The 72,089-nt window shown below is 42.5% G+C and overlaps 2 protein-coding genes and 1 long non-coding RNA gene across 3 annotated transcripts; 1 reads left to right on the top strand and 2 right to left on the bottom strand.

Moving 5' to 3' along the window:
* The first annotated feature begins 27,472 nt into the window (after positions 1–27,472).
* LOC123107021 (uncharacterized) lies at positions 27,473–28,938 on the top strand. Its single transcript, XM_044529031.1, has 3 exons — positions 27,473–27,774; positions 27,855–28,092; positions 28,680–28,938. Exons 1-3 carry the CDS (start codon positions 27,514–27,516, stop codon positions 28,739–28,741), a joined length of 561 nt encoding a protein of 186 aa, XP_044384966.1. The 5' UTR covers positions 27,473–27,513; the 3' UTR covers positions 28,742–28,938.
* A 1,553-nt stretch (positions 28,939–30,491) lies between these two features.
* Positions 30,492–35,853, bottom strand: LOC123103674 (annexin D5). Its single transcript, XM_044525339.1, has 7 exons — positions 35,566–35,853; positions 32,921–33,066; positions 32,455–32,673; positions 31,918–32,133; positions 31,735–31,824; positions 30,948–31,148; positions 30,492–30,844 (listed from the first exon to the last, which is right to left on the bottom strand). Exons 1-6 carry the CDS (start codon positions 35,846–35,848, stop codon positions 30,948–30,950), a joined length of 1,155 nt encoding a protein of 384 aa, XP_044381274.1. The 5' UTR covers positions 35,849–35,853; the 3' UTR covers positions 30,492–30,844.
* Positions 35,854–39,702: 3,849 nt separating this feature from the next.
* Positions 39,703–41,717, bottom strand: LOC123103673 (uncharacterized). The gene is made up of 2 exons (XR_006449908.1): positions 40,471–41,717; positions 39,703–40,397 (listed from the first exon to the last, which is right to left on the bottom strand). It is a non-coding gene; the product is annotated as an uncharacterized lncRNA (long non-coding RNA).
* Between the last annotated feature and the right edge of the window lie 30,372 nt (positions 41,718–72,089).

The raw sequence follows: 72,089 nt of genomic DNA, 5'->3' as shown, positions 1-72,089 counted from the left end.
CATGCTGATGGGTTTTTGGAATCACTTGATTATGAATCAGTTGATGCTTGTGAACCATGCCTCATGGGCAAGATGACTAAAACGCCGTTCTCCGGAACTATGGAGCGAGCAACTGACTTATTGGAAATAATACATACTGATGTATGAGATCCGATGAGTGTTAAGGCTCGCGGCGGGTATCATTATTTTCTGACCTTCACAGATGATTTGAGCAGATATGGGTATATCTACTTAATGAAACACAAGTCTGAAATATTTGAAAAGTTCAAAGAATTTCAGAGTGAAGTGGAGAATCATCGTAACAAGAAAATAAAAGTTTCTACGATATGATCGCAGAGGTAAAATATTTGAGTTACGAGTTTGGCCTTCAGTTAAAACAATGTGAAATAGTTTTACTACTCACGCCACCTGGAACACCACAGCATAATGGTGTGTCCGAACATTATAACCGTACTTTATTAGATATGGTGCGATCTATGATGTCTCTTATCGATCTACCACTATCGTTTTGGGGTTATGCATTAAAGACAGCTGCATTCACGTTTAAAAGGGCACCATCTAAGTCCGTTGAGACGACACAATCTGAACTGTGGTTTGGCAAGAAACCAAAGTTGTCGTTTCTTAAAGTTTGGGATTGTGATGCTTATATGAAAAAGTTTCATCCTGATAAGCTCAAACCCAAATCGGAGAAATATGTCTTCATAGGATACCCAAAGGAGACTGTTGGGTACACCTTCTATCACAAATCCGAAGGCAAGACTTTTGTTGCTAAATTCGGAGTTTTTCTAGAGAAGGAGTTTCTCTCGAAAGAAGTGAGTGGGAGGAAAGTAGAACTTGATGAGGTAACTGTACCTGCTCCCTTATTGGAAAGTAGTTCATCACAGAAATCTGTTCCTGTGACTACTACACCAATTAGTGAGGAAGCTAATGATGATGATCATGTAACTTCAGATCAAGTTACTACCGAATCTCGTAGGTAAACCAGAGTGAGATCCGCACCAGAGTGGTACAGTAATCCTGTTCTGGAAGTCATGTTACTAGACCATGACGAACTTGCGAACTATGAGGAAGCGATGATGAGCCCAGATTCCGCGAAATGGTTTGAGGCCATAAAATCTGAGATATGATCCATGTATGAGAACAAAGTATGGACTTTGATGGATTTGCCCGATGATCGGCAAGCCATAGAAAATAAATGGATCTTCAAGAGGAAGACGGACGCTGATAGTAGTGTTACTATCTACAAAGCTAGAATTGTCGCAAAAGGTTTTCGACAAGTTCAAGGTGTTGACTACGATGAGATTTTCTCACTCGTATATATGCTTAAGTCTGTCCGAATCATGTTAGCAATTGCCGCATTTTATGAAATCTGGCAAATGGATAAACAAAACTGCATTCCTTAATGGATTTCTTAAAGAAGAGTTGTATATGATGCAACCAGAAGGTTTTGTCAATCCTAAAGGTGTTAACAAAATATGCAAGCTCCAACGATCCATCTATGGACTGGTGCAAGCATCTCGGAGTTGGAATATACGCTTTGATAAGTTGATCAAAGCATATAGTTTTATACAGACTTACGGTGAAGCCTGTATTTACAAGAAAGTGAGTGGGAGCACTACAACATTTCTGATAAGTATATGTGAACAACATATTGTTGATCGGAAATAATGTATAATTTTCTGGAAAGCATAAAGGAATATTTGAAAGGAGTTTTTCAAAGAAAGACCTCGGTAAAGCTGCTTACATATTGAGCATCAAGATCTATAGAGATAGATCAAGACGCTTGATAAGTTTTTTCAATGAGTACATACCTTGACAAGATTTTGAAGTAGTTCAAAATGGAACAGTCAAAGAAAGAGTTCTTGCCTGTGTTGCAAGGTGTGAAATTGAGTAAGACTCAAAGCCCGACCACGGCAGAAGATAGAAATAGAATGAAAGTCATTCCCTATGCCTCAGCCATAGGTTCTATAAAGTATGCCATGCTGTGTACCAGATCTATTGTATACCCTACACTGTGTTAAGCAAGGGAGTACAATAGTGATCTAAGAGTAGATCACTGGACAGCGGTCAAAATTATCCTTAGTGGAATAAGGAAATATTTCTCAATTATGGAGGTGACAAAAAGGTTCGTCGTAAAAAGTTACGTCGATGCAAGTTTTGACACAGATCTGGATGACTCTAAGTCTCGATCTAGATACATATTGAAAGTGGGAGCAATAAGCTAGAGTAGCTCCGTGCAGAGCATTGTTGACATAGAAATTCGCAAAATACTTACGGATCTGAATGTGACAGACCCGTTGACTAAAATTATCTCACAAGCAAACATGATCACACCTTAGTACTCTTTGGGTGTTAATCACATAGCGATGTGAACTAGATTACTGACTCTAGTAAACCCTTTGGGTGTTGATCACATATCGATGTGAACTATGGGTGTTAATCACATGGTGATGTGAACTATTGATGTTAAATCACATGGCGATGTGAACTAGATTATTGACTCTAGTGCAAGTGGGAGACTGAAGGAAATATGCCCTAGAGGCAATAATAAAGTTATTATTTATTTCCTTATATCATGATAAATGTTTATTATTCATGCTAGAATTGTATTAACCGGAAACATAATACTTGTGTGAATACATAGACAAACAAAGTGTCACTAGTATGCCTCTACTTGACTAGCTCGTTAATCGAAGATGGTTATGTTTCCTAACCATAAACAAAAGAGTTGTTATTTGATTAACGGGATCACATCATTAGGAGAATGATGTGATTGACATGACCCATTCCATTAGCTTAGCACCCGATCGTTTAGTATGTTGCTATTGCTTTCTTCATGACTTATACATGTTCCTATGACTATGAGATTATGCAACTCCCGTTTGCCGGAGGAACACTTTGTGTGCTACCAAACGTCACAACGTAACTGGGTGATTATAAAGGAGCTCTACAGGTGTCTCCAAAGGTACATGTTGGGTTGGCGTATTTCGAGATTAGGATTTATCACTCCGATTGTCGGAGAGGTATCTCTGGGCCCTCTCGGTAATGCACATCACATAAGCCTTGCAAGCATTGCAACTAATGAGTTAGTTGTGAGATGATGTATTACGGAACGAGTAAAGAGACTTGCCGGTAACGAGATTGAACTAGGTATTAAGATACCGACGATCGAATCTCGGGCAAGTAACATACCGATGACAAAGGGAACAACGTATGTTGTTATGCAGTCTGACCGATAAAGATCTTCGTAGAATATGTGGGAGCCAATATGAGCATCCAGGTTCCGCTATTGGTTATTGACTGGAGACGTGTCTCGGTCATGTCTACATTGTTCTTGAACCCGTAGGGTCCGCACGCTTAAGGTTTCAATGACAATTATATTAAGAGTTTATGAGTTTTGATGTACCGAAGGAGTTAGGAGTCCCGGATGAGATCGGGTACATGACGAGGAGTCTCGAAATGGTCGAGACGTAAAGATCGATATATTGGACGACTATATTCGGACATCAGAAAGGTTCCGAGTGATTCGGGTATTTTTTGGAGTACCGAAGAGTTACGGGAATACATATTGGGCCTTATTGGGCCATACGGGAAAGAAGGAAAAGGGCCTCAAGGGTGGCCGCACCCCTCCCCTTGGTCTGGTCCGAATTGGACTAGGGAAGGGGGGCGCCCCTTTCCTCCCTTCTCCTTTTCCCTTCCTCTTTTCCTATTCCATATGGGAGGTGGAATCCTACTAGGACTAGGGAGTCCTAGTAGGACTCCACACTTGGCGCGCCCCCTCCTAGGGCCGGCCTCCTCCTCCCTTGCTCCTTTATATACGGGGGCAAGGGGGCACCTCTAGACACAAGTTGATCCACGTGATCATATTCTTAGACGTGTGCGGTGCCCCCTTCCACCATAATCCTCGATAATATTGTAGCGGTGCTTAGGCGAAGCCCTGCGACGGTAGAACATGAAGAACGTCACCACGCCGTCATGCTGACGGAACTCTTCCCCGACACTTTGCTGGATCGGAGTCCGGGGATCGTCATCGAGCTGAACGTGTGCTAAAACTCAGAGGTGCCGTAGTTTCGGTGCTTGATCGGTCGGGCCGTGAAGACGTACGACTACATCAACCACGTTGTGCTAACGCTTCCGCTGTCGGTCTACAAGGGCACATAGATCACACTCTCCCCTCTCGTTGCTATGCATCACCATGATCTTGCGTGTGCATGGAAATTTTTTGAAATTACTACGTTCACCAACACTGGCATCCGAGCCTAGGTTTTATATATTGATGTTATATGCACGAGTAGAACACAAGTGAGTTATGGGTGATATAAGTCATACTGCTTACCAGCATGTCATACTTTGGTTCGGCAGTATTGTTGGACGAAGCGGCCCGGACCGACATTACGCGTACGCTTACGCGAGACCGGTTCTCCCGACGTGCTTTGCACAAAGGTGGCTAGCGGGTGACAGTTTCTCCAACTTTAGTTGAACCGAGTGTGGCTACGCCCGGTCCTTGCGAAGGTTAAAACAGCACCAACTTGACAAACTATCGTTGTGGTTTTGATGCGTAGGTAAGATTGATTCTTGCTTAAGCCCGTAGAAGCCACGTAAAACTTGCAACAACAAAGTAGAGGACGTCTAACTTGTTTTTGCAGGGCATGTTGTGATGTGATATGGTCAAGACATGATGCTAAATTTTATTGTATGAGATGATCATGTTTTGTAACCGAGTTATCGGCAACTGGCAGGAGCCATATGGTTGTCGCTTTATTGTATGCAATGCAATCGCGCTGTAATGCTTTACTTTATCACTAAGCGGTAGCGATGGTCGTGGAAGCATAAGATTGGCGAGACGACAATGATGCTACGATGGAGATCAAGGTGTCGCGCTGGTGACGATGGTGATCATGACGGTGCTTCGAAGATGGAGAGCACAAGCACAAGATGATGGTAGCCATATCATATCACTTATATTGATTGCATGTGATGTTTATCTTTTATGCATCTTATCTTGCTTTGATTGACGGTAGCATTATAAGATGATCTCTCACTAATTATCAAGAAGTGTTCACCCTGAGTATGCACCGTTGCGAAAGTTCTCGAACCCGTAGGGTCCGCACGCTTAAGGTTTCAATGACAGTTATATTATGAGTTTATGAGTTTTGATGTACCGAAGGAGTTCGGAGTCCCGCATGAGATCGGGTAGATGACGAGGAGTCTCGAAATGGTCGAGACGTAAAGATCGATATATTGGACGACTATATTCGGACATCGGAAAGGTTCCGAGTGATTCGGGTATTTTTTGGAGTACCGGAGAGTTACGGGAATACGTATTGGGCCTTATTGGGCCATACGGGAAAGAAGAAAAAGGGCCTCAAGGGTGGCCGCACCCCTCCCCTTGGTCTGGTCCGAATTGGACTAGGGAAGGGGGGCACCCCCTTCCTTCCTTCTCCTTTTCCCTTCCTCTTTTCCTATTCCATATGGGAGGTGGAATCCTACTAGGACTAGGGAGTCCTAGTAGGACTCCACACTTGGCGCGCCCCCTCCTAGGGCCGGCCTCCTCCTCCCTTGCTCCTTTATATACGGGGGCAAGGGGGCACCTCTAGACACAAGTTGATCCATGTGATCATATTCTTAGCCGTGTGCGGTGCCCCCTTCCACCATAATCCTCGATAATATTGTAGCGGTGCTTAGGCGAAGCCCTGCGACGGTAGAACATCAAGATCGTCACCACGCCGTCATGCTGACGGAACTCTTCCCCGACACTTTGCTGGATCGGAGTCCGGGGATCGTCATCGAGCTGAACGTGTGCTAAAACTCGGAGGTGCCGTAGTTTCGGTGCTTGATCGGTCGGGCCGTGAAGACGTACGACTACATCAACCGCGTTGTGCTAACGCTTCCGCTCTCGGTCTACAAGGGTACATAGATCACACTCTCCCCTCTCGTTGCTATGCATCACTATGATCTTGCGTGTGCGTAGGATTTTTTTTGAAATTACTACGTTCACCAACACTATGGACCCAAAGGTCTGTGGTAAACTACTCACACATCATCGGAGAGGCTATGGTGTTGATGTAGAAGCCCTTCGTGATCGAATCCCCCTCCAGCAGATCGTCGAAAAAGGTCCCCAGATGGGATCTCATGGGTACAAAAGGTTGTGGCGGTGGAAAAGTGGTTTCGTGGCTCCCTCGATGTTTTCAGGGTATGAGAGTATATATGGGCGAAAGTAGTAGGTCGGTGGAGCTATAAGGGGCCCACGAGGGTGGGGGGCGCGCCGCCCTACCTCGTTGCTTCCTTGACCTCCACTCCAAGTCTCCTGGATTGCGTTTGTTCCAAAAAAAGATCCTCGCAAAGGTTTCATTCCGTTTGGATTCCTTTCGATATTCCTTTTCTGTGAAACACTGAAATATGCAAAAAATAACAATTTGCATTGGGCCTTTGGTTAATTGTTAGTCCCAAAAATAATATAAAAGTGCATAAAAAAGCCCATTAAACATCCAAAATAGATAATATAATAGCATGGAACAATCAAAAATTATAGATACGTTGGAGACGTATCAAGCATCCCCAAGCTTAATTCCTGCTCGTCCTCGAGTAGGTAAATGATAAAAACATAATTTTTGATGTGGAATGCTACCTAACATAATTTTCAATGTAATTTTCTTTATTGAGGCATGAATATTCAGATCTGAAAGATTCAAGACAAAAGTTTAATATTGACATAAAAATAATAATACTTCAAGCATGCTAACCAAGCAATTATGTCTGATCAAAATAACATAGCCAAAGAAAGCTTATCCCTATAAATCATATAGTTTGGCCATGCTTCATTTTCATCACACAAAATGCTCCCATCATGCACAACCCTGATGACAAGCCAAGCAATTGTTTCGTACTTAGCCTTTTCAAACTTTTTCAATTTTCACGCAATATATGAGTGTGAGCCATGAACATAGCACTATGGGTGGAATAGAATATGATTATGGAGATTGTGTGAGAAGACAAAAAGGGAGAAAGTCTCACATTGACGCGGCTAATCAATGGGCTATGGAGATGCCCATCAATTGATGTCAATGCAAGGAGTAGGTATTGCCATGCAACGGATGCACTAGAGCTGTAAATATATGAAAGCTGAACAAAAGAAACTAAGTTGGTGTGCGTCCAACTTGCTTGCTCACGAAGGCCTAGGGCATTTTGAGGAAGCCCGTCATTGGAATATACAAGCCAAGTTCTATAATGAAAAAATCCCACTAGTATATGAAAGTCACAAAATAGAAGACTCTCAATCATGAAGATCATGGTGCTACTTTGAAGCACAAGTGTGGAAAAAGGATAGTAACATTGCCCCTTATCTCTTTTTCTCTCATTTTTAATGGCCTCTTCTCTTTTTTTATGGCCTCACTTTTTTCCGTCCGGAGCCTCATCCCGACTTGTGGGGGAATCATAGTCTCCATCATCCTTTCCTCACATGGGACAATGCTCTACTAATGAAAGTCATCACACTTTTATTTACTTACAACTCGAGAATTACAACTCGAGAATTACAACTCGATACTTAGAACAAATTATGACTCTATATGAATGCCTTCGGCGGTGTACCGGGATATGCGATGAATCAAGAGTGACATGTATGAAGGAATTATGAAGGTGGCTTTGCCACAAATATGATATCAACTACATGATCATGCAAAGCACTATGACAATGATGGAGCGTGTCATAATAAACAGAACGGTGGAAAGTTGCATGGCAATATATCTCGGAATGACTATGAAAATGCCATAATAGATAGGTATGGTGGCTGTTTTGAGGAAGATATAAGGAGGTTTATGTGTGATAGAGCGTATCTTATCACGGGGTTTGGATGCACCGGCGAATTTTGCACCAACTCTCGAGGTGAGAAAGGGCAATGCACGGTACCAAAGAGGCTAGCAATGATGGAAGGGTGAGAGTGTGTATAATCCATGTACTCAACATTAGTCATAAAGAACTCACATACTTATTGCAAAAATCTACAAGTCATAAAAACCAAGCACTACGCGCATGCTCCTAGGGGGATAGATTGGTAGGAAAAGACCATCGCTCGTCCCCGACCGCCACTCATGAGGAAAGCAATCAAAGAACACCTCATGCTCCAAATTTGTCACACAATGTTTACCATACGTGCATGCTACGGGACTTGCCAACTTCAACACAAGTATTTCTCAATTCCATAATTACTCAACTAGCACAACTCTAATATTACCACCTTGATATCTCAAAACAATCATCAAGTATCAAACTTCTCATAGTATTCAATGCACTCTATATGAAAGTTTTTATTATACCCATCTTGGATGCCTATCATATTAGGACCAATTTCTTAGCCAAAGCAAATTACCATGATGTTCTAAAAGTCTCTCAAAATAATATAAGTGAAGCATGAGAGATCAATAATTTCTATAAAATAAAATTACCGCCATGCTCTAAAAAGATATAAGTGAAGTACTAGAGCAAAATTATCTAGCTCAAAAGATATAAGTGTAGCACATCGAGTATTCTAATAAATTCCGATTCATGTGTGTCTCTCCAAAAGGTGTGTACAGCAAGGATGATTATGGTAAACTAAAAAGCAAAGACTCAAATCATACAAGATGCTCCAAGCAAAACACATATCATGTGGTGAATAAAAATATAGCCTCAAGTAAAGTTACCGATAGATGAAGACGAAAGAGGGGATGCCTTCCGGGGCATCCCCAATCTTAGGCTTTTGGTTGTACTTGAATTTTACCTTGGGGTGCCTTCGGAATCCCCAAGCTTAGGCTCTTGCCACTCCTTGTTCCAAAATCCATCAAATCTTTACCCAAAAACTTGAAAACTTCACAACACAAAACTCAACAGAAAATCTCATGAGCTCCGTTAGTATAAGAAAACAAACCACCACTTTAATGTACTGTAATGAACTCATTCTTTATTTATATTGGTGTTAAACCTACTATATTCCAACTTCTCCATGGTTCATACCCCCCGATACTAGCCATAGTTTCATCAAAATAAGCAAACAACACACGAAAAACAGAATCTATCAAAAATAGAACAGTCTATAGTAATCTGTAGGTTTTGAATACTTATGTAACTCCAAAAATCCTGAGAAATTAGGACATCCTAAATAATTTGTATATTGATCTAATGCAGTTGTAATTGGTATTTTATCGCTCTCTGGTAAAAAATGAAAATTATTCTCGTGAGCGCATACTTTCTGTTTTTTCAGCAATATCAAACAACAATCATCCAAGAAGATCCTAAAGGCTTTACTTGGCACAAACACTAACTAAAACATAAAAGACACAATCATAACACACGATAGATGATTTATTTGTTACTAAACGGGAACAAAAAAGCAAGGAACAAAAAAAAATTGGGTTGCCTCCCAACAAGCGCTATCGTTTAACGCCCCTAGCTAGGCATAAAAACAAGAATAGATCTAGGTATTGTCATCTTTTGTATGCAATCCATATGTGGCTCTCATAATAGATTCATGAGGTAATTTAATTTTCTTTCTAGGAAAGTGTTCCATGCCTTTCCTTAATGGAAATTGGAATCTAATATTTCCTTCTTTCATGTCAATAATTGCACCAATCGTTCTAAGGAAATGTCTACCAAGAATAATAGGACATGTTGGATTGCAATATATATCAAGAACAATGAAATCTACGGGCACATAATTCTTATTTGCAACAATAAGAACATCATTAATTCTTCCCATAGGTTTCTTAATGGTGGAATCCGTAAGATTCAAATTTAAAGAGCAATCATCAAATTCACGGAAACCTAACACATCACACAAAGTTTTTGGAATCGTGGAAACACTAGCACACAAATCACATAAAGCATAGAATTCATGATCTTTAATATTAATTTTAATAGTAGGTTCCCACTCATCATAAAGTTTCCTAGGGATAGAAACTTCCAATTCAATTTTTTCTTCATAAGATTGCATTAAAGCATCAACGCTATGTTTAGTAAAAGCTTTGTTTTGATCATAAGCATGAGGAGAATTTAACACGGATTGCGACAAGGACATACAATCTATAAAAGAGCAATTATCATAATTAAATTCCTTGAAATCCAAAATAGTGGTTCATTGCTATGTAAAGTTTTGACCTCTTCAATTCCACCTTTACCAATATTTGCATCAAGATCTAAAAACTCTGAATCATTGGGACGCCTTCTAACTAAAGTTGACTCATCTCCAGTCCCATCTTTATAAAGATTCATATTGGCAAACAAAAAATTAATAGGATACACACCAATCATTTTTAGATCTTCATCATTATTATCATGAAAACTAGAAGAACATGCTTTCACAAAACAATCTTTTTTAGCACGCATCCTCGCGGTTCTTTCTTTGCACTCATCAATGGAAATTCTCATGGCTTTGAGAGACTCATTGATATCATGCTTAGGTGGAATAAATCTAAGTTTCAAAGAATCAACATCAAGAGAAATTCTATCCACGTTCCTAGCCAACTCATCAATCTTAAGCAATTTTTCTTCAAGCAAAGCATTGAAATTCTTTTGCAAATTCATAAATTCTTTAACACTAGTCTCAAAATCAGAGGGCATCTTATTAAAATTTCCATAAGAGTTTTTGTAGGAATTACCATAATTATTAGAGGAATTACTAGGGAATGGCCTAGAATTAAAATTTCCTCTATACGCATTGTTACCAAAATTGTTCCTACCAACAAAATTCACATCCATAGATTCATTATTATTCTCAATCAAAGTGGACAAAGGCATATCATTAGGATCAGAAGAAGCACTCTTATTAGCAAACAATTTCATAAGTTCATCCATCCTTCCACTCAAAACATTAATCTCTTCAATAGCATGAACCTTTTTACTAGTGGATCTTTCGGTGTGCCATTGAGAATAATTAACCATAATATTATCTAGGAGTTTAGTAGCTTCTCCTAAAGTGATTTCTCTAAAAGTACCTCCCGAGGCCGAATCTAAAAGATTTCTAGAAGCAAAATTCAATCCAGCATAAAAATTATGCATAATCATCCATAAATTCAAACCATGTGTAGGGCAATTACGTATCATTAATTTCAGCCTCTCCCAAGCTTGTGCAACATGCTCATGCTCAAGTTGCTTAAAATTCATAATATCGTTTCTAAGAGAGATGATCTTAGCTGGAGGAAAATACTTAGAGATAAAAGCATCTTTGCACTTATTCCATGAATCAATACTATTTTTAGGCAAAGAAGAGAACCAAGTTTTAGCACGATCTCTAAGCGAAAACGGAAATAGCTTCAATTTAACAATATAATTGTCCACATCTTTCTTCTTTTGCATATCATACAAATCAACAAAGTTGTTTTGATGGGTAGTGGCATGTTCACTAGGAAGGCCAGAAAATTGATCTTTCATAACAAGATTCAACAAAGCGGTATTGATTTCACAAGATTCAACATCGGTAGTAGGAGCAATCGGAGTGCTAATAAAATCATTATTGTTGGTATTGGAAAAGTCATAGAATTTGGTGTTATCTTGAGCCATCATGACAAACAATCAATCCAACACACAAGAAAACAAGAGGAGCGAAAAGAAGCGAACAAAAAAAGGGCGAATAAAACGGCAAAGGTGAAGTGGGGGAGAGGAAAACGAGAGGCAAATGGCAAATAATGTAATGCGAGGGATAAGAGTTTGTGATGGGTACTTGGTATGTCTTGACTTGGCGTAGATCTCCCCGGAAACGGTGCCAGAATTCCTTCTTGCTACCTCTTGAGCATGCGTTGGTTTTCCCTTGAAGAGGAAAGGGTGATGCAGCAAAGTAGAGTAAGTATTTCCCTCGGTTTTGAGAACCAAGGTATCAATCCAGTAGGAGACTACATGCAAATCGCCTAGTACCTGCACAAACAAATAAGAACCTTGCAACCAATGCGATAAAGGGTTGTCAATCCCTTCACGGCCACTTGCAAAAGTGAGATCTGATAAAGTTAATAAGATAAATATTTTTGGTATTTTTATTGTATAGATTGGAAAATAAAGATTGCAAAATAAACGACAATAGAAATAGCTAGTTGACGGGAAAATAATATGATGTAAAATAGACACGGGGGCCATAGGTTTCACTAGTAGCTTCTCTCAAGATAACATATCTTACGGTGGGTGAACAAATGACTGCCGAGCAATTGATAGAAAAGCGCATAATTATGAGAATATATAGGCATGATCATAAACATAGGCATCACGTCCGTAACAAGTAGACCGAAACGATTATGCATCTACTACTATTACTCCACACATCAACCACTATCCAGCATGCATCTAGAGTATTAAGTTCATAAGAACAGAGTAACGCATTGGGCAAGATGACATGATGTAGAGGGATAAACTCAAGCAATATGATATAACCCCATCTTTTTATCCTCGATGGCAACAATACAATACGTGCCGGTTCCCTTTCTATCACTGGGATCGAGCACCGCGAGATTGAACCCAAAGCTAAGCACTTCTCCCATTGCAAGAAAGATTAATCTAGTGGGCTAAACCAAACTGATAATTCGAAGAGACTTGCAAATATATCAAATCATGCATATAAGAATTCAGAGAAGAATCAAATATTATTCGTAGATAAACTTGATCATAAACCCACAATTCATCAGATCTCGGCAAACACACCGCAAAAAGGATTACATCGAATAGATCTCCAAGAACATCGAGGAGAACTTTGTATTGAAGATCAAAGAGAGAGAAGAAGCCATCTAGCTAATAACTATGGACCCGAAGGTCTGTGGTAAACTACTCACACATCATCGGAGAGGCTATGGTGTTGATGTAGAAGCCCTCCATGATCGAATCCCCCTCCGATAGATCGCCGGAAAAGGTCCCTAGATGGGATCTCACGGGTACAGAAGGTTGCGGCAGTGGAAAAGTGGTTTCGTGGCTCCCCTCGATGTTTTCAGGGTATAAGAGTATATATAGGCGAAAGAAGTAGGTCGGTGGAGCTATGAGGGGCCCATGAGGGTGGGGACGCGCCTGCCCCCCTGGGCGCGCTGCCCTACCTCGTGGCCGCCTCGTTGCTTCCTTGACCTCCACTCCAAGTCTCCTGGATTGCGTTTGTTCCAAAAAAGATCCTCGCGAAGGTTTCATTCCGTTTGGATTTCGTTTGATATCCCTTTTCTGCGAAACACTGAAATAGGCAAAAAAACTGCAATTTGCACCGGGCCTTTGGTTAATAGGTTAGTCCCAAAAATAATATAAAAGTGCATAATAAAGCCTGTTAAACATCCAAAACAGATAATATAATAGCATGGAACAATCAAAAAATATAGATATGTTGGATACGTATCACCTGGACTAGTGACATATTGGCTGTATAATTCTTTCTGGTGACGACCGCATCTCAGTAACATGCAAGAGTTTTTTTCCCTTTGATATCACTTTCAGTTGGGGCTTCAGAGTTCAACGTTTTCCAGTAATTCTTCCGGAAAAGGACCGAGTCTGAGATCTTTGCTTCCCCTTTATTATGTACAATATCCTCCCTAAGATGCCATGATCGCCAGAGAACCAGTAGTAGTTTTTCTTGCATGTGTCCAGAGCACTGACTTAAAGCATTTAACAGCCAATCCGGATTAGGTTCGGCAAGTACTGGTTCTCTTGGTAATGCCTAATGTTCTCTTATCTTTTCTCTAAGAGCTCTAGCCTTGGTGCAGTTTACAACAACACGGTGAGCATCCTCTTTCTCTATACCACATATATTACATATTCCATCAATTTCTAGGGTCCTCCTCCTTTTGTTTTCCTTTGTGGGAAGTGAATTTGTGGCAATTCTCCAGGCAACAATATGAACTTTATGAGGGACCTGCGCTTTCCAGATCAAATTCCATAGATTTTCCCTTCCAGTGCTGACGCTACGAGATGAACCGGCTATTTCCTCCGGTTGCTTCAAGTTCATACCCAATCTATAAGCACTTCTTACCATGAAGATGCCATTTTTCTCATGGTTCCAAGTTAGATGGTCTTCAGTCTCATTGAGAGGAATCTTTATTTTGCATATTTCCTCGGTGTCAAAATTATGGAATAGCTTGTCGATAAGGGGGATTGTTGGATTATGGATGGTCTTAGGCCCATATAAGACACTAATCCCTAGTTAATCTTGAGGCCCATGTATGAGATGGCAGGTGGTGGGAAGTTTAGGCCCACCTTGCTAGTTGAGGAGAGCTAAGACCCCTTTGTAAGGGCTGCACTGCCACTTGCCATTGGAAGCTTGGGAAGAGGAGTGGTACACACGCACTCCTCCTCCTTCACTGCCCGCCTCGCCATGCCTCACCTCGTCACGACGCGTGTGCGCCGCGGGTTGCGAGAATGAGCCGAGCCGGAGCTGGGATTAATTAACGAGTCGCTAACAGGAGGGCCACTGTCTGAGACGTTGGAATTCGTCGACCCCGTTCGCGGGTGTGCGACCCTTCCCGGGAGTGCTTCGACTCGGTCGTGGGCCTCCGCTAGGCATATGACTTTCTACCTCTGCTTCCACTACTTCCCCTGCATCGACACCATGGCCGCCGCCGCCAAGAAGAAAGCCACGGGCGACGCCGAGGCGGCTGCTGCCGCCGCCGCATTGGCCTGGCCAACCGGAGGGTATGATCTGTTCATCCCTCATTTACTCGTACTTGTACTAGCCGTATATGTGCTGCACATAGATGGTTCACTTCTATGTTCTGTACGTGCTAGTATGCTTAGGTATAGCTATGAGATGCATACCTTTTATGCCATGCTTACTGTTTACTCGTGGATTAGTCTAGTCGGAAAAGTGCTAATATTTCCAACAATCCAAAAACCTTATTTTGGGCACTTTTTGATTCATGGCTTTGCTGCTACTCTGAAACCAGAAAAGTTTACCGAGACGCATTTTAAGCGTTGGCAGACTAGGACCACCTTGTGGCTCACAGCGATGAACATGTTCTGGGTTGGTGGTGTGTCCCTCACAGAAATGATTGCTCCTGAACAGGAGAAGGCATTTAGGGAGGAAACCACAATCTTTTTGGGAGCAGTTCTGAGTGTGATTGGAGACAAGTTGGTTGACGCATATATTCATATGGGGGTTGCCAAAAACTTGTGGGATGCACTCGAAGTCAAATTCGGTGCAACTGATGTTGGCAGTGAGTTGTATGCCATGGAGCAGTTCCATGATTACAGGATGGTTGATAACCGTTCTGTATTGGACCAGGCTCATGGGATACAGTGCATTGCTAAGGAGCTAGAGCTCCTGAAGTGTGAGTTATCAGACAAGTTCATCGTGGGTTGCATTATTGCAAAACTCCCTCCTAGTTGGAGGAACTTTGCTACTTCTCTCAAGAACTTGAGACATGAATTCTCTGTCGAGGATGTCATCGGTCATCTCAGTGTTGAGCAGAACTCGAGAGCAAAGGACTCACACGTGAAAGGGGCAGAGGGTTCTTCTAGCACCAATGTGGTGCAGAAGAACTTCCACAAGTTCAAGGGAAAGAACTCTGTCCAGCAGAATACTACCTTTAAGAAGAAGGGTAAGAAGAAAGACAAAAAGAGATATGGCTGCTTTACTTGTGGTTCAGATGAACATTGGGCAAACAAGTGCCCAAACAAGTACAAGAAGCCATCACAGTACTCCAAGTCTGTGAATATCACTCTGAGCAACAATGATGCGGCATCTGGGTATGGTAATCTGTTTACCATTCTTTCAGTTTGCCAGTCGACTGATTGGTGGGTTGACACTGGGGCCAATATTCATGTATGTGCTGATGTGTCTTTGTTTTCTTTTTACCAGGTCGCACAAGATTGTTCCGTCCTAATGGGGAATGGCTCGCATGCTTCTGTTCATGGTGTTGGCACGGTAGATCTGAAGTTTACTTCGGGAAAGATCATGCAACTAAAGAATGTGCAGCATGTCCCCTCCATCAAGAAGAATCTCGTTAGTGGATCCCTTCTATGCAAAGAAGGGTGTAAGTTAGTATTTGAGTCTAACAAAGTAGTCGTATCTCGGTATGGACTGTTTGTTGGAAAAGGATATGACTGTGGTGGTTTGTTCCGCCTTTCCCTGGAGGCTTTCTGTAATAAAGTCATGAACCAAATTCATTCTAATGTGAACGAATCTGAGGTTTGGCATTCACGTATTTGTCACATAAATTTCGGTTGTATGACGCGGCTAGCTAAGATGGACTTAATCCCGAGTTTCACTTTAGCCAAAGGCTCTAAGTGCCATGCGTGTGTGCAAGCTAAGCAACCTCGTAAGCCTCACAAGCTTGCGAAGGAGAGACACCTAGCACCATTAGAGCTCACACATTCATATCTATGTGAGATGAATGATGTGTTGACTAAAGGTGGAAAGATATACTTCATGACTCTAATTGATGATTCCACTAGGTTGCCCAATCCTTTTTGTAGCAAAGGACAAGCCTGGACAAACTCTTATATAGAGAAAAGCGCTCCCGATGACACATGGGAATATCGTCAAGCTAGTTTTCATCACGCTCATATGATTCGCATTCGGTACTTTGATAATTTGGTATGTGGGTGGACCGGTGCTTGGGTAATGTCCTTACTTGGACAAGCATCCCACTTATGATTAACCTCTATTGCAAGCATCCACAACTACAACAAAAGTATTAAGGTAAACCTAACCATAGCATGAAACATATGGATCCAAATCAGCCCCTTACGAAGCAACGCATAAACTAGGGTTTAAGCTTCTGTCACTCTAGCAACCCATCATCTACTTATTACTTCCCAATGCCTTCCTCTAGGCCCAAATAATGGTGAAGTGTCATGTAGTCGACGTTCACATGACACCACTAGAGGAGAGACAACATACATCTCATCAAAATATCGAACGAATACCAAATTCACATGACTACTAATAGCAAGACTTCTCCCATGTCCTTAGGAACAAACATGACTACTCACAAAGCATAAACATGTTCATAATCAGAGGGGTATTAATATGCATATAGGATCTAAACATATGATCTTCCACCAAATAAACCAACTAGCATCAACTACAAGGAGTAATTAACACTACTAGCAACCTACTAGCACCAATCCCGGACTTGGGGACAAGAATTGGATACAAGAGATGAACTAGGGTTTTGAGAGGAGATGGTGCTGATGAAGATGTTGATGGAGATTGCCCTCTCCCGATGAGAGGAGCATTGGTGATGACGATGGCGATGATTTCCCCCTCCCAGAGGGAAGTTTCCCCGGCAGAACAGCTCCGCGAGAGCCCTAGATTGGTTCCGCCAAGGTTCCGCCTCGTGGCGGCGGAGTTCCGTCCGAGAAGATGGCTTATGATTTATTTTTTCCATTGAAAGACTTCATATAGCAGAAGACGGCCATCGGAGGGCCACCAGGGGGCCCACGAGGTAGGGGCGCGCCCCCCACCCTCTTGGGCAGGGTGTGGCCCCCCTGGTGAACTTCTTCCGCTGAGTATTTTTTATATATTCTGAAAACGTCTTCCATGAAGTTTCAGGACTTTTGGAGCTGTGCAGAATAGGTCTCTAATATTTGCTCCTTTTCTAGCCCAGAATCCCAGCTGCCGGCATTCTCCCTCTTTATGTAAAACTTGTAAAATAAGAGAGAATAGGCATAAGTATTGTGACATAATGTGTAATAACAGCCCATAATGCAATAAATATCGATATATAAGCATGATGCAAAATGGACGTATCAGCGGGTCATACCTAATAGTTATATCCCCAACAGATTCCATCTTGGCTAACAGGACATGGGAAATCACTGATCGTCCTTATGGTTGTCAACCATTGGGATGTAAGTGGGTGTTCAAGAAGAAGCTTAGGCCCGATGGTATTGTTGAGAAGTACAAGGCTAGGCTTGTGGCCAAGGGTTATACCCAGAAAGAAGAAGAGGATTTCTTCGACACTTATTCACCTGTAGCTAGACTGACAATCATTCGAGTGTTACTCGCTTTGGCTGCCTCACATGGTCTTCTCGTTCACCAAATGGACGTTAAGACGGCCTTCCTTAACGGAAAGCTAGACGAGGAAATTGACATGCAACAGCCAGATGGCTTTGTAGTAAATGGTCAGGAAAGAAAGGTGTGCAAGCTAGTGAAATCCTTGTATGGCCTGAAACAAGCGTCTAAGTAATGGCATGAGAAGTTCAACACTACTCTGACATCTGCTGGCTTTGTTGTGAACGAAGCCGACAAATGTGTATAGTATCGCTATGATGGGGGCGAAGGAGTTATATTGTGTTTGTATGTCGATGACATACTGATATTTGGGACCCACCTCAAGGTCATTGAGGAGGTCAAGGCTTTTCTATCTCATAACTTTAAGATGAAAGACTTGGGAGTGGTTGATGTTATCTTGAACATCAAGCTACTGAGAAATTCTGAGGGTGGAATTACACTTTTACAATCCCACTATGTTGAGAAGATTTTGAGCCGTTTTTGATATTCGGACTGCAAAACTTCTACAACACCATATGATCCTAGCGTGCGGATTCGAAAGTTCGAAGGTACGGTTGTAGATCAATTGAGATATTCTCAAGTGGTTGGTTCACTGATATACCTAGCATGTGCTACTCATCTTGACATCTCATTTGCTGTATGCAAACTGAGCTGGTTTGTTTCCAATCCGGGAGATGTGCATTGGCATACTGTTGAGCGAGTGATGCATTACTTGCAAGGTACTGCGAACTATGGAATTCACTATTCTGGGTACCCGACGGTACTTGAGGGGTATAGTGATTCGAATTGGATATCTGATGCTGATGAGATGAAAGCCACAAGTGGACATGTATTCACACTTGGTGGTGGTGTTGTTTCCTGAAAGTCTTGCAAGCAGACGATCTTAACCAGATCAACTATGGAAGCAGAACTCACAGCATTAGACACATCATGCGTCGAAGCAGAATGACTTTGAGATCTTTTGATGGATTTGTCGGTGGTTGACAAACCAGTGCCAGCTGTCCTTATGAACTGTGACAATCAAACGATGATTGCCAAGGCTAAGAGTTCAAAGGACAACATGAAATCCACAAAGCACATAAGAAGAAGATTGAAATCCGTCAGAAAATCAAGAAACTCCGGAGTAATAGCGTTGGATTATATCCAGACGGCTAAGAATCTGGCAGACCCTTTTATGAAAGGGCTATCACGGATTGTGATAGAAAACACATCGAGGGAGATGGGTATGAGACCCACGTAAGTTTCCATGGGGGTAACCCAACCTATGTGATCGGAGATCCTGCGAATTAGGACCTGGGAAAACAATCCAGTGGTCAACTGAGAAGAGTATCCTTAATTAACCCACTCTATTGGAGATGCATAATACTCTCAATTCTGTAAGGCAGGCTGACTTTTGTCTTAATGTGTTCCAAAGCTTATGTAAGCAAGATGCTAACCTACAGAGTATTCTTTGGAGGAACACACCTATGTGAGTCCGACTGCTGGTCACAGTCTATGAGATTGGGTAATCTCTAGGAAGCTCATGAGAAGGTACGGAGTATGACTAATAAGCTCCCCCCGTGGGGTTTAGCCTTCGGCAGCCACGTATCAGCTGACAATAGGCAAAACTTCTGCACGCCAAACTGACAATTCAAGCATAGTCCATTGTTCAGTTGTGAAGAAGTCGAATCCTGTTGCTCTAGGTGGAAGTTCAACTTAACAGTCTCCACTGAAAATTCTGATATATCAAACATTGTTTGGAACAGTTGACAAACTTATGTGCCTCGAGATCTGGTGGAGGATTGTTGGATTATGGATGAGCTTAGGCCCATATAAGACACTAATCCCCGGTTAATCTTGAGGCCCATGTATGAGATGGAAGGTGATGGGAAGATTAGTCCCACCTTGCTAGTTGAGGAGAGCTGAGACCCCTTTATAAAGGATGCTCTACCACTTGCCATTGGGAGCTTGGGAAGAGGAGTGGTACACGTGCGCTCCTCCTCCGCCGCCGCCCGCCTCACCACGCCTCGCCTCGTCATGAGGCGCGCGCCGCGGGTTGCGGGTTGCAGGAATGAGCCGAGCCGGAGCTTGTTTTTTGCTTCTCAGGAATGAATTAATTAATCAGGGACTAATTAACGAGTCTCTAACAGGAGGGCCACTGTCCGAGACGTTGGACTGTGGACTGACTTGCGTTGACGGGATTCGTTGACCCCGTTCGCGGGTGTGCGGCCCTTCCCGGGAACGACGATTCCCTTCCCGGGAGTGCGTCGACTCGGTCGTGGGCCTCCGCCAGGCCCATGACTTTCTACCCGACTGACTATATAAGAAGGCTCTGCCCAGTGGAGTGACCTAGTTCAGTTCATCCCCTCCTTCTCGCGTAACCTAGCCGTCATCTACTATTCCTCACTCTGTGTTTTCTCTGACGACCCCATCCCGATGACCGCATGCATGGCTGGTCGGGAGAGCAGGTGCCTCCGGAACCTTGTCATTCGAGATCTTGCCCGGGAGAACGGCAATAAGGTTTTTGGGGAGCGTCTCGACGCGACTGCTCCCGATCTGTCCCCAACCCCGTCCGCCTCTGCTTCCACTACTTCCCCTACATCGACACCATGGCCAACGATGCCGCCGCCAAGAAGAAAGCCACGGACGACGCCGAGGCGGCTGCTGCCGCCGCCGTGTTGGCCTGGCCAACCGGAGGGTATGATCTGTTCATCCCTCGTTTACTCGTACTTGTACTAGCCATATATGTGCTGCTCATAGATGGTTCGCTTCTATGTTCTGTACGTGCTAGTATGCTTAGGTACATCTTTGAGATGCATATCTTTTATACCATGCTTATTGTTTACTCGTGGGTTAGTCTAATCAGAAAAGTGCTAATATTTCCAACACATTCCACTCCCTTGCTTGCGGCAACATGAGCTGATTAACCCATCTGATTCGGCTCCAGGCCTTAAGAGATAGAACCTTGAGTCCTGATTGCCTTGGGATCCAATTATCCCTAAGGGTTTGGATACTATTCCCATTTCCAACTCTCCAAACAACATCTTTCTTCCAGAGTTCTAGGCCAAATACAATCCCTCTCCACACAGGTGATGCATCGGACGTGAAGACCGCACTACTAGGAAAAGGGCTATAGATAGGATTGACACTAGTGGCGCACCAGGGAAGTAGTGCGCCACTACTATATACTAATGGCACACCAGTTGGTGATGCGCCATTAGTGTGGAAGACACTAATGGCGCACCAGAAAATAGGTGCGCCACTAGTGATAATTTTTTTTATTTTTATTTTTACATACATACTAATGGCGTATCCTACCGAAGTGCGCCATTACTAGTTCTAACTAGTAATGGCGCACCAGACATGGAGTGCGCCAGTACTGAATTTTTTTTATTCTTTTTTTTCCAAAACTACTAATGGCGCACCGCCTCACAGTGCGCCATTACTAGTTTAAACTACTAATGGCGCACCCTGTAGAAGTGCGCCATTAGTATATATTTTGATATCATGCATATTTTTAAATTTCATGGGCACTTTTTGATATCATGAATATTTTTAAATTTCATGGGCACTTTTTGAATTCATGAATATTTTTTCAAATTTGATGATATTTTTTCATATTCAATATGATAAAATATTGAATATTCATGAGGACACTCGATCTCGATCCCCCTCCATCTCGATCTCGATTCCCCCTCCATCTCGATCTCGATCCCACCCGCGCCTCCTCTCCCCTCTTCATTTTTAAAAAATAATAATAAAAAAGTTCACCGCTCCACCGCCGCCGCCGACCCACCGCACCCTCCCCCGCTCCACCGCCGCCGACGACCCACCGCACCCTCCCCCGCTCCACAGCCGCCGACGACCCACCGCACCCTCCCCCGCTCCACCGCCGCCGCCGACACCCCGCACCTTCCCCCGGCCCGCTCCACCGCCGCCGCCGACACCCGCACCCTCCCCCACTTTTTGAAGATATTTTTAAATAACAAATTTGATGATATTTTCAAATAAGAAATTTGATGATATCTTCAAATAACAAATTTGATGATATTTTCAATTAAAAATAAAAAAACAAATTTGATGATATTTTCAAAAAAAATTGATGATATTTGATGATATCTTCTCTTCTAGTCCTCATGAAAATAACAAATTTGATAAAAAACAAATTATTAGATGCAACAAGAAATAATGAAAAAAATGTTACTAATGGCGCACCAGAGGAGGGTGCGCCATTGCTGTCAGAAAAAAAGTTACTAATGGCGCACCAGAGGAGGGTGCGCCATTGCTATCAGAAAAAAAAACTACTAATGGCGCACTAGAGGGTGGTGCGCCATTGCTATAGTGTCTAGCTGGATACCCCTTCGCCCGATCCCCCCTTCCCTCTCCTCGCCAGATCCCCCTTCCCTCCCCCGCCGCGCCCGCTCCGACGACCCCCGGCCCGCTCCAACGACCCCCGCGCCCGCTCCACACCCGCTCCGGCTCCCCCGCCTGCCGCCACGACTGCCAGCTTGACGTCGCGGCACACCCAGCCGTCTGAAGCCTCCGCTGCCCCGCAGCCGGCACAGGAGCCCAGCAGCGCCTCCCTCCGCCGCCCCTACTGCGCCGCCGCCCGTCCTCCTCCGCCCGTCCTCCTCCGCCCGTAAGCCCCCCTCCACTCCAAACCCCTGGCCCCTTCTTGTCTCGTCTCTACAGGTAGACCACGTCGGCAAGCGACCAGGACGACGCCCGGAGAGGAGAGGAGGGCCTTCTCCTCACTGTGCAGCCACCGACCTTGTCCTGCTCGAGGAGGAGGAGCGGGAGGGGCGCACCCAGCCACCACAGTCGCCGCAATCAAGGGCTTCTTCCACCTAGACCTCTAAATCCACGGTGCCGTCGTTCAGACACCCAAGGTGAAGGTGCCCCCAACTCCCCTCCTTGTTTCATTCGATCTAGCAGCCATGGATTTGGGTTCCTCAAGGCTGCCTAATTACTCTACCATGTGTTCCTACTACTAGCTCTAGCCATGGATTAGGGGCTAGTGTAGATGCAAAATAAGGTCAAATCCCTCTCGAATTTAGGTCAAATTAGGTTCAAATCCCTCTGAAATTAGTATGTAAAGCTCACTGTTCTGAAGTTCTGATCAGTTCAGTACCTTAGTAAGCAATAACACAAGCTTGCTGCTAGTTCAGTACCTTTTGCTGCTAGTTCCTCAAGGAGTTCTGCTCAAAATTAGCTCAACAAGTTGCATCTGGCTTTTAGAAAGTTGTTTTGGCTTAAGAGGATAAGTTGTTGTATATACTGTCATAAAGTTCAGCAAGAACAGGGCATCAACAGTGCTACTCTAGTATCTAGTCGGGGAGGGACAAAATGGACAGGGCATCACTGTAGCTGTACTGCACAACAAACTATTAGTCTTAGGATTAACACTCCTCATATGAGATGAGAGGATTTTTTTAAATGGCTTTTCCCTCTAGCTAGCTTTAAATGGCATCACTGTAGCTGCCAATTCAGATAAACCTGAATTGACTTTTCCAGTGCTGTATTTGTCCCCTCGGATTATTGTAAATTATATGTAGTGAAGCATGCAAATTGGATTTGCTATAGTCAACCTATTAATATTTGTCAGTTTTGAAAATTCAGTTTATTCGGTTACTGAAAATTCAGTTAATTCAGTTAGGCACACAAATTTCAGAACTTTTGTGTGCCCTAGTACTTGGTGTTTGTAGAAAATTCAGTTAATCCATCGAGGTGAGCACTGATGCTACAAAAAGAGAAGACATGTATGAGTTTGGAGAAAGTGCCAATTTGATTTTCAGTTGCTAGCTAGCTGTGATTTATTGTTTCAATTTGGATTCCAGAAATGTTACTGTGTGTTACTATGACCCAACTTTATCTGTACCATAGCATGCTACTATCAGTTATTTTTGAACATCAAATTCAGTCTGTATCTTGCGTTCTTTTTTTGTTCAAAATTTCTCAAACTCTGAATAAATAAAATTATTTGGAAAGAAGCACATGAGTATCAACAATAATTGTTTCTTTCTGCTTGAATGAATGGAGTACAATACAAGTTCAGGAACAAGGGACATTTTTTGCAATTGTGAACTCTCAATGCTCAAGTCTGGAAGTGTTTACAAATTCAAAGAGTTCACATGACTACTGGTCAAATACTCTAGTGTATTTAGTGTAAATCTAGTCTGAAACTAGTAGAGCTCTTGTTGATTTGCAAATTCAGTTTAAATAAAAATTTGGTACATGACTACTGATCATGTATGAAAGATGTTGCTACTGGATGAGCACAAGAACTAATTAGTAGATTTTGATTTTGAATGATTTTGAATGACTAGTGATCAGGTTTCAAATGATTTTGAATTTTTATGATTTTTATGCACATAGGTGAAGCCACTGACTACACTTCAGGTTCTACTCCTGGAACACTTCAGGAATTTTACTTCATAACTGGAGTATTTTGATGATATTGGGGGGTTTTGTCTCCGACCATCGTGTCGTGATGATATTGTGGGGTGTTGTGGGGTTGCAGCTGGGTGGGGGTGGGGTAATGAATTTGCAGGTACCCCGAGAGGCCCTTGAGTTTGCCGGAATGTCGATTAACTTCCGTTCCGGCAAATTCGGGTACTCCATATGTCCTATTTTCAGCAAAGGTCATGCTGAAATTTTCCGTGAATTTTAGCATGACTTTGCTAAAAATAGGACATATGGGGTACTTGCGACTAATGCATGGGCCGGGGTATCTTAGTACTTAGTTAAGTAGGATCAACTGCCCCGCCATTCTTGCTGCATTAAACCATAGGTGGCAATAGAGCCAAGTGATTAGGCCCAACTTAGAATTCTCGTTAGCATCGATAAACCCTAGATGATAAACCCAACATAGGTGGCAATAGAGCCAAGTGATTAGTGCCAAGTGATTAGGCCCAACCTAGGGTGCCTCGGCATCGATAAACCCTAAATGATGAAAACTTAACTTCGCTTCTATAGGGTGCCTCGGTGTCGATGAGAACCTAAATGATGTACGCTTAGGCTTTTAGGGTGCCTCGGCGTCGACAAAACCTAAATGATGAAAGCTTAGGCTTTTAGGGTGCCTCGACGTCGACAAACCCTAAATGATAAAACCTTGGCTTTTAGGGTGCCTCGGTGTCGATAAGAACCTAAATGATGAAAGCTTAGGCTTTTAGGGTGCCTCAGCGTCGACAAACCCTAAATGATAAAAGCTTAGCTTTTAGGATGCCTCGGTGTCGACAAACCCTAAATGATGTAGTTTTGAATTATGAACGTAGGATATGTCGTCATCATCATCGGACGACGAAAGTCTCCCGGCGGAGTGCGACTGGTGCCACGACGATCGAGGTCTGTGCGACATGCCTCACCTGGACGATGATCGGCGCTTCAGCATTAAGCTCGAGGAGACCTTCGAAGTTGAAACGGTACACAACGACGACAAGTGTTATTTTCATAATTAAGCATGACTTCAACTATTTCAACGTGTAATTTTCATCTTTTACAATTCGAGTATAGCTTATCCCATGCCATGCAAGACGCTATGTCTTGGAGAGGATGGATTTTGAAGACCATGAAATTTCTGAAACAAAGAAAATTCACCTAAGGACTCATCACGATGTGGACTTTGAAGTAAATCTATATAATTCTGAGAGCGTAACCCATTTTGGTTGCAAAAATTGGGAAGCATTTTGCAAGATGTATGGTTTTGATGAGGGTATGCTTATCACCATGGATCTTGGTAATCCTGACATCAACCAAGACAATATGGACATTTGGGTCCTTGTTGATACGCCTCCAGTTCTACCGCTATGTGAGTTTCTCAAACATAGTTATTAGCTAATTTATATTGTTTATTTCAAAATAGTTGACAGCTTATTTCCATTGACAGCTTATTTTTATTGTTCAAAGAATGTGCGGGAGATGGTAGACAAAACCCACTACACCGATGGCTCCGAATTAACAACTTACAAGGAGAAAAATCATCTGGTCGGATTTTGTACTGACATTGAGAATTACATTATCCACAAACAAACTCCTCAACATTATGGTAAATACGTGCCACTAGTGCATGTGTTCAACTACGGTAACTACCATGGAGATACCCTGGTAAGATTTTTACTATTACGACATCCGTGCATCTTTTGCATACTTCTAAAACTAGTACATCATTGCTAACTATGAAGTTATTACTATGTTTTTCAACAGATAATCCCAGAGAATTGTGTGCCTCATATGATGTATCAGAAAGGTAGTGTTAATGTTTTGAACATACAGCCAGGTCGTCCTACGAATCTCAACTGTCCATACGAGATTTCTAAAAGAAGTGGAGACATGAAAATCAAAGGATGGAAAAAATGTATGGACAGTCGTAAGGAGCTTCTTGGAAGCAAAAGGAAGCGAAGCGCAAGAATTGGAGACAGGATGTTCTCCATTCTCCATAATGGAGAGTCAGGGTCTATATTGTTTTATGCTATTTTAGCTTAAATGGGATATTTAGGTCCTGCCTAATACTGATGATCATGTGCTAAGAACAATTAAGTAGGGTTGGTTCGATGACTATCAAGATAATGATCGTATGACTTGTTATGAATAACGAGTAGAAGTTGTATGATGATGATTAGTAGGACTTGTTAGGATTAGTATTACTTCCGACAAACTCGATACTCGCGGTCTCAAGACTTATAATGTTTTATTTTTGTTCGGTCTTTTGAATTCGGAGACTAATATGATGAATTGTTCGGAGACTAATCTTTTATTATATTCGATGAATCTGCTGTTGTTGTGTGCTACTGTCTATATTCTGTCAAATAATATATTTTGTAACATGTGCAAAAATCAGAAAAGTAAAAAAATAAAACCTAATATTCATACTAATGGCGCATCACTACAGAGTGCACCGTTAGTATGCCAAGTATACTAATGACGCATCTATCCGCAGTGCGCCATTCGTGTGCCAAAGCACATGGTTAAATATGGCCCCTGGGAGGCACACTAATGACGCATGGTGTTATATACTAATGGCGCATTGGATGGTGCGCCATTAGTATACCAGATATTAATGGCGCACCAATGATGCGCCATTAGTAAAAATTACTAGTGGCGTGCTACTAATGGTGCACCAGTGATGCGCCATTAGTAGGCAAAACCGATGCGCCATTAATAGGACTTTTCCTAGTAGTACCGTGTCCAGCAGATTGCCGTTCAGTACTAGCTGAGAGCATAACCCAGAAATAACATTTATCCAAACTTATCAACATGAGATATATAGTTTCAAAGATCTCGACGTGATGAACACAACAATTTAAACGGTTAGTAGTTTGGACACACGGTTCAAGATTTTGTCTCACCAAAGAAAAAGAAATATGAGCGATCAAAGGGATACCCCTTGGGGTTTTGTTTTTTTACCGCTTGGTGATTTCGCTCCCTTCAACGGACCGAATGGCACGATGCTGTGCTCTCACATGTGGGGCAACTGGGCCGGCCCAGTAGTGAGCTCAGACAACACTGGCCCGCTGGATCGGTCTCAGTCCCAATAGCATTTTTCGCGCTAGCGTTTGACTCTCGCTCGATCACTCGACCACTGCCCGAATGATCGATGGTCGACGCTCCGGACGGCGGCGCGCGCGCCAACGGCGAGGCCACCTCCTCCCACTCATCTTCCGGAGAGGAGGACACTCCCCCGGTCGTGCACTGCGGCATCGTCAACGATGGCCAGCCGCTGCCCCGACGCCCCCTGGACGACGCGACGCGCGTCCGTGAGAGATGGTGGCCGCGCCAGACGACGGAGGACGCCGCGCGCCGCCTGGTGGCGTGGACAAGGGACGGCGGCTCCGTCCGCGCGCTGCTCGTCGTGTCGGTGAGCCTCCGCTTTCATAAGCCCAAGGACACCATGATTTGGATCGCGCCAGCAACTATAACATCATTGACCCCCCGCAGGTTGGATCCATGGCCTCCGTGCCGCTGACTGTCCTCCTAATCTTCACATTCCTCCTCGCGGCGGCGACGACGACCGCCATCATCACTTCGATCGTAATGTCCCTGGCTGCCGCCGGAGGATTCATGTCTGTGCTGTTCGCTTTCGCGGCGGCGATGTACATCGGGGCAGTGTCAGTCGCCATCATTGTTATTTCAGCAACGACCGTGGCAACAGTCGTTGCCATCACGATTGCCAGTGGTACGTCTAACGTTTCATCACTCTTGCTTGAAACGCTTCTTGTTTTTTCGGTGGTCCTCGACCTCTCTTTTTGCGAAAAAGATCTAGATATGTTATAAGAGTTCATCATAAGTATAAAGCACCTCAAATCAATATTCGGTACTCCCTCTGTCCCATATACTAGTGTAAAAAACGTTCTTATATTATGGGACGAAAGGGAGTAGGTTAAGCTGGTAACAACGTGTTGTCATTTGGTTGTTCGTTCCGAAATGGTAATCAGATGTTCACCTTCAACAATGAAGTAGTGGTTAAAAGTATTGTCTGAAAAACACGTTAGCAACAGACACCAGGTCAAGTACAAACTGGGATGTGGTAGGCATGAATATGGTTCTTCAAATAGGAACATGAGCAAAGAGTAATAGGGCGTTAACACAGTTTCGCCCATGACCCGCGGATTTTTCTTTTTAGAATGGTGTTCGAACTGAAACCAGAGCTCTTCAGACATATTTTGCTTATTATCAATGACCCAGAAACATGTGCACAGCTAAATGCAGAACGTTAATCAAGCATATTTGCAGTAATCCGTCTGACCATGCATACCATTGCAGGTTGGGTCGCGTTCTTCTGGATTCTTTGGTTTTCTGCTAAGAGATGCATGGGCCTTGCTTAGTTCTAAGAGATCAGTAGGCACGACAAACTAGCGATCAGATCTACGCCTGTATGTATAAGATGGATAAATCATTGCAATGATGTGAACCATGTGAAGCTAGGCATCTAGCTAGCTATAGCGATGTGAATAATAGGTTGCTCTTTCTTTACAACAGCGTAGACCAGGGATTCATGTAAAGTTCGTCCTGGCATTGATTTTGAATCAGTCTTGACTCCCTTGCACAAGACGTAATTCCAAATGTAGAATATGTCTCCAAAAGTATTTAAATCCACTCTTTTTGTACCTGGGGTTGCATTGGTTTCATAAACACCAAATGATTAAGAAAGCTTTCTAACTTCCTAAAAGAAATTTTTTGTTTTTTATCGTTATGAAAAGCATTTCGTGCTAGGCTGTCCCAAAAAAACAAAAATCAATTGCTGCGAACAAACCTATTTTTGAAAAGCATTTTTGGAGCATCGAATTTTTTTCTTTTTTTCCAGACTTTTCTATCATATGTTATTTCATCACAAAAGTTTGAAAAAAGTTAAAACTTTCATCAATGTTTATCACAAAAAAATAAATTGTTTTTAGTTTTTTTTCAGATTTTACTGTTTAACAGGGAGCATGTGAGCTTAGGATCAAAAGAGCACTTTCGGTCCTGGCATATGGTTTTGTTGTTAGTTTTCAGTCTATGACCGACAATCCACTTCTAAGCCCATGCTTAGCTGCACCCGCGCTGATGAAAAAAATCAAAACAAATACTAGAAAAATTCCAAAAACAAATCGGGGTGACCCTGATTTGTCTTTTTTGCCGAGAGTTGCTCAGATGTTCAAATAAGTTGAAAATTAGAGCGGACCTCACACATCAATTTATCTACCACACAAAAAAATTGAAATTTTTTTAGCATTTGTTTTGATTTTTTTTCTGACCGAATGCAAATGAGTCTAGGCACCGAAACACCGCAAGTAAGGCAGAGTATATTCAATCTCAGCTCTTTTATGGTACCACAACCCCCAACAATGCCGGGTTGCATAGGTTTTGCATGGTAATATGTAGCCAAAAGTATACTACAGATTAAGTTTTAAATTTGGATATATGCCAGGGTCTCCAAATCTTCAGTCTCAAAGCAAAGACTTCACGATAAGATGGCACCAGAATGCTTTGAGAGTGAGGCCTATCTACTGTCAAACTCTTTTGTGTGTGTATCCTCCACAGCGCACATCGATGTGCCCCACGTTCTTTCGACAGTGTTACCATCAAGGCACACCTTACGACGCCTCGACGACAAAAAACAACTGACGGTTGCAGGTGTGCATTACGTTAGCCAAGGGATGTGCCAAGATATCCAGGGTCTAACACTGCAGCAGTGCAACACCAGCGGTCCAGAACACCATCGACACGTATAACTTTCATAATTTTTCACAATATATAGATGTAATTTTTATTAAGTTCTGAAAAGAAGGATCACATATACCAGGTCTGAAATTTTAATGTGTACTCCCTCCATCCGGAAAAGCTTGTCCCAAGCTTGTCCATCAAATAGATGTATTTAGCATTAACTTAATGTTAGTATATCCATTTGAGGGACAGGTTTTTCTGGACGGAGGGAGTATCAGAATTCAGAACCAGAGGTAAAACCTATTTTCTGCATATGAAACACCTACCCCTCAAAAAAGGAAACACCCAAGGATCCTGTTAGTACCTTTTTTTTCCGTAACCAGGATCATGTTACTTGGCACAACAGAAGTACATAATGCAACAACTGCAAAAGAAAAGAAAAAACCTGGATGTACGCCACTCCTTTTTCTCAATAAAGTTAAATAACAGTGAACTTCAGTGAAAGCAGTAAAGCCAAATACAATCATCAAACCAACTGCACTGATAACACATGCCATGAAAGATGGAACCAGCGGCAGCCACTGCACTAGAGTCCCCAGATCCAAATAATATATACACACATTTTAGGCAAGCATAAACCAAGAGAAAGCAGAAATAGTTGTCAGGGAAGCTCCAGAACACAGTGATGACGACGTCATACATTTTGGCCAGGTAGAGTCACTGTGCTTAGGCCTTTAGGGTAAAGTAATGCAACAGAGCAGCGTGTACGGTCGAGGAAACATAGCCTGAGAAATGCGAAGGGTGGAGAAAAACACAAGATCAATATGAGCACTGCCATCTTAATATGTAAGCGGGTACTTTAAAGACAGTAGCACCAGTGAACATTACCTAATGGCTACCAACAAGAGAAAGCAGGAACGTCCGATAACCGCCTGATGTTTCGGAATGGATAGCATCAGCTAACGGCTTTTTGTATTTCTTGTAATATTCTGCCTTGATATACTGCATATCAATCTCAGTCCTTGTCACCACAACCCTTACAAGTGTCTTGTCATCAGTACCTAGACCTTTCATGGACTTCCTCAACACCTGAATTAACATTGTTCAGAAAAAAAAATGACAAGTACCAAAGAAAGAGAACAGAGTCAGAGATAAACAAAATAGAAGCGAGGTCCTGATAAGGGATTTAATAAAGATGTCATAATTTATATGGTTATCGGTCAATTCAAATGTAGGAGTCCTAGTAGCATATTCCCATAATGATACTAGTGTTCAGACTGGATACTAAATACCGCTAGCACAGTTACGGATTATAGTGGGAAGTTAGGTACAGGTACCAAAGCAATCAAGTCATTGTCTATTCGAAAGTATTTATAGAATATTAGAATATATCACATCAGGATTGTAACTAGATATTCACTGAAAATAGGAAACGTGAAAACAAAGTAAACAAGGAAATTCAAGAGTCAAATCCTGCAGGCTTTATGCACAGCATACGATGGGGCAATCAGAAACTAAGAAATAATAGTGTGGCATGAAAAGGTTAAACTATTGTAATTCATGCTCTGTACAAAAACACCACTTTATCAAAAACACGAAAGCTTGGCTGCTTGCCTCTTGATATCAAATAAAGAAGTTTACATATTCTTTTTGGAGGACAGAACGGGTGAGATACCTTAGCAAAATACTTCGCTGGATTCTCAGCACATCTGAGGATAGTTAACAGAGCAACTTCAAAGTTTCCAGATGTTTCATTCTTCACAACCTACCATCAGTGAGGGAAACTCACTATTACAATCCAGGAGAGCACCAAAATGTATGTGGGAAGGGAAAACTGAACAGAAGTGTTACAGGTTACCTTCTGTAACGACCGATCATACATGTGATGGTAAGCAGAAGCAACAGCTGCCATGTGTGCCCAGCTGCGTTCAGTGAAGATGCGGATGAAGGTTTTCTCATCTGTGCCCAGCTTTTTCTCACCAGCTTTGTAGAGGTCCTTCGCATCATGTGTCACTATAGTGGGATCAACCTCCGGGCCTTCGTAGCGTGGAATGCCAACATAGGCTAGTAAGATCTGAAATACACATCATATCATTCATTAGCACAAAAATGTACAATTTGGACAGGTGTACCCAAACAGTATACGTGTCTAAACTGTAAGGAAGACCATGCAGCAGATCACCTTGACATCAACATATAATAAAGCGAAAGTACAAAATGGTATCAACATAGCATTTCACTAGTAACTGCAGTATGCCCGAGAAGAACACAGCAAAATTCTGTGTTTCAAGAAATGATATGTACAAGCACAAGTCCTGAATAGAGAAGTAAGCAATGCAAATAGCTTTCAACTGCCATGCATCAGATGAAGAAGTTACAAATTAAGAAATGAAACCTTCTGATGATCGCCGGATGTTTGCTGACTAATGTCATGCTCAAGATAAGTACCAAACTTTGCATAATATGTCTGTTTCATTATTTGCAGCTGTGATGGTGTCCTGGAACAAATTATATCAGTAGCTGCTTTCAGATCAAGACTTTCAGCACTTAGAGCTTCTTTCAGAACAGTCGCATCACGTCCAGCAGGATCAAGAATCCAGAGCGACAGTGCTTTCTGGAATCATATACCACAAGGTTAGCCGTATACCCATATCTACCACAACAATATTTTGAGTAATTCAACTATACTGAGGACTGGCATAACATAGACTTGGTTAAGAAATATAGAACTAACCTATGCAAATCCATACTTTTACTCGGTGAATACTGGTACAATTAATTAAGCATACCTCTTCAGCCAGTATAGCTGTGCAATAGTTTGATTTATCATGCAATAAAGATTTTTCTACAATTTTCCATACCTTGTGGTTTCCACTGAGTTCAGACGATATACGACGTGAAAGTTCCTCAGAATACATAGTTTTGTATTCCTGTTGAATGTATCCACGTTGCATTGAGTCACGGTGAGCAAGTATATTTGAAACTGTTGTAGTATCACAGCCAAACCCTGTAAGACCAACAACCAAGTGAAAAAAAATCATAATCAGGATGCAAAGGATTAATTACTTTTAAAGAAGACATATAATGAAGGTTGATTGAATAAATAACGAATCTTATAATTTCAAGTAGAAACATAAAATTGTGCAAAGAAGTAATTTGCTGAAGCATCTTTTTTAGTAATTCTCACTTGATCACAGCCATCAGGAATTACTAGACCATATATATTACTCCTACCCTATCTAAGAATAACTTAGTTTACAGAAACAATAACATTGGTGGTACCGCAGAAACAAACTTCAGTTCATAACTTCATATTGATAAACCGTAATGGTCACTAAATGGAAAATGATGCATTTGCCTTCTCAAATGTATGGTACTAGGGAGCGCGACTCAAATATCATGGTAATAAGGAGTACAACTCGACTAGTCATGGTACTTGGGGCCAAAACCCAAATAGTTACAACTCTACTGCTACAGAAACTACTATGGCACCATTATGTCACAGGTCGTCCATAACAATAAATTCTTAAAAGACCTTGGTCAGATGCTGAGCCCTTCTTTTTTACTATGAGATCCTGAGCCTTTTCTTGGAGCACTTAGCAGTTGACAATTTTCAATTCTAAGCTGTACTGAACACATAGGAGGGCCGAAGCACAACTGTGGGCGAGAGCAGGGGCGGTTGGCCATGCGGTGCTTCTTCCGGCAGCGCCTACTCCCTCCGTCCATGAATAAGTGTACATCTAGGTTTTGTCCTAAGTCAAAGTTTTAAAACTTTGACCAATTTTATAGGGAAATGTAGCAGCATTTATGACACTAAATTAGTATCGCTAGATTCGTTTTGAAATGTACTTTCATAATATATCAATTTGATGTCATATATGCTACTACTCTTTTCTATAAAGTTGGTCAAAAATTTAAATCTTTGACTTAGAACAAAAGCTAGATGTACACTTATTCGCGGACGGAGGGAGTAGCTCTTAGGGGTACGGCGCTGTATACTCTCAGGTCTTGCCCTTCGTTGGCCTTGTACACAACTTTCCTTTTCTATCAATGCATGAAGACACAATACTTTTTGCGTTTTCTCGAAGTTGGAAACTGTTGGGGTGGTTGAAGGGAGGAGAATCATGAATGGAAGGGAAAAGAAGGAAATACATAATAATAAAAGAAAAGGAAATCAGGAGACGATATATCAATTTGTGAACCAGAATACCAGTAATCACAACCCTAGCCGCCACTCCTTAACATCCTACCAGTTTTCACCAGTGAATCATCGCTCACCCAGCTCTAAGGTTGGGGGAGGCTGATTTTTACAAATACATATATATATAGGTGCCGTTGTTCATTTTCTCGGTTATAGCGGAGACAAAATCAGCCAGCATAATAATTGTCCTCCTTTGCCTTCGATATGGCGGCCTTGCCTCCAGCGTCGATCGAGATGTGGGGTTTCTGTCACGTCGATCTGGGGTTCCAGAAACGTGGTTTGGTCAACCATGGCACTATGGCAGGACTTCACTTCAGCTCCTTTGGACTTGACGGATCTTTCATGTGGATCCCGACTTTCGGGAGCAGTGACAAGACAACGGATCCTCTCCTTGCCAAGCTCGGGGTGATGCCGCGGCCCATGTGCAAAGACTGTTTTCCTGGTTCTGCCCCACACGGCTGACTACTTTCGTGGCGGATTTTAACGGACTTTGTGTCCTATTCCGGCTAGAGAAGGGATTCAAGAGTTTTGGTTTTCTGAAGAGGAAGACTTTCATTGGTCTGTTTGGTTTTAGTTTTATATTTTCTGTGTTTGTTGTGAATCTTTGTGTCAAAATTACTCTGTCGGTCTTCCAGATAGAGAATTTTCCAAGTCTTGTAATTTGTTTGGCAACCGTTGTTTTGCCTGGTTTAAGCTACAGGATTCTCATAAAAAAGAATATAAGTAATCACAATTATTGTACAGGTCATCAGCCCATAAATATCGCCTAAGTTCAGATTCTTATTTTTATGAACCATTAAATTGTAAAAAGAATTCTATCAGTCTTGGGATAGTTTAATTATCGGGTAACCGGCAATTAAACGGTTTTGCACTTTGGCCAGAAGAACAGTCGGTCTCTCTGAGACAGAACTCGTCCTCCTTGACCTCATATCAGTCCACTTGGCTCCAAATTAAATTCAGAGCAGGTCAAGAAACAGGTCCTCAGTCGATGCAATACTGCAGTTACCATCACTCACCCGACCATGCTCCATTCTAACCTCCACGTATCTGAACATCTGACCCTCTAAAGTCTCATAATAACAAATCCACATCAACCAGAATTATTCATAGCAATTTGACATGCAAAATGAATCTAAGGGGTCGGCACCCCTTTTGACCACTGACTTCAATCCGCGCAGCCGGAATAGCAATTTCTACCTGGAACGTTCCTCCAGCTCGTCAGCTCACCCTAATCTCCGACCGAATCGGTCCAAAAAAAGCGGGATTGAGAGGGGGGAAATCGGAGGGGAAAGGCAAGGCGCGGACCTTTGAAGGCCTTGTGGAGGTCGATGGCGTCCTGGCGGGGGTTAGGGGGCGCCGGCGGCAAGGTGAGGCTCGCCATTGCCGACCGAGTTCGATGCGCGCTTCCGCCTCCGGCGATTCGATTGGATTGGATTCGATATGGTTGATACGGGAGCAAATGAATGGAATTGCAAACGGACGGTGACGCGCTTTCAGGTTTTCTTTCTTTTTTAGAAGTCTTCTCCGGAAGTGGGGAGCGGTGGACCAGGTCTAGCTGTTTTGGATGGCCCCGCTCAACCATCGCCATTCGGAACGGAGGGACGGCTCAGCGGTCTATCTCCACGTGGCGTACCAGGCAGCTGATGGACCGTGTCAATTGACCTCCACGTCTCGGGAACGACAAATACGCCTCCTTCCATTCTCCAATCACGATGCCCCTCAAACGTGCACAGATTGTTTCAGTGTTCGGCTATGTTTGTTTCGACCCCTCACATTTTGACAGCTATAGCCTTCAATCTGAACCCCTACTTTCAAGCATTTCAAAGAATACATTGTGTGTGACATCATAAAAGCACTCCTCACATTTTCTGTCACACAGTATAGCCTCCAATTTGAACCCCTACTTTCACACCAGAATCAAAAACTCGAGGACGGTCGCACAGGTGCTAGTCAACGAGCGTTGGGCTGGGGAGGTCGAGCCAGACACCTCTTTTGGGGTGCAAATGGTTTGATCTAAGGCACGTGATAGCTACGGTTCAGAGAGATGTCGAGGCAGATGATAGGTTTGCTTGGCCCGCAGCTAGCTCGGGTCTATTCCGCCAAGTCCATATATGCTGGGCTTTGCAGTGGCCTGGTACGATCACCGAATGCTACTTGCATTTGGTGTAGCTGGGCTCCACTCAAGTGCAAAATCTTTACGTGATAGAAGGGCTCGCCATGGCTTGCAGGACCACTCTTCAGCGTGCTACACCTGTTTACAGGAAGAGGATAACATTAATCATATACTCGCGCAATGCGTCTACGCGGGGGAGTCTGGCACACCTGCTTCGATAAACTTCAGCTCAATGTCCTTTGTCCAGAGGTCACGAATACCTTCATTGATTGGTGTCTCACAAGTAGACGGTGCTTTCAGGTCCAGAACAAGCGAGGCTTCGACTCTTTGGTTATCGGAATCGCCTGGTCGCTATGGAAACAAAGGAATGCCAGAGTGTTCCATCGAGATGATCAAGTCAGGAGACCTTCACCCCTAGTGCAGTTCATCCTCGATGAAATCAGGGATTGGAAGTAGGCAGGACTCGGTGTAGGTGTGGTCTAGATCGTTTTGTGAGAGATTAGCTTATACTAATTGTGTTGGTGTGGGTGTGCCGACAATTGATGTTCGCGTCGACCATGGGTCTCTTGTAAATTTCTTGCTCTCTACTATAAAAATATGGCACACCATTTGCGTACTCTAAAAAACTTTCAAGCATTTCAAAGAATACATTGTGTGTGACATCATGAGAGCACGTCTGCGATACGTTGCACATGATACAACGGCAACCAAGCATGCCAATGATGCAATAATGTCATTAGGTACTCAAGATCCTCTAGCTCGATCAAGGAGGAGGTAAAGAGGATACTAAGCATGTGTTGTTTCTGTGCCAAAAGGATAAAGAAGTGTGGAAAAAGTGGGGCTATACGAAGTGGTTAAAAAAGTTGCGCTGTGGACCGAGCGGGAGAGGCAGCCCTGAAAGCATTACTCCTTATGCCTGATCAATAACTACCTACTTTGGTTTCCCAAAATGCACATGAGCTGATTGCTATAACCGCGTGGTATTTATGGTAGAATAAATGGAAGCTAGTTCATGAGGGAAAATCACAAGAGGCATTCCAAACCTTGATTGGGATTCGGGCTATAACAGTAAATTATGTAAATGCCTACTCACCGAAGGCAAAGAGGAAGGATGAAGGATGGACCAAGCCCCCCAGGGGATTTGTTTAATTGAATGTGGACGCCTCTTTTGATCATGGTCAGCTTGAAGGAAATATGCCCTAGAGGCAATAATAAAGTTATTATTTTATATTTCCTTACTCATGATAAAGGTTCATTATTCATGCTAGAATTGTATTGATCGGAAACTTAAATGCATGTGTGAATACATAAACAAATACCATGTCCCTAGTGAGCCTCTAATAGACTAGCTCGTTGATCAAAGATGGTTAAGGTTTCCTAACCATGGACATGTGTTGTCATTTGATAACGGGATCACATCATTATGAGAATGATATGATGGATAAGACCCATCCATTAGCTTAGCATAATGATCGTTCAGTTTATTGTTATTGCTTTCTTCATGTCAAATACATATTCCTTCGACTATGAGATTATGCAACTCCCGGATACCGGAGGAATACCTTGTGTGCTATCAAACATCACAACATAACTGGGTGATCATAAAGATGCTCTAAAGGTATCTCCGAAGGTGTTTGTTGAGTTGGCATAGATCAAGATTAGGATTTGTCACTCCGAGTTTCGGAGAGGTATCTCTGGGCTCTCTCGGTAATACACATCACTAGATCATTGACTACGCGCGTTGCTGCGCACGTCTATTTATACAACTAGATGATGCCCCGCACATTGTTGCGGAAATGTTTGCAATATTTCAATGAGATTTTGATTATATGGAACATGAATTCTTGAAACAATAGTTTCTGAAAGTATATAAGAATTAAATGTAAATAGCATAATAAAATGGAATTTTACATGCATGCATGTTGTAGTGGATTTTTAATATGCATAGTTGCATGTTGAGGTGGGCCTTTTCTTATGCATGTTGAATGATGAGGTGACATGCTTGCATGTTGAGAGAAATACCTTAGTGGGGGCTAGCTATTTAGATATTTTTTGCTGCAGCTATGTTGCGCGAATTTAAACCTTTTAGGCCGTAGTTTCTTTCCTGCTTTCATTTTGCTCTGTTCTGCCACTCTCGGGTAGGCCCGATTGCTTGTAACAGTCTCTGTTGACTCGCGTTGTACCCCGTTTCTAATAAAACTAGATAATGCCCGCACGTTGTTGCGGAAATGTTTGCAATATTTCAATGAGATTTTGATTATATGGAACATGAATTCTTAAAACAATAGTTTTTGAAAGTATATAAGAATTAAATGTAAATAGCATAATAAAATGGAATTTTACATGCATGCATGTTGTAGTGGATTTTTAATATGCATAGTTGCATGTTGAGGTGGGCCTTTTCTTATGCATATTGAATGATGAGGTGGCATGCTTGCATGCTAAGAGAAATACCTTAGTGGGGGCTAGCTATTTAGATATAGAAGATATATAATTATAAGAAACTTTGTAAATAAATGGCAACATAGAACCCACTAAATTTGCATAAACATATATTATTCAGAACTTAAGGGAAAATCTCGAGAATCACAGATACTGGTATGATTACATACACAACAATGTTCGTAGTAATTACAACTAATCCGAACTGCCAAGACAAGCAGCAGGAAAAAAACATGTATGGCTCTGTAATATTCCAGTTATCCAAAGGAAAAAATGTATGGGCATGCATAACATGGATTCTGGAATAAGATCACAAATGGTGATCAAAAGCTTAGTGCAACAGAAGCAGGGGATCTATAAGAGGAAAATTTCCCTCCTATTTCCTTGACGAAGGAAATTAAATTTAGCGAGTGTACTTTGTTTCCTTATTTAGCATCCTCTGGGTAAAAATTTCTATCGAATTAGTTGACCATAATGCACTCCCAAAAAAAACGAAACTTCACTGTATAGTGGTTCAAGAAGGCAAAGATTTCTATATTATAAATTAAAAAATAGTATTATCAGCGAGCTATAAACCAATATAAAATATATATAGAACATCTATCAAAGCACATTTTCATCAGTGTTACAAGTAAATTAGGAAGTCACGTGAAATACCAATGCAATAAATAAGCTAATAAAGGAATGGCATGTGAGTGGAGAAATCATTACTGTGATGCACTGATAATAGACGACAAATTTATTTTTTCTAACAGCAAACAACGTATATACATGTAATCATGGTGTGATTGGCAAGCCATATATGTTTTAAGGCTTATCTTACAGCAAATGTGATACACAAAAATTGTAATAATCAAATGGTAAAAATAGGAAAGCCCCCGGTAAAATTCAAGAATCAAGACAGAATCTTTGTAAGGTACAAATATCATGACCACATAAGATGTTCTGGCTCAAACACTTACATAGATAACATTCAAGTATAAATTGAATAAGGTTGATGCTTACGAACTAAATACATATCAAGAATCCTTACATAAAAATCAATTTGGGGTTGAGCAGCTGCATCCACCTGAATGTCTACATCCAGTGAGTGTGAGTTGCCAACGAAGGGCTCTGGACACGAATTGCCAATATTTAAGAGTGAGCTGAAGCAGAACAAAACAATTAATACTACCAAATAATTCAAAATGAAATCTCAAATTTAGGAACGATCATGGTCTTAGTCTTTTGAACAATCGTAAGCTACCAGATATGTACTTTACATCTATGCAACAATAGGATGATTTGGGTTTAAAAAATAACTGTAGTTTAGTGAACAACTGAAAAACTTTGCTCGCTAGTACTATACCATGTGAGATAGTTAAAGTAGATTGTAGAGTTTTATGATTTGAGTGTAGTTGGCTAGTAGTCATGCTGGTTTCAGGGGCTAAGTGGCAGATAGATTGGAGTGCTCCAGTTTATTGACTTCATCTTGGGAGGCTCACTGGTTCGAGAAGACATGATCAAATATGTTTATTGATTGCATGCATTGCTGGCATCCATGGGATCCCAATGACCAGAGCTGACCAAGAAACTCTTGAACCTGAGATAGCAAATTAACCATTGATTACATTGCGCATGTGATAGGATTAAAAATGTGATTCTAATTGTCTTACCAGTATCACTTCCTAGACTTATGATGTGTGCATCGTAGGACGATGTGATTAAATGGAGCGGAGACACGGGTGCGACCGTGGTGGTGGCCTGGCACACAAATCAACGATTGGTGTAGATCATAGCACAACATGAACAACATTTTTTCGACTTTAGGAGCTGCCCGCTCCCAATTTCATTTGCAGCAATGAAATTGGTAATACAAAGCAACTTTTCAGGTTCTGGTCACAAGGATCAGCCATGATTTTAAATTAGTAGACACAAAACACCTCACAACCGCAACAAGAACTCGACATCCAACTACAGAACTCTATACAGCCAACTACTTATTACACGAATATGGGTAAATAGCAACCCAAAATCACGACACGCCAGAGCCACCAATCCCAATACCAAAACTGATGAACCAGAAATACTACTCAAAATACAGTACCGCAACTGTATCTACCTTAGTGCTCCATAAAACTCCATCTCACCCTGCTATTCTAAGTCTCAAAGGTGCCCAGCCTCTTCTTGTGCTGAAAATCTCAGCCGCAACCTGCAGAAGCCACCTTACTGCTCTCGCTTGCATGGTGCCATATCCTCGTTTCAGCATAACAGACCAAAATTTAAGGGTTATTCCTATATTTTCATGATGCTCAAATCACTGTTGTGACACCAACTAAATATATGGAAAACAATATGAACAACATTTATGGCAGAAACAAATGATAATTCATCTATAGGGTGATGATTAAGTATGCAAAAATAAATCTACAGAGAGGTTGAAGATGGAGGGGCAACATAGTGGATCAAAGAAGAATGGATGCTAGCCTGCTAGAAGGGGGAAGCTCCATGGCGTCGGTGGCGTGGAGCAGGCAGACGTCTTCTCACGTGGTCGAGATTAGATCCTGTCTCGGCATGTTGTTCTGACCTCCATGGCAGCCAAGATCGGAGCCTTAGAGAGGTGGCTACGGCCGTGGCGGATCTGGTCGCCGCCATGACCGGCGCCTGACCTGGTCGATCTCCCTGTTCTCTTCTCTTCCGATGAGGCGGGGAGGAGAGGGTGGCAGACGAGGTCGATTGCTTTGGGGCAGAGGATAGGGGCGGAGGCCGGCGGTGAGGTGACTTGAGGCGGACCACTGGTCTGCTCGAGGTTGTGGTCGCCGGTGTTGCCTAGCAGGATTCGTCCAACCGACCAGATTGGGAGAAAGGAGAGAAAGGTCGGGGTCGGGATAGGAGGAGTCGGCGGTGTGCGGCCCTGCATCTCGATTTGCTTCATGTGGGGAAACTGGTACAACCCATTGGGCCCAATTTAACATAGAACGTCCAAAAAAGCTCATGGAGCAGTGGCCCAACACGGTAAGCGGTCGGTATTAGCAAATGAAACGAGCTTACGCACGATTCACTGCTAATCTGATGGCAGAAAATGCTTAAAACTAACGATCCGACGGCTGGGAACACTGATGGCCTGAGAGGGCTGGAAACATGCTCAGTTTTAATATTTCTAAATAAGAAGCCTTGCAAGCGAAGTGACTAAGGAGTTAGTTGCAAGATGATGTATTACGGAACGAGTAAAGAGACTTGCCAGTAACGAGATTGAACTAGGTATAGAGATACCAACGATCGAATCTCGGGCAAGTAACATACCAATGGACAAAGGGAATTACATATGTTGCCATAAGGTTTGACCGATAAAGATCTTCGTAGAATATGTAGGAGCCAATATGGGCATCCAAGTTCCGCTATTGGTTATTGACCAGAGAGGTGTATCGGTCATGTCTACATAGTTATCGAACCCGTAGGGTTCGCGCGCTTAACGTTCGTTGACGATATAGTACTATATGAGTTATGTATGTTGGTGACCAAATGTTGTTCGGAGTCTCGGATGAGATCACGGACATGACGAGGAGATCTGGAATGGTCCGGAGGTAAAGATTGATATATAGGATGATATGGTTCGGCCAAGGGGTAAAGCCCACGGGGCTTTAGGTCGATGCAAAAGGAGTTTTGCGGAGGCCAGGGGCCAAACGCCGGAGACCCTGGCGTCTGGCCCTGGGCCAGACGCCGAGGCCCATGGCGTCTAGGCCAGACACCAAGGATTGTGGCGTCTGGTCCTGGAAGTCTGAGAAGGACTCTTCCTTACGGGTAAAACCGACTTTGAGGAGGTTGTTTCTCAAAGTTACGACTCCAGGGCTCAGCATATAAATAGAGGGGCAGGGCTAGCACGTGGAACACATCAAGATTCACCAAGCCATGTGCCGGCAACCCCGTCCCCTCTAGTTTATCCTCCATCTAGTTTCTGTAGTGCTTGGCGAAGCCCTACGAAGATTGTTCTTCACCAACACCGTCAACACACCGTTGTGCTGCCGGAACTCATCTACTACTTCATTCATCTTGCTGGATCAAGAAGGCAAGGACGTCATCGAGCTGAACATGTGTTGAACGCGGAGGTGCCGTACGTTCGGTACTTGATCGGGATGGATCATGAAGGTGTACGACTACATCAAACGCGTTGTGAAATGCTTCCGCTTACGGTCTACGAGGGTACACAGACATACTCTCCCCCTCGTTGCTATGCATCTCCATGGATAGATCATTACGTGTGCGTAGAAATTTTTTGTTTTCATGCAACGATTCCCAACAATGGCATCCGAGCCAGGTTTATGCGTAGATGATATGCACGAGTAGAACATAAAGAGTTGTGGGCGGTGATGGTCATACTGCCTACCACCAACGTCTTATTTTGATTAGGCGGTATTGTAATATGAAGCGGCCCGGACCAATCTTACACGTCCACGTACATGAGACTGGTTCCACCGACAAACATGCAACTAGTTTTGCATAAAGGTGGCTGGCGGGTGTCTGTTTCTCCTACTTTAGTTGAATCGAATTTGACCGCGATCGGTCCTTGAAGAAGGTTAAAACTGCAAACTTGATAAATCGCCGTTGTGGTTTTTGCCATAGGTAAGAACGGTTCTTGCTAGAAGTCTGTAGCAGCCACGTAAAACTTGCAACTGAAGGAAATATTCCCTAGAGGCAATAATAAAGTTGTTATTTATATTTCCTTATATCATGATAAATGTTTATTATTCATGCTAGAATTGTATTAATTGGAAACTTAGTACATGTGTGAATACTTAGATAAACAGAGTGTCCCTAGTATGCCTCCACTAGATTAGCTCGTTAATCAAAGATGGTTAAGTTTCCTGACCATAGACATGTGTTGTCATTTGATGAACGGGATCACATCATTAGAGAATGATGTGATGAACAAGACCCATCTGTTAGCTTAGCATAATGATCGTTTAGTTTTATTGCTATTGCTTTCTTCATGACTTATACATGTTCCTCTAACTATGAGATTATGCAACTCCCGGATACCGAAGGAACACCTTGTGTGCTATCAAACGTCACAACATAACTGGGTGATTATAAAGATGCTCTATAGGTGTCTCCGGGGGTGTTTGTTGAGTTGGCATAGATCGAGATTAGGATTTGTCACTGCGTGTATCGGAGAGGTATCTGTGGGCCCTCTCAGTAATGCACATCACTATGAGCATTGCAAGCAATGTGTCTAATGAGTTAGCCACAGGTTGATGCATTACGAAACGAGTAAAGAGACTTGCCGGTAATGAGATTGAACTAGGTATGATGATACCGATGATTGAATCTCGGGCAAGTAACATACCGTTGACAAAGGGAACAACATATGTTGTTATGCAGTTTGACTGATAAAGTGTTGGGGAACGCAGTAATTTCAAAAAATTCCTACGCACACGCAAGATCATGGTGATGCATAGCAACGAGAGGGGAGAGTGTTGTCTATGTACCCTCGTAGACCGTAAGCGGAAGCGTTATGACAACGCGGTTGATGCAGTCGTACGTCTTCACAATCGACCGATCCTAGTACCGAAGATACGACACCTCCGCGATCTGCATACATTCGGCTCGGTGATGTCCCACGAACTCACGAACCAGCAGATTGTCGAGGGAGAGATTCGTCAGCACGACGGTGTGATGACGGTGATGATGATGCTACCGGAACAGGGCTTTGCATAAGCACCGTTACGATATGACCGAGGTGGATTATGGTGGAGGGGGGCAACGCACACGGCTAAAAGATCAATGATCAACTAGTGTGTCCATGGGTGCCCCCATCCCCCGTATATAAAGGAGTGGAGGAGGGGGAGGGCCGGCCCTCCTATGGCGTGCCCCATGGGGAGTCCTACTCCCACCGGGAGTAGGATTCCCCCTTCCCTAGTTGGACTAGGAGTGGAAGGAAGGGGGAGAGAGGGGGAAGGAAAGGAGGCCCTCCCCCCACCCAATTCGGATTGGGCTTGAGGGGGGTGAGCCCCCTTCTAGGCCTCCCTCTCTCCTCTCCCACTATGGCCTAATAAGGCCCATATACCTCCCGGAGGGTTCCTGTAACCTCCCGGTGCTCCGGTATATGCCCGAACTCACCCGGAACCATTCCGACGTCCAAATATAGTAATCCAATATATCAATCTTTATGTATCGACCATTTAGAGACTCCTCGTCACGTCCGTGATCATATCCGGGACTCCGAACTACCTTCGGTACATCAAAACACATAAACTCATAATACCGGTCGTCACCGAACGTTAAGCGTGCGGACCCTACGGGTTTGAGAACTATGTAGACATGACCGAGACACTTCTCCAGTCAATAACCAATAGCGGAACCGGGATGCTCATATTGGTTCCTACATATTCTACGAAGATCTTTATCGGTCAAACCGCATAACAACATACGTTGTTCCCTTTGTCATTGGTATGTTACTTGCCCGAGATTCGATCGTCGGTATCTCAATACCTAGTTCAATCTCATTACCGGCAAGTCTCTTTACTCGTTCCGTGATGCATAATCCCGCAACTAACTCATTTGTCACATTGCTTGCAAGGCTTATAGTGATGTGCATTACCGAGAGGGCCCAGAGATACCTCTCTGATAGACGGAGTGACAAATCCTAATTTCGATCTATGCCAACTCAACAAACACCATTGGAGACACCTGTAGAGCATCTTTATAATAACCCAGTTACATTGTGACGTTTGATAGCACACAAAGTGTTCCTCCGGTATTCGGGAGTTGCATAATCTCATAGTCAGAGGAACATGTATAAGTCATGAAGAAAGCAGTAGGAATAAAACTGAACGATCATTATGCTAAGCTGACGGATGTGTCTTGTCCATCACATCATTCTCTAATGATGTGATCCCGTTCATCAAATGACAACACATGCCCATGGCTAGGAAAATTAACCATATTTGATTAACGAGCTAGTCAAGTAGAGGCATACTAGGGACACTATGTTTGTCTATGTATTCACACATGTACTAAGTTTCCGGTTAATACAATTCTAGCATGAATAATAAACATTTATCATGATATAAGGAAATATAAATAACAACTTTATTATTGCCTCTAGGGTATATTTCCTTTCAGTCTCCTACTTGCACTAGAGTCAATAATCTAGTTCACATCGTCATGTGATTTAACACCAATAGTTCACATCTCCATGTGACTAACACCCAAAGGGTTTACTAGAGTCAATAATCTAGTTCACATCGCTATGTGATTAACACCCAAAGAGTGATCATGTTTTGCTTGTGAGAGAAATTTATTCAACGGGTCTGCCACATTCAGAGCCGTGTGTATTTTGCAAATTTTCTATATCTACAATGCTTTGCACGGAGCTACTCTAGCTAATTGCTCCCACTTTCAATATGTATCTAGATCGAGACTTAGAGTCATCCAGATCGGTGTCAAAGCTTGCATCGACGTAACTCTTTATGACGAACTCTTTGTCACCTCCATAACCGAGAAACATTTCCTTATTCCACTAAGGATATTTTTGATCGTTGTCAAGTGATCCACTCCTGGATCACTATTGTACCCTCTTGCCAAACTTATGGTGAGGTACACAATAGGTCTCGTACACAGCATATCATACTTTGTAGAACCTATGACTGAGGCATAGGGAATGACTTTTCGTTCTCTTTCTATTTTCTGCCATGGTCGGGTTTTGAGTGTTTACTCAACTTCACACCTTGCAACACAGGCAAGAACTCCTTCTTTGATTGTTCCATTTTGAACTACTTCAAAATCTTGTCAAGGTATGTACTAATTGAAAATATATCAAGCGTCTTGATCTATCTCTATAGATCTTGATGCTCAATATGTAAGTAGCTTCACCGAGGTCTTTCATTGAAAAATTCTTATTCAAGTATCCTTTTATGCTATTCAGAAATTCAGTATCATTTCCGATCAACAATATGTCATCTACATATAATACCAGAAATGCTACGGAGCTCCCACACACTTTCTTGTAAATACATGCTTCTCCAAAAGTCTGTATAAAACCATATGCTTTGATCACACTATCAAAGCGTATATTCCAACTCTGAGATGCTTGCACCATTCCATAAATGGATTGCTGGAGCTTGCTCACTTTGTTAGCACCTTTAGGATCGACAAAACCTTCTGGTTGCATCATATACAACTCTTCTTTAAGAAATCCATTAAGGAATGCAGTTTTGACATCCATTTGCCAGATTTCATAAAATGCAGCAACTGCTAACATGATTCGGACTGACTTTTAAGCATCAATATGAGTGAGAAAATCTCATTGTAGTCAACACCTTGAACTTGTCGAAAACATTTTTGCGACAATTCGAGCTTTTTATATAGTAACACTACTATTAGCGTCCGTCTTCCTCTTGAAGATCCATTTATTCTCAATGACTCACCAATCATCAGGCAAGTCAATCAAAGTCCATACTTTGTTCTCATACATGGATCCCATCTCAGATTTCATGGCCTCAAGCCATTTTGCGGAGTCTGGGCTCATCATCGCTTCCTCATAGTTCGTAGGTTCGTCATGGTCTACTAACATGACTTCCAGAACAGGATTACCATACCACTCTGGTGCGGACCGTACTCTGGTTGACCTACGAGGTTCGGTAGTAACTTGATCTGAAGTTTCATGATCATCATCATTAGCTTCCTCACTAATTGGTGTAAGAATCACTAGAACTAATTTCTATGATGAACTACTTTCCAATTTGGGAGAAGGTGCAATTACCTCATCAAGTTCTACTTTCCTCCCACTCACTTCTTTCGAGAGAAACTCCTTCTCTAGAAAGGATCCATTCTTAGCAACAAAATATCTTGCCTTCAGATCTGTGATAGAAGGTGTACCCAACAGTTTCTTTTGGGTATCCTATGAAGACGCACTACTCCGATTTGGGTTCGATGTTATCAGTTTGAAACTTTTTCACATAAGCATCGCAAACCCCAAATTTTAAGAAACGACAGTTTTGGTTTCTTGCCAAACCATAGTTCATACGGTGTCATCTCAACGGATTTAGATGGTGCCCTATTTAACGTGAATGCAGCTGTCTCTAATGCATAACCCCAAAACGATAGTGGTAAATCGGTAAGAGACATCATAGATCGCACCATATCCAATAAAGTACGATTACAACGTTCGGACCCACCATTATGCTGTGGTGTTCCAGGTGGCGTGAGTTGCGAAACTATTCCACATTGTTTCAAATGAAGACCAAACTCGTAACTCAAATATTCGCCTCCACGATCAGATCGTAGAAACTTTATTTTCTTGTTATGATGATTTTCCACTTCACCCTCAAATTCTTTGAACTTTTAAAATGTTTCAGACTTATGTTTCATTAAGTAGATATACCCATATCTGCTCAAATCATCTGTGAAGGTCAGAAAATAACGATACCTGTCGCGAGCCTCAACACTTATCGGATCGCATACATCAGTATATATTATTTCCAATAAGTCAGTTGCTCGCTCCATTGTTCCGAAGAACGGAGTCTTAGTCATCTTGCCCATGAGGCATGGTTCGCAAGCATCAAGTGATTCATAATCAAGTCATTCTGAAAGTCCATCAGCATGGAGTTTCTTCATGCGCTTTACACCAATATGACCTAAACGGCAGTGCCACATATAAGTTGCACTATCATTATTAACTTTGCATCTTTTGGCTTCAATATTATGAATATGTGTATTACTACGATCAAGATTCAATAAACTATTTATATTGAGTGTATGACCATAGAAGGTTTTATTCATGTAAATAGAATAACAATTATTCTTTGACTTATATGAATAAGCGTATTGCAATAAACATGATCCAATCATATTTATGCTCAACGCAAACACCAAATAACATTTATTTTGGGTTCAACACTAATCCTGAAGGTAAAGGGAGTGTGCGATGGTGATCTTATCAACCTTGGAATCACTTCCAACTCTCATCATCACCTCGCCCTTAACTAGTCTCTGTTTATTTTGCAACTCCCGTTTCGAGTTAGTACTCTTAGCAACTAAACCAGTATAAAACAATGATGGGTTGCTATAAACACTAGTAAAGTACACACCAATAACATGTATATCAAATATACCTTTGTTCACTTTGCCATCCTTCTTATCCGCCAAGTATCTAAGGCAGTTCCACTTCCAGTGATCATTTCCTTTGCAATAGAAGCACTCAGTTTCAGGCTTGGGTCTATCTTTGGGCTTCTTCATGGGAGTGGCAACTTGCTTGCCATTCATCTTGAAGTTCCCTTTCTTTCCCTTGCCCTTTTACTTGAAACTAGTGGTCTGGTCAACCATCAACATTTGATGCTTTTCTTTATTTCTACCTTCGTCGATTTCAGCATCACGAAGAGCTCGGGAATCGTTTTTGTCATCCCTTGCATATTATAGTTCATCACGAAGTTCTAGTAACTTGGTGATAGTGACTAGAGAACTCTGTCAATCACTATCTTATCTGGAAGATTAACTCCCACTCGATTCAAGCGATTGTAGTACTCAGACATTCTGAGCACATGCTCACTGGTTGAGCCGTTCTCCTCCATCTTGTAGGCAAAATAATTGTCAGAGGTCTCATACCTCTCGACTCGGGCATGAGTCTAAAATACCAATTTCAGCTCTTGGAACATCTTATATGCTCCATGGCGTTCAAAATGTTTTTGAAGTCCCGGTTCTAAGCCATAAAGCATGGTGCACTAAACTATCAAGTAGTCCTCATACCGAGCTTGCCAAACGTTCATAACATCTGCATCTGCTCCTGCAATAGGTCCATCACCTAGAGGTGTGATACGTCTCCAACGTATCTATAATTTTTGATTGCTCCATGCTATATTATCTACTGTTTTGGACATTGTTGGGCTTTATTATCCACTTTTATATTATTTTTGGGACTAACCTATTAACCGGAGGCCCAACCCAGAATTGCTATTTTTTTGCCTATTTTAGGGTTTCGAAGAAAAGGAATATCAAACGGAGTCCAAATGGAACGAAACCTTCGGGAACGTGATTTTCTCAACGAACAAGACCCGGGCAACTTGGACCCTACGTCAAGAAAAGAAAGAGGAGGCCATGAGGTAGGGGGGGCGCGCCCACCCCCACCAGGCGCGCCCTCCACCCTCGTGAGCCCCCTGTTGCTCCACCGACGTACTCCTTCCTCCTATATATATCCACGTACCCCCAAACGATCAGAACAGGAGCCAAAACCCTAATTCCACCGCCGTAACTTTTTGTATCCACGAGATCCCATCTTGGGGCCTATTCCAGAGCTCCGCCGGAGGGGGCATCGGTCACGGAGGGCTTCTACATCAACACCATAGCCCCTCCGATGAAGTGTGAGTAGTTTACCTCAGACCTACGGGTCCATAGTTAGTAGCTAGATGGCTTCTTCTCTCTTTTTGGATCTCAATACAATGTTCTCCCCCTCTCTTGTGGAGATCTATTCGATGTAATCTTTTTGCGGTGTGTTTGTTGAGACCGATGAATTGTGGGTTTATGATCAAGTCTATCTATGAATAATATTTGAATCTTCTCTGAATTCTTTTATGTATGATTGGTTATCTTTGCAAGTCTCTTCGAATTATCAGTTTGGTTTGGCCTACTAGATTGATCTTTCTTGCAATGGGAGAAGTGCTTAGCTTTGGGTTCAATCTTGCGGTGTCCTTTCCCTGGTGACAGTAAGGGCAGCAAGGCACGTATTGTATTGTTGCCATCGAGGATAACAAGATGGGGTTTTCTTCATATTGCATGAGTCTATCCCTCTACATCATGTCATCTTGCTTAAGGCATTACTCTGTTTTTAACTTAATACTCTAGATGCATGCTGGATAGCGGTCGATGAGTGGAGTAATAGTAGTAGATGCAGGCAGGAGTCGGTCTACTTGTCTCGGACGTGATGCCTATATACATGATCATACCTAGATATTCTCATAACTATGCTCAATTATGTCAATTGCTCAACAGTAATTTGTTCACCCACCGTAGAATACTTATGCTCTTGAGAGAAGCCACTAGTGAAACCTATGCCCCCCGGGTCTATCTTTATCATATTAATCTCCTACTACTTAGTTATTTCCTTTGCTATTTACTTTGCCTTTATTTTACTTTGCATCTTTATCATAAAAATACCTAAAATATTATCTTATCATATCTATCAGATCTCACTCTCGTAAGTGGCCCTATAGGGATTGACAACCCCTATTTGCGTTGGTTGCGAGTATTTATTTGTTTTGTGCAGGTGCGAGGGACTCGCGCGTAGCCTCCCACTGGATTGATACCTTGGTTCTCAAAAACTAAGGGAAATACTTATGCTACTTTGCTGCATCATCCCTTCCTCTTCGGGGAAAACCAACGCAGTGCTCAAGAGGTAGCAAGAAGGATTCTGGCGCCGTTGCCGGGGAGGTCTACGCAAAAGTCAACATACCAAGTACCCATCACATACCCTTATCTCCCGCATTACATTATTTTCCATTTGCCTCTTGTTTTCCTCTCCCCCACTTCACCCTTGCCGTTTTATTCGCCCTCTCTCTCCCTATCCTCCCTCTCTATTTGCCTCTTTTTGCCCGCTTGCTTTTTGTTTGCTTGTGTGTTAGTTTTCTTGCTTGTCACGATGGCTCAAGATAATACTAAATTGTGTGACTTCACCAATACCAACAACAATGATTTTATTAGCACTCCGATTGCTCCTCTTACCGATGCTGAATCTTGTGGAATTAATGCTGCTTTGCTGAATCTTGTCATGAAAGATCCGTTTTCCGGCCTTCCTAGTGAAGATGCCGCTACCCATCTAAATAGCTTCGTTGATTTGTGTGACATGCAAAAGAAGAAAGATGTGGATAATGATATTGTTAAATTGAAGTTATTTCCTTTTTCGCTTAGAGATCGTGCTAAAGCTTGGTTTTTGTCTTTGCCTAAAAATAGTATTGATTCATGGAACAAGTGCAAAGATGCTTTTATCTCTAAGTATTTTCCTCCCGCTAAGATCATCTCTCTTAGAAACGATATTATGAATTTTAAGCAACTTGATCATGAACATGTTGCACAAGCTTGGGAGAGAATGAAATTAATGATACGTAATTGCCCTACCCATGGTTTAAATTTGTGGATAATTTTTATGCCCGATTGAATTTTGCTTCTAGAAATCTTTTAGATTCGGCCACGGGAGGCACTTTTATGGAAATCACTTTAGGAGAAGCTACTAAACTCCTAGATAATATTATGGTTAATTATTCTCAATGGCATACTTAAAGATCTACTAATAAAAAGGTGCATGCGATAGAAGAAATTAATGTTTTGAGTGGAAAGATGGATGAACTTATGAAATTATTTGCTAATAAGAGTGTTTCTTCTGATCCTAATGATATGCCCTTGTCTACTTTGATTGAGAATAATAATGAATCTATGGATGTGAATTTTGTTGGTAGGAACAATTTTGGTAACAACGCGTATAGAGGAAATTTCAATCCTAGTCCTTATCCTAGTAATCCCTCTAATAATTATGGTAATTCCTACAACAATTCTTATGGAAATTATAATAAGATGCCCACTGATTTTGAATCTAATATTAAAGAATTTATTACTTCGCAAAAGAAATTTAATGCTATGATTGAAGAAAAATTGCTTAAGATTGATGATTTGGCTAGGAACGTTGATAGAATTGCTCTTGATGTTGGTTCTTTGAAACTTAGATCTATTCCACCTAAGCATGATATCAATGAGTCTCTCAAAGCCATGATAATTTCCATTGATGAGTGCAAAGAAATAACCGCTAGGATGCGTGCTAAGAAAGATGCCTTTATAAGAGCGTGTTCTTCTAGTTGCTATGAAAATAAAGATGAAGATCTAAAATTTATTGATGTGTCCCCTATTAAATCTTTGTGTTGCAATATGAATCTTGATAATGATGGGACTGAATATCACCCACCTTTACCTAGAAGGCGTTCCAAGAATTCAGAATTTGTTGATCTTGATGCTAAATTTGATAAAAGTGGGATTAAAGAAATCAAAACCCTAGATGTTGCTAAACCCACTATTATGGATTTCAAGGAATTTAACTATGAAAATTTCTCTTTGATTGATTGTATTTCCTTGTTGCAATCCGTGCTAAATTCTCCTCATGCTTATAGTCAAAATAAAGCGTTTACTAAAAATATCGTTGATGCCTTGATGCAATCTTATGAAGAAAAACTTGAATTGGAAGTTTCTATCCCTAGAAAACTTTATGATGAGTGGGAACCAACTATTAAAATTAAAATTAAAGATCATGAATGCTATGCTTTATGTGATTTGGGTGCTAGTGTTTCCACGATTCCAAAGACTTTGTGTGATTTGTTAGGTTTCCGTAATTTTGATGATTGCTCTCTAAACTTGCACCTTGCGGATTCCACTATTAAGAAACCTATGGGAAGAGTTAATGATGTTCTTATTGTTGCAAATAGGAATTATGTGCCCGTAGATTTTATTATTCTTGACACAGATTGCAATCCTTCATGTCCTATTATTCTTGGTAGACCTTTCCTTAGAACGATTGGTGCAATTATTGATGTGAAGGAAGGAAATATTAGATTCCAATTTCCATTAAGGAAAGGCATGGAACACTTTCCTAGAAAGAAGATTAAATTACCTTATGAATCTATTATGAGAGCCACTTATGGATTGCCTACCAAAGATGGCAATACCTAGATCTATCCTTGCTTGTTATGCCTAGCTAGGGGCGTTAAACGATAGTGCTTGTTGGGAGGCAACCCAATTTTATTTTTATTCCTTGCTTTTTGCTCCTGTTTAGTAATAAATAATTTATCTAGCCTCTGTTTTGGTTGTGTTTTTTGTGTTTAATTAGTGTTTGTGCCAAGTAGAACCGTTGGGAAGACTTGGGGAAAGTCTTGTTGAACTTGCTGTAAAAAATAGAAACTTTAGCGCTCACGAGAACTGCTGTCATTTTTATTTGGAGAGTGCTATTTAGTTAATTATTTTTGCAGATGATTAATAGATAAATTCCTCACGTCCATCAATTTATTTTAGAATTTTTGGGGTTCCAGATCTTGCGCTAGCTACAGATTACTACAGACTGTTCTGTTTTTGACAGATTCTGTTTTTCGTGTGTTGTTTGCTTATTTTGATGAATCTATGGCTAGTAAAATAGTTTATAAACCATAGAGAACTTGTAATAGAGTAGATATATAACACCAATATAAATAAAGAATGAGTTAATTACAGTACCTTGAAGTGGTCTTTTGTTTTCTTTCGCTAACGGAGCTCACGAGATTTTCTACTTTAAGTTTTCTGTTGTGAAGTTTTCAAGTTTTGGGTAAAGATTTGATGGATTATGGAACAAGGAGTGGCAAGAGCCTAAGCTTGGGGATGCCCATGGCACCCCCAAGATAATCTAAGGACACCTAAAAGCCAAATCTTGGGGATGCCCCGGAAGGCATCCCTCTTTCGTCTACTTCTATCGGTAACTTTACTTGGAGCTATATTTTTATTTGCCACATGATATGTGTTTTGCTTGGAGCATCTTGTATTATTTGAGTCTTTGCTTGTTAGTTTACCACAATCATCCTTTCTGTACACACCTTTTGAGAGAGTGATACATGATTTGGAATTTGTTAGAATACTCTATGTGTTTCGCTTATATCTTTTGAGTTATATAATTTTGCTCTAGTACCTCACTTATATCTTTTAGAGCATGGTGGTGGATTTGTTTTATAGAAACTATTGATCTCTCATGCTTCACTTAGATTATTTTGAGAGTCTTAATAGCATGGTAATTTGCTTAAAATCCTAATATGCCAGGTATTCAAGATTAGTAAAATTTTCTTAAGAGTGTTTTGAATACTAAGAGAAGTTTGATGCTTGATGATTGTTTTGAGATATGGAGGTAATAATATCAAAGTCGTGCTAGTTGAGTAGTTGTGAAATTGAGAAATGCTTGTGTTGAAGTTTGCAAGTCCCGTAGCATGCACGTATGGTAAATGTTATGCAACAAATTTGAAACATGAGGTGTTATTTGATTGTCTTTCTTATGAGTGGCGGTCGGGGACGAGCGATGGTCTTTTCCTACCAATCTATCCCCCTAGGAGCATGCGCGTAGTACCGAGGTTTTTGATGACTTGTAGATTTTTGCAATAAGTATGTGAGTTCTTTATGACTAATGTTGAGTCCATGGATTATACGCACTCTCACCCTTCCATCCTTGCTAGCCTCTTCGGTACCGTGCATTGCCCTTTCTCACATTCAGAGTTGGCGCAAAATTCGCCGGTGCATCCAAACCTCGTGATATGATATGCTCTTTCACACATAATCCTCCTTATATCTTCCTCAAAACAGCCACCATACCTACCTATTATGGCATTTCCATAGCCATTCCGAGATATATTGCCATGCAACTTTCCACCATTCCATTCATCATGACACATTCATCATTGTCATATTGCTTAGCATGATCATGTAGTTGGCATAGTATTTGTGGCAAAGCCACCGCTCATAATTCTTTCATACATGTCACTCTTGGTCCATTGCATATCCCGGTACACCGCCGGAGACATTCATATAGAGCCATACTTTGTTCTAGTATCGAGTTGTAATCATTGAGTTGTAAATAAATAGAAGTGTGATGATCATCATTTTCTAGAGAATTTTCCCAAGTGAGGAATATAAAAAAAGAGAAAGGCCATAAAAAAGAGAAGGCCCAAAAAAAGAGGAAGACCATAAAAAAAGAGAAAGGCCATAAAAATGAGAGAAAAAGAGAGAAGGGACAATGTTACTATCTTTGCCACACTTGTGATTCAAAGTAGCACCATAATCTTCATGTTAGAGAGTCTCTTGTTTTGTCACTTTCATATACTAGTGGGAAATTTTCATTATAGAACTTGGCTTGTATATTCCAACAATGGGCCTCCTCAAGTGCCCTAGGTCTTCTGAGCAAGCAAGTTGGATGCACACCCACTAGTTTCTTTTGTTGAGCTTTCATACATTTATAGCTCTAGTGCATCCGTTGCATGGCAATCCCTACTCTTTGCATTAACATCAATCGGTGGGCATCTCCATAGCCCATTGATTAGCCTTGTTGATGTGAGAATTTCTCCTCTTTTGTCTTCTCCACATAACCCCCCCTCATTATATTCTATTCCACCTATAGTGCTATGTCCATGGCTCGCGCTCATATATTGCGTGAAAGTTTATAGGTTTGAGATTACTAAAGTATGAAACAATTGATTGGCTTGTCATCGGGGTTGTGCATGATGAGAGCATTCTTGTGTGACGAAAATGAAACATGACTAAACCATATGATTTTGTAGGGATGAACTTTCTTTGGCCATGTTATTTTGAGAAGACATAATTGCTTTGTTAGTATGCTTGAAGTATTATTATTTTCATGTCAATATGAACTTTTGTCTTGAATCTTTCGGATCTGAATATTCATACCACAATTAAGAAGAATTACATTAAAATTATGCCAAGTAGCACTCCGCATCAAAAATTCTGTTTTTATCATTTACCTACTTGAGGATGAGCAGGAATTAAGCTTGGGGATGCTTGATATGTCTCCAACGTATCTATAATTTTTGATTGCTCCATGCTATATTATCTACTGTTTTGGACATTATTGGGCTTTATTATCCACTTTTATATTATTTTTGGGACTAACCTATTAACCAGGGGCCCAGCCCAGAATTGCTGGTTTTTGCCTATTTTAGGGTTTCGAAGAAAAGGAATATCAAGCGGAGTCCAAACGGAATGAAACCTTTAGGAATGTGATTTTCTCAAGGAACAAGACCCGGGAGACTTGGACCCTATGTCAAGAAAAGAAAGAGGAGGCCACGAGGTAGGGGGCGCACCCACCCCCACCAAGCGCGCCCTCCACCCTCGTGGGCCCCCTGTTGCTCCACCGACGTACTCCTTCCTCCTATATATATCCACGTACCCCCAAACGATCAGAACAGGTGCCAAAACCCTAATTCCACCACGGTAACGTTTTGTATCCACGAGATCCCATCTTGGGGCCTGTTCTGGAGCTCCGCCGGAGGGGGCATCGATCACGGAGGGCTTGTACATCAACACCATAGCCCCTCCGATGAAGTGTGAGTAGTTTACCTCAGACCTACGGGTCCATAGTTAGTAGCTAGATGGCTTCTTCTCTCTTTTTGTATCTCAATACAATGTTCTCCCCCTCTCTTGTGGAGATCTATTCGATGTAATCTTCTTTTTGCGGTGTGTTTGTTGAGACCGATGAATTGTGGGTTTATGATCAAGTCTATCTATGAATAATATTTGAATCTTCTCTGAATTCTTTTATGTATGATTGGTTATCTTTGCAAGTCTCTTCGAATTATCAGTTTGGTTTGGCCTACTAGATTGATCTTTCTTGCAATGGGAGAAGTGCTTAGCTTTGGGTTCAATCTTGCGGTGTCCTTTCCCGGTGACAGTAAGGGCAGCAAGACATGTATTGTATTGTTGCCATCGAGGATAAAAAGATGGGTTTTCTTCATATTGCATGAGTCTATCCCTCTACATCATGTCATCTTGCTTAAGGCGTTACTCTGTTTTTAACTTAATACTCTACATGCATGCTGGATAGCGGTCGATGAGTGGAGTAATAGTAGTAGATGCAGGTAGGAGTCGGTCTACTTGTCTCGGACGTGATGCCTATATACATGATCATACCTAGATATTCTCATAACTATGCTCAATTTTGTCAATTGCTCAACAGTAATTTGTTCACCTACCGTAGAATACTTATGCTCTTGAGAGAAGCCACTAGTGAAACCTATGCCCCCCGGGTCTATCTTTATCATATTAATCTCCTACTACTTAGTTATTTCCTTTGCTATTTACTTTGCCTTTATTTTACTTTGCATATTTATCATAAAAATACCAAAAATCTTATCTTATCATATCTATCAGATCTCACTCTCGTAAGTGGCCCTATAGGGATTTAAACCCCTATTTGCGTTGGTTGCAAGGATTTATTTGTTTTGTGCAGGTGCAAGGGACTCGCGCATAGCCTCCTACTGGATTGATACCTTGGTTCTCAAAAACTGAGGGAAATACTTACGCTACTTTGCTGCATCATCCCTTCCTCTTCGGGAAAAACCAATGCAGTGCTCAAGAGGTAGCAAGGTGCATCAAGGACATAATTCTTCTGTGCAGAGGATAATCCTCAGATCATGGAGCTAGTCCGCATCATTGCTACTAACATCTTTCAACTTCTTTTTCTCTAGGAACATATCAAAATTAAACGAGAAGCTACATCACAAGCTATTGATCTACAACATAGATATGCAATTACTATCAGGACTTAGTTCATGATAAATTAAAGTTCAATTAATCATATTACTTACGAACTCCCACTTAGATAGACATCCACCTAGTCATCTAAGTGATCACGTGATCCATATCAACTAAACCATGTACGATCATCACGTGAGATGGAGTAGTTTTTAATGGTGAAGATCTCTATGTTGATCATATCTTCTATTTGATTCACGCTCGACCTTTCGGTCTCTAGTGTTTCGAGGCCATATCTACATATGCTAGACTCGTCAAGTTTAACCCGAGTATTCTGTGTGTGCAAAACTGGCTTGCACCCGTTGTATGTGAACGTAGAGCTTATCACACCCGATCATCACGTGGTGTCTCAGCACGAAGAACTGTCGCAACGGTGCATACTCAGGGAGAACACTTATACCTTGAAATTTAGTGAGGGATCATCTTATAATGCTACTGACGTACTAAGAAAAATAAGATGCATAAAAGATAAACATCACATGCAATCAAAATATGTGACATGATATGGCCATCATCATCTTGTGCCTTTGATCTCCATCTCCAAAGTACCGTCATGATCTCCATCGTCACCGGCATGACACCATGATCTCCATCATCTTGATCTCTATCAATGTGTCGTCACATGGTCGTCTCATCAACTATTGCTTTTGCAACTATTGCTATCGTATAGCGATAAAGTAAAACAATTATATGGTGCTTGCATCTTATGCAATAAAGAGACAACCATAAGGCTCCTGCCAGTTGCCGATAACTTCAATAAAACATGATCATCTTATACAGCAAATTATATCTCATCACGTCTTGACCATATCACATCACAACATGCCCTGCAAAAACAAGTTAGACGTCCTCTACTTTGTTGTTGCAAGTTTTACGTGGATGCTATGGGCTTTGCAAGAACCGTTCTTACCTACGCATCAAAAACCACAACGCGGTATAGTGATTTCTTTTTGATCTTCAGAAAGAACCCTGTTCATTGAATCCGATTCAACTAAAGCTGGAGAAATAGACACCCACTAGCCACTTGTGTGCGAAGCACGTCGGTAGAACCAGTCTCGTGTAAGCATACGCGTAATGTCGGTCTGAGCCGCTTCATCCAACAATACCGCTGAATCAAGAATCACCTAGTGACGTCAAGCAATATGTATATACCCACGCCCACAACTCCTTTGTGTTCTACTCGTGCATATAACATCTACGCATAAACCTGGCTCGGATGCCACTGTTGGGGAACACAGTTCAAAGAATTTCCTACACACACGCAAGATCATGGTGATGCATAGCAACGAGAGGGGAGAGTGTTTTCTACATACCCTCGTAGACCATAAGCAGAAGCATTATGACAACACGGTTGATGTAGTCGTACGTTTTCACGATCGACCGATCCTAGTACCGAAGGTACAACACCTCCGCGATCTGCACACGTTCGGCTTGGTGATGTCCCACGAACTCACGATCCAGCAGAGTGTCGAGGGAGAGCTTCGTCAGCACGACAGTGTGATGACGGTGATGATGATGCTACCGGAACAGGGCTTCGCCTAAACACCGTTACGATATGACCGAGGTGGATTATGGTGGAGGGGGGCACCACACATTGTTAGGTAACGTAGCATAAATTCAAAATTTTCTTATGTGTCACCAAGATCTATCTATGGAGTCATCTAGCAACGAGGGAGGAGTGGATCTACATACCCTTGTAGATCGCGCGCGGAAGCGTTCAAGAGAACGGGGTTGATGGAGTCGTACTCGTCGTGATCCAAATCACCGATGATCCTAGCGCCGAACGGACGGCACCTCCGCGTTCAACACACGTACGGAGTAGCGACGTCTCCTCCTTCTTGATCCAGCAAGGGGGAAGGAGAGGTTGATGGAGATCCAGCAACACGACGGCGTGGTGGTGGAAGTAGCGGGATTCCAACAGGGCTTCGCCAAGCACTGCGGGAGGAGGGAGGTGTGTCATGGGAGGGAGAGGGAGGTGCCAGGGCTTAGGTTTGGTTGCCCTCCCTTCCCCCACTATATATAGGTCCAAGGGAGAGGGGGAGGGTGCAGCCTTGCCCCTTCCTCCAAGGAAGGGTGCGGCCAAGGGGGGGAGGAGTCCATCCTCCCCAAGGCACCTCGGAGGTGCCTTCCCCTTTTAGGACTCTCCCCTCCTCTTGTCCCTTTGGCGCATGGGCCTCTATGGGCTGGTGCCCTTGGCCCATGTAGGCCAAGGCGCACCCCCTACAGCCCATGTGGCCCCCGGGGGCAGGTGGCCCCACCCGGTGGATCCCCGGGACCCTTCCGGTGGTCGCGGTACAATACCGGTGACCCCGAAACTTGTCCCGATGGCCGAAATAGCACTTCCTATATATAATTCTTTACCTCCGGACCATTCCGGAACTCCTCGTGACGTCCGGGATCTCATACGGGACTCTGAACAACTTTCGGGTTACCGCATACTAATATCTCTATAACCCTAGCGTCACCGAACCTTAAGTGTGTAGACCCTACGGGTTCGGGAGACATGCAGACATGACCGAGATGACTCTCCGGTCAATAACCAACAGCGGGATCTGGATACCCATGTTGGCTCCCACATGTTCCACGATGATCTCATCGGATGAACCACGATGTCAAGGACTTAATCAATCCCGTATACAATTCCCTTTGTCTAGCGGTACGATACTTGCCCGAGATTCGATCGTCGGTATCCCGATACCTTGTTCAATCTCGTTACCGGCAAGTCTCTTTACTCGTTCCGTAACACATCATCCCGTGATCAACTCCTTGATCACATTGTGCACATTATGATGATGTCCTACCGAGTGGGCCCAGAGATACCTCTCCGTTTACACGGAGTGACAAATCCCAGTCTCAATTCGTGCCAACCCAACAGACACTTTCGGAGATACCCGTAGTGTACCTTTATAGCCACCCAGTTACGTTGTGACGTTTGGCACACCCAAAGCACTCCTACGGTATCCGGGAGTTGCACAATCTCATGGTCTAAGGAAATGATACTTGACATTAGAAAAGCTTTAGCATACGAACTACACGATCTTGTGCTATGCTTAGGATTGGGTCTTGTCCATCACATCATTCTCCTAATGATGTGATCCCGTTATCAACGACATCCAATGTCCATGGTCAGGAAACCGTAACCATCTATTGATCAACGAGCTAGTCAACTAGAGGCTTACTAGGGACATGGTGTTGTCTATGTATCCACACATGTATGTGAGTTTCCTATCAATACAATTCTAGCATGGATAATAAACGATTATCATGAACAAGGAAATATAATAATAACTAATTTATTATTGCCTCTAGGGCATATTTCCAACAGTCTCCCACTTGCACTAGAGTCAATAATCTAGTTCACATTGCCATGTGATTAACACTCACAGGTCACATCGCCATGTGACCAACATCCAAAGAGTTTACTAGTGTCACTAAACTAGTTCACATCATCATGTGATTAAGACTCAATGAGTTCTGGGTTTGATCATGTTTTTCTTGTGAGAGAGGTTTTAGTCAATGGGTCTGCAACATTCAGATCCGTATGTACTTCGCAAATCTCTATGTCATCTTGTAGATGCAGCTACTATGCTATATCTGGAGCTATTCCAAATAACTGTTCTACTATACGAATCCAGTTTACTACTCAGAATAATCTGGATTAGTGTCAAAGTTTGCATCGGCGTAACCCTTTACGACGAACTCTTTTACCACCTCCATAATCGAGAAAATTCCTTAGTCCACTAGTTACTAAGGATAACTTTGACCGCTGTCCTGTGATCCATTCTTAGATCACTCTTGTACCCCTTGACTGACTCATGGCAAGGCACATTTCAGGTGCGGTACACAGCATAGCATATGTAGAGCCTATGTCTTAAGCATAGGGGACGACCTTCGTCCTTTCTCTCTATTCTGCCGTGGTCGAGCTTCAAGTCTTAACTTCATACCTTACAACTCAGGCAAGAACTCCTTCTTTGACTGATCCATCTTAAACACCTTCAAGATCATGTCAAGGTATGTGCTCATTTGAAAGTACCATTAAGCGTTTTGATCTATCCTTATAGATCTTGATGCTCAATGTTCAAGTAGCTTAATCCAGGCTTTCCATTGAAAAACACTTTCCAAATAACCCTATATGCTTTCCAGAAATTCTACATCATTTCTGATCCATAATATGTCAATAACATATTCTCATCAGAAATTCTATAGTGCTCCCACTCACTTCTTTGGAAATACAAGTTTCTCATAAACTTTGTATAAACCCAAAATCTTTGATCATCATCAAAGCGTACATTCCAACTCCGAGATGCTTACTCCAGTCCTTAGAAGGATTGCTGGAGCTTTGCATACTTATTAGCATCTTTCAGGATTTACAAAACCTTTCGATTGTATCACATACAACCTTTCCTCAAGAAAATCGTCGAGGAAACAATGTTTTGACATCCTATCTGCAAGATTTCATAAATAATGCAGTAATCGCTAACATAATTCCAACAGACTCTTAGCATCGCTACGAGTGAGAAAGTCTCACCGTAGTCAACTCCTTGAACTTGTCGGGAAACTTCTTAATGACAAGTCGAGCTTTCTTAATGGTGACATTTACCATCATTGTCCGTCTTCCTTTTAAAATCCATCTGTACTCAACAGCCTCACGACCATCGAGCTGTTCTGTCAAAGTCTACACTTTGTTTCCATACATGGATCCTCTCTCGGATTTTATGGCCTCGAGCCATTTATCGGAATCCGGGCCCACCATCGCTTCTCCATAGCTCGTAGGTTCATTGTTGTCCAGCAACATGACTTCCAAGACAGGATTACGTACCACTCTGAAGTACTACGCATCCTTGTCATCCCACGAGGTTTGGTAGTGACTTGATCTGAAGTTTCATGATCACTATCATAAGCTTCCACTTCAATTGGTGTAGGTGCCACAGGAACAACTTCCTGTGCCCTGCCACACACTAGTTGAAGAGACGGTTCAATAACCTCATCAAGTCTCCACCATCCTCCCACTCAATTCTTTCGAGAGAAACTTTTCCTCGAGAAAGGACCCGATCCTAGAAACAATCCCTTATTGCTTTCGGATCTGAGACAGGAGGTATACCCAACTGTTTTGGGTGTCCTATGAAGATGCATTTATCCGCTTTGGGTTCGAGCTTATCAGCCTGAAACTTTTTCACATAAGCGTCGCAGCCCCAAACTTCTACGAAATGACAGCTTAGGTTTCTCTAAACCATAGTTCATACGGTGTCATCTCATCAGAATTACGTGGTGCCCTATTTAAAGTGAATGTGGTTGTCTTTAATGCCTAACCCATAAACTATCGTGGTAATTCGATAAGAGACATCATGGTATGCATCATATCCAATAGGGTGCAGTTATGATGTTCGGACACACCATCACACTATGGTGTTCCAGGCTGTATTAGTTGTGAAACAATTTCCACAATGTCTTAATTCTGTGCCAAACTCGTAATTCAGATATTCATCTCTATGATCATGTCATAGATCTTTTATCCTCTTGTCACGACGATCTTTCAACTTCACCCTGAAATTACTTGAACCTTTCAATAATTCAGACTCGTGATTCATCAAGTAAATATACTCAACATCTACTCGAATCATCTGTGAAGTAAGAACATAACGATATCCACTACACGCCTCAGCACTCATTGGACTGCACACATCAAAATGTATTACTTCCAACAAGTTGCTTTCTAGTTCCATTTTACTGAAAACGAGGCTTTCAGTCATCTTGCCCATGTGGTATGATTTGCATGTCTCAAGTGATTCAAAATCAAGTGAGTCCAAACGATCCATCTGTATAGAGTTTCTTCATGCATATACACCAATAGACATGGTTCGCATGTCTCAAACTTTTCAAAAATGAGTGAGCCCAAAGATCCATCAACATGGAGCTTCTTCATGCGTTTTATACCGATATGACTTACGTGGCAGTGCCACAAGTAGGTGGTACTATCATTACTATCTTTTGGCATGAACATGTGTATCACTATGATCGAGATTCAATAAACCATTCATTTTAGGTGCAAGACCATTGAAGGTATTATTCAAATAAACAGAGTAACCATTATTCTCCTTAAATGAATAACCGTATTGCAATAGACGTAATCCAATCATGTCTATGCTCAACGCAAAAACCAAATAACAATTATTTAGGTTTAACACCAATCTCGATGGTAGAGGGAGCGTGCGATGCTTGATCATATCAACATTGGAAACACTTCCAACACATATCGTCAGCTCACCTTTAGCTAGTCTCCGTTTATTCCATAGCTTTTATTTCGAGTTACTAACACTTAGCAATCGAACCGGTATCTAATACCCTGGTGCTACTAGGAGTACTAGTAAAGTACACATCAACACAATGTATATCCAATATACTTCTATCGACCTTGCCAGCCTTCTCATCTACCAAGTATCTAGGGTAATTCTGCTCCAGTGGCTGTTCCCTTTATTACAGAAGCACTTAGTCTTGGGTTTGGGTTCAACCTTGGGTTTCTTCACTAGAGAAGCAGCTGAATTGCCGTTTCATGAAGTATCCCTTCGTGCCCTTGCCCTACTTGAAACTAGTGGTTTCACCAACCATCAACAATTGATGCTCCTTCTTGATTTCTACTTTTGTGGTGTCAAACATCGCGAATATCTCAAGGATTATCATATATGTCCCTGATATATTATAGTTCATCACGAAGCTCTAGCATCTTGGTGGTAATGACTTCGGAGAAACATCACTATCTCATCTGGAAGATCAACTCCCACTTGATTCAAATGATTGTTGTACTCAGACAGTCTGAGCACAAGCTCAACAATTGAGCTTTTCTCCCTTCGTTTGCAGGCTAAGAAAAATCGTCGGAGGTCTTATACCTCTTGACATGGGCACGAGCCTGAAATCCCAATTTCAGCCCTCAAAACATCTCATATGTTTCGCGACGTTTCAAAAACGTCTTCGGTGCCTCAATTCTAAACCGTTTAGCATTACGCACTGAACTAGCATGTAGTCATCAAAACGTGTATGTCAGATGTTCGCAACATCCATAGACGATGTTCGAGGTTCAGCACACTGAGTGGTGCATTAAGGACATAAGCCTTCTATGAAGCAATGAGGACAATCCTCAGTTTACGGACCTAGTCCGCATAATTGCTACTATCAACTTTCAACTAAATTTTCTCTAGGAACATATCTAAATAGTAGAATTGAAGCGCGAGCCATGACATAATTTGCAAAGACCTTTTGACTATGTTCAGGATAATTAAGTTCATCTTGTGAACTCCCACTCAGATAGACATCCCTCTAGTCATCTAAGTGATTACATGATCCGAGTCAACTAGGTCGTGTCCGATCATCACGTGAGACGGACTAGTCAACATCGGTGAACATCTTCATGTTGATCGTATCTACCATACGACTCATGCTCGACCTTTCGGTCTTCTGTGTTCCGAGGCCATGTCTGTACACATGCTAGGCTCGTCAAGTCAACCTAAGTGTTTTGCGTGTGTAAATCTGTCTTACACCCGTTGTATGTGAATGTTAGAATCTATCACACCCGATCATCACGTGGTGCTTCGAAACAACGAACTTTCGCAACGGTGCACAGTTAGGGGGAACACTTTCTTGAAATTATTATGAGGGATCATCTTATTTACTACCGTCGTTCTAAGTAAACAAGATGCAAAAACATGATAAACATCACATGCAATCAAATAGTGACATGATATGGCCAATATCATATTGCTCCTTTTGATCTCCATCTTCGGGGCTCCATGATCATCATCGTCACCGGCATGACACCATGATCTCCATCATCATGATCTCCATCATCGTGTCTTCATGAAGTTGTCTCGCCAACTATTACTTCTACTACTATGGCTAACGGTTAGCAATAAAGTAAAGTAATTACATGACGTTTATGTTGACATGCAGGTCATAAATAAATTAAGACAACTCCTATGGCTCCTGCCGGTTGTCATACTCATCGACATGCAAGTCGTGATTCCTATTACAAGAACATGATCAATCTCATACATCACATATATCATTCATCACATCCTTTTGGCCATATCACATCACATAGCATACCCTGCAAAAACAAGTTAGACGTCCTCTAATTGTTGTTTGCATGTTTTACGTGGCTGCTATGGGTTTCTAGCAAGAACGTTTCTTACCTACGCAAAAACCACAACGTGATATGCCAATTGCTATTTACCCTTCATAAGGACCCTTTTCATCGAATCCGATCCGACTAAAGTGGGAGAGACAGACACCCGCCAGCCACCTTATGCAACTAGTGCATGTCAGTCGGTGGAACCAGTCTCACGTAAGAGTACGTGTAAGGTCGGTCCGGGCCGCTTCATCCCACGATGCCGCCGAATCAAGATAAGACTAGTAACGGCAAGCATATTGAACAAAATCAACGCCCACAACTACTTTGTGTTCTACTCGTGCATAGAAACTACGCATAGACCTAGCTCATGATGCCACTGTTGGGTAACGTAGCATAAATTCAAAATTTTCTTACGTGTCACCAAGATCTATCTATGGAGTCATCTAGCAACGAGGGAGGATTGGATCTACATACCCTTGTAGATCGCGCGCGGAAGCGTTCAAGAGAACGGGGTTGATGGAGTCATACTCGTCGTGATCCAAATCACCGATGATCCTAGCGCCGAACGGACGGCACCTCCGCGTTCAACACACGTATGGAGCAGCGACATTTCCTCCTTCTTGATCCAGCAAGGGGGAAGGAGAGGTTGATGGAGATCCAGCAACACGACGGCGTGGTGGTGGAAGTAGCGGGATTCCAACAGGGCTTCGCCAAGCACTGCGGGAGGAGGGAGGTGTGTCATGGGAGGGAGAGGGAGGCGCCAGGGCTTAGGTTTGGTTGCCCTCCCTTCCCCCCACTATATATAGGGCCAAGGGAGAGGGGGAGGGCGCAGCCTTGCCCCTTCCTCCAAGGAAGGGTGCGGCCAAGGGGGGGAGGAGTCCATCCTCCCCAAGGCACCTCGGAGGTGCCTTCCCCTTTTAGGACTCTCCCCTCCTCTTGTCCCTTTGGCGCATGGGCCTCTAGGGGCTGGTGCCCTTGGCCCATGTAGGCCAAGGCGCACCCCCTACAGCCCATGTGGCCCCCGGGGGCAGGTGGCCCCACCCGGTGGACCCCCGGGACCCTTCCGGTGGTCCCGGTACAATACCGGTGACCCCGAAACTTGTCCCGATGGCCGAAATAGCACTTCCTATATATAATTCTTTACCTCCGGACCATTCCGGAACTCCTCGTGACGTCCGGGATCTCATCCGGGACTCCGAACAACTTTCGGGTTACCGCATACTAATATCTCTATAACCCTAGCGTCACCGAACCTTAAGTGTGTAGACCCTACGGGTTCGGGAGACATGCAGACATGACCGAGATGACTCTCCGGTCAATAACCAACAGCGGGATCTGGATACCCATGTTGGCTCCCACATGTTCCACGATGATCTCATCGGATGAACCACGATGTCAAGGACTTAATCAATCCCGTATACAATTCCCTTTGTCTAGCGGTACGATACTTGCCCGAGATTCGATCGTCGGTATCCCGATACCTTGTTCAATCTCGTTACCGGCAAGTCTCTTTACTCGTTCCGTAACACATCATCCCGTGATCAACTCCTTGATCACATTGTGCACATTATGATGATGTCCTACTGAGTGGGCCCAGAGATACCTCTCCGTTTACACGGAGTGACAAATCCCAGTCTCGATTCATGCCAACCCAACAGACACTTTTGGAGATACCCGTAGTGTACCTTTATAGCCACCCAGTTACGTTGTGACGTTTGGCACACCCAAAGCACTCCTACGGTATCCGGGAGTTGCACAATCTCATGGTCTAAGGAAATGATACTTGACATTAGAAAAGCTTTAGCATACGAACTACACGATCTAGTGCTATGCTTAGGATTGGGTCTTGTCCATCACATCATTCTCCTAATGATGTGATCCCGTTATCAACGACATCCAATGTCCATGGTCAGGAAATCGTAACCATCTATTGATCAACGAGCTAGTCAACTAGAGGCTTACTAGGGACATGGTGTTGTCTATGTATCCACACATGTATCTGAGTTTCCTATCAATACAATTCTAGCATGGATAATAAACGATTATCATGAACAAGGAAATATAATAATAACTAATTTATTATTGCTTCTAGGGCATATTTCCAACACACATGGCTAAAAGATCAATGATCAACTTGTGTGTCCATGGGGTGCCCCCTCCCCCGTAAATAAAGGAGTGGAGGAGGGGGAGGGTCGGCCCTCCTATGGCACGCCCCATGGGGAGTCCTACTCCCACCGGGAGTAGGATTCCCCCTTCCCTAGTTGGACTAGGAGTGGAAGGAAGGGGGAGAGAGGGGAAAGGAAAGGGAGGCCCCCCACCCAATTCAGATTGGGCTTGAGTGGGGCGAGCCCCCTTCTAGGCCTCCCTCTCTTCTCTCCCACTATGGCCCAATAAGGCCCATATACCTCCCGGGGGGTTCCGGTAACCTCCTGGTGCTCCGGTATATGCCTGAACTCACTCGGAACCATTCAGACGTCCAAATATAGTCATCCAATATATCGATCTTTATGTCTCGACCATTTCGAGACTCCTCGTCATGTCCGTGATCATATCTAGGACTCTGAACTACCTTCGGTACATCGAAACACATATACTCATGATACCGATCGTTAAGCGTGCGGACCCTACGGGTTCGAGAACTATGTAGACATGACCGAGACATGTCTCCGGTCAATAACCAATAGCGGAACCTGGATGCTCATATTGGTTCCTACATATTCTATGAAGATCTTTATCGGTCAAACCGCATAACAACATACGTTGTTCCCTTTGTCATCGGTATGTTACTTGCCCGAGATTCGTTTGTCGGTATCTCAATACCTAGTTCAATCTCGTTACCGGCGAGTCTCTTTACTCGTTCCGTAATGCATCATCCCGCAACTAACTCATTTATCACATTGCTTGCAAGGCTTATAGTGATGTGCATTACCGAGAGGGCCCAGAGATACCTCTGCGATAGACGGAGTGACAAATCCTAATCTCGATCTATGCCAACTCAGCAAACACCATTGGAGACACATATAGAGCATCTTTATAATCACCCAGTTACGTTGTGACGTTTGATAGCACACAAAGTGTTCCTCCGGTATTCAGGAGTTGCATAATCTCATGGTCAGAGGAACATGTATAAGTCATGAAGAAAGTAGTAGCAATAAAATTGAACGATCATTATGCTAAGCTAATGGATGGGTCTTGTCCATCACATCATTCTCTAATGATGTGATCCCGTTCATCAAATGACAACACATGTACATGGCTAGGAAACTTAACCATCTTTGATTAACGAGCTAGTCAAGTAGAGGCATACTAGGGACACTCTGTTTGTCTATGTATTCACACATGTACTAAGTTTCTGGTTAATACAATTCTAGCATGACTAATAAACATTTATCATGATATAAGGAAATATAAATAACAACTTTATTATTGCCTCTAGGGCATATTTCCTTTCATAAAGATCTTCATAGAATATGTAGGAGCCAATATGAGCATGCAGGTTCCGCTATTGGTTATTAACCGGAGATGTGTCTCTGTCATGTCTACATTGTTCTCGAACCCGTAGGGTCCGCACGCTTAACGTTCGATGATGATTTGTATTATGAGTTATGTGATTTGATGAACCAAATTTTGTTCGGAGTCCCGGATGTGATCACAGACATGACGAGGAGTCTCGAAATGGTCGAGACATAAAGATTGATATATTGGAAGGTTGTGTTTGGACACTGGAATGGTTTCAGAAAGGTTCGGGCATTTTCTGGAGTACCGGGGGTTACCGGAACCCCCCCGGGGAGTTAATGGGCCTTCATGGTCCCTAGTGGAGAGAGGAGGCAGCGGCCAGGTGGTGGCGCACGCCCCCCAAGCCCAGTGCTAATTGGACTTGGGTTGGGAGGGCCGGCCCCCCTTTCCTTCTCTTCTCCTCCTCCTTCCCTCCTTCTCCTAGTGGGAATAGGAAAAGGGGGGGCAAATCCTACTTGGACCGGGAATCTAAGTAGGACTCCCCCCATGGCGCCCCCCCTTGGGCCAGCCACCTCTCCCCCCTTTATATACGTGGGCGGGGGGGGGGGGCACCCCAAAGACACACCAAGTCTTCTCTTAGCCGTGTGATGTCTAATACACAACCTTCTTCTTGTAGACGTTGTTGGGCCTCCAAGTGCAGAGGTTTGTAGGATAGTAGCAAATTTCCCTCAAGTGGATGACCTAAGGTTTATCAATCCGTAGGAGGCGTAGGATGAAGATGGTCTCTCTCAAAGAACCCTGCAACCAAATAACAAAGAGTCTCTTGTGTCCCCAACACACCCAATACAATGGTAAATTGTATAGGTGCACTAGTTTGGCGAAGAGATGGTGATACAAGTGCAATATGGATGGTAGATATAGGTTTTTGTAATCTGAAAATATAAAAACAACAAGGTAACTAATGATAAAAGTGAGCACAAACGGTATTGCAATGTCTTGAAACAAGGCCTAGGATTCATAGTTTCACTAGTGCAAGTTCTCTCAACAAGGATAACATAATTAGATCATATAACAATCCCTCAACATGCAACAAAGAGTCACTCCAAAGTCACTAATAGCGGAGAACAAACGAAGAGAATATTGTAGGGTACAAAACCACCTCAAAGTTATTCTTTCCGATCAATCCATTGGGCTATTCCTATAAGTGTCACAAACAGCCCTAGAGTTCATAGTAAAATAACACCTTAAGACACAAATCAACCAAAACCCTAATGTCACCTAGATACTCCAATGTCACCTCAAGTATCTGTGGGTATGATTATACGATATGCATCACACAATCTCAGATTCATCTATTCAATCAACACAAAGAACTTCAAAGAGTGCCCCAAAGTTTCTACCGGAGAGTCAAGATGAAAACGTGTGCCAACCCCTATGCATAAGTTCACAAGGTCACAGAACTCACAAGTTGATCACCAAAACATACATCAAGTGGATCACGTGAATATCCCATATTCCCATTGTCACCACAGATAAGCACATGCAAGACATACATCAAGTGTTCTCAAATCCTTAAGGACTCAATCCGATAAGATAACTTCAAAGGGAAAACTCAATTCATCACAAGGAGATAGAGGGGGAGAAACATCATAAGATCCAACTATAATAGCAAAGCTCGTGGTACATCAAGACGGTGCCATATCAAGAACATGAGAGAGAGAGAGAGATCAAACACATAGCTAATGGTACATACCCTCAGCCCCGAGGGTGAACTACTCCCTCCTCATCATGGAGAGCGACGAGATGATGAAGATGGCCACTGGTGATGATTCCCCCCTCTGGCAGGGTGCCGGAACAGGGTCCCGATTGGTTTTTGGTGGCTACAGAGGCTTGCAGCGGCGGAACTCCTGATCTAGGTTTCTTTTAGAGGGTTTATGTATTTATAGGAATTTTTGGCGTCGGTCTCACGTCAGGGGGGGTCTCCGAGTCGTCCACGAGATAGGGGGCAAGCCCAGGGGGGTAGGGCGCGACCTCCACCCTTGTGGATGGCTCGGGACTCTTCTGGCCCAACTATTTTACCCCGGGGGCTTCTTTTGGTCCATAAAAAATCATCAAAAATCGACACGTCAATTGGACTCTGTTTGGTATTCCTTTTCTGTAAAACTCAAAAACAAGGAAAAACAGGAACTAGCATTGGGCTATAGGTTAATAGGTTAGTCCCATAAATCATATAAAATAGCATATAAATGCATATAAAACATCCAAGATAGATAATATAATAGCATGGAACAATCAAAAATTATAGATACTTTGGAGACGTATCACCGTGTGCCACTACAAAAAAATACACTTCCATGATGATACGTGTTTGTCATAGTAGGTCACGCTTTCTATCATGCATGTACGTCCATG

The sequence above is a fragment of the Triticum aestivum genome, chromosome 5A (genome assembly GCF_018294505.1).
Source record: "Triticum aestivum cultivar Chinese Spring chromosome 5A, IWGSC CS RefSeq v2.1, whole genome shotgun sequence".
Classification (NCBI taxonomy): Eukaryota; Viridiplantae; Streptophyta; class Magnoliopsida; order Poales; family Poaceae; genus Triticum; species Triticum aestivum.
Note: the sequence above shows the minus strand (reverse complement) of the source record. Positions and strands in the feature narration are given on the sequence as shown.

Coding starts and splice junctions, on each gene's coding strand:
- LOC123107021 (XM_044529031.1), top strand. CDS start 27,514: ATGGTCGACGCTCCGGACGGCGGCGCGCGCGCCAACGGCGAGGCCACC. Junction 27,775..27,854: donor GCGCGCTGCTCGTCGTGTCG/GTGAGCCTCCGC, acceptor GACCCCCCGCAG/GTTGGATCCATGGCCTCCGT. Junction 28,093..28,679: donor TGCCATCACGATTGCCAGTG/GTACGTCTAACG, acceptor ATACCATTGCAG/GTTGGGTCGCGTTCTTCTGG.
- LOC123103674 (XM_044525339.1), bottom strand. CDS start 35,848: ATGGCGATGGTTGAGCGGGGCCATCCAAAACAGCTAGACCTGGTCCAC. Junction 32,674..32,920: donor AACTCAGTGGAAACCACAAG/GTATGGAAAATT, acceptor ATATGATTCCAG/AAAGCACTGTCGCTCTGGAT. Junction 31,149..31,734: donor CAGCGAAGTATTTTGCTAAG/GTATCTCACCCG, acceptor ATGTTAATTCAG/GTGTTGAGGAAGTCCATGAA.